The sequence below is a fragment of the Anopheles arabiensis genome, chromosome 2 (assembly GCF_016920715.1).
Source record: "Anopheles arabiensis isolate DONGOLA chromosome 2, AaraD3, whole genome shotgun sequence".
NCBI lineage: Eukaryota > Metazoa > Arthropoda > Insecta > Diptera > Culicidae > Anopheles > Anopheles arabiensis.
This window is the reverse complement of record NC_053517.1, coordinates 49783673-49854313: the sequence shown is the minus strand read 5'-3', so window position 1 is coordinate 49854313 and position 70641 is coordinate 49783673. Positions and strand designations below refer to the sequence as shown.

Here is a 70641-nt window from a genome sequence, read left to right as displayed (position 1 = left end):
CACCACCGAAAGAAGTGGAGGAGCCCCTTGATGCGAGTGAAAATTCGGAATCGGAGGAAGAGCGTTCGGTGTCGCCGCCGCCCCGTAAAAAAAACACCGGTTGCCAAAAACGCGAATCTGAGGCCCACTCAGAAGCGGCCAAGGATGCAGCACCACCAGCGAAGCGAGGTCGCGGCCGCCCACCAAAGGCAAATAAGAAGCCGAAACCGGTGCCAGTGCCTGGCCGTGGCCGTGGTCGTCCAAAAAGAATCCTTAGGCGAGGGATGGGCAATGATGATGTTACTCGTATTAATAATTATCGGACGAGCAAGGAAGAGAGGAGCGCAAGCTGACGATGCAGGGAGGATGAACGCTCTACCTTTCCTTCAACTATCACACGCACGAGTATCAGCAGTTAGTGTTATTGACCGTATTTTCCTATTCGATTCATTTCCATCAACAACTCACCACCAACCAGCGTTGTGCCTCTCTGTCAATGTATGTTACGTTTTCTCGCTTCCCCCGGACAGTTTTGGGGAAGGCCTAGACAAAGCGTCACTAGTTTGGGCGTACAAATAGCAAAAATGTTGCCGGTAGCGGCGAAATTAATCACCAATTACACATGTGTGCTGTTCCACACTAAGAAAAGATAAATCTGTTAATTAGTTCATGGCACCGGGTGAGGAGCTAGATGGTAGAATATTGCGGGGAAAAACGTTTCGCTCTTACCGATGGACGGCAAATTCACCATTGTTTTTTTTTCTTTCATCATAGCTACTGTTGTGCTCACAAGTAATTGTTTTGTAGGGTAGAGACAAATGCGAGGATGCGTGTTTATTGAAATAGCCAGCGGAAGAAAACAAAAAACAAAAACACTAACAGCAGGGACACTCCACTATTGTTTCATTAAATTACCTTCCACATTGCGGAAAGTCCATCGAATGTCGCTCGCCACGTCTCACCGTCGATTACACGTCCCCCTCTCACACTACATCTAGCAGCAGCAGCAGCAGCCTTTTTCGAGTAATCGACTTGTGAAATGTACAAATTGTAATGGAACAGATAGGCCATAAAATAAATCGATGAGCTCTCGAAATTAATCACCAACAACGGGTCCGCTTTTTGTTTCCGTCAAGAGCCCTCGATGATTTCATTGCGTTAGGAAACTTAAGAAAACCGATCTATATATCTAATTGTTCAATCGATCAATAATAAAGATGATGAAGCGTGTCTCACGAGAAGAACGCAAGTGTGAGAAGGATTGTTATCGTGTGTCCGGGAACAAGGGCCATTTTTTTAGACAATCATAATTATGCCTATTTGATGAGGGCAATTTTCATCAAGATACATATCCATACACCACCGCCAAACAAAACCATGCGTGTAATGTAACATTACTTTTTTTTTAATTTTTGAACCAGAGATTCTACATGGTTGAGGCGAAATTTAAAATATGAGAAAGCGTAATTATTTAGCAAAGTTTATCCGTCTATACAGGTACAGAGCAATGAAAATTATAATCAGAATCTTGATTCGTGAAATGAAAAAATCGAACCAAAATTATGGCCATAATGAGCTGATGATTCTCATTTTCCGAGGGCAAAGAAGTAAAACTCAAGAGAAAATACATAACATTAAACTTTGATACTCTCTCCGGAAATGGTACACCAATACAATCGAAGAGGAAACAAATACACATACTAGCACACACATCCGCGAAGAAGACTAGAGGTACCGGCAAAGGATACTAGGATATGCGTGCGGCACGGTTTATGAGTGTATTGCACGATGAAAACTGTTTGTTTGGCGGGCGCGCTCGTGCGTGTGTGTGTGTGTGTGTGTGTGGCTGTGCTGTGATGTGATATAGGCAGCATTGTTGTTTTCCATTGAGGCGAACTTGACCGCGTGAAAAGCGACGTGAAGGTGGAGGGTTTTTTATGCTCCAAAGCCATACTACTCACTCACCGTTCGTGTGTAGGCGAGACTGTTGGTTGGTGGCGGCTGCTACGAATTTCGATTACACATTTAGTGAAATAAAAACCAAACATAGGTAAGCAAAAGGGAATGGTATTGTTTGTTAAACAACAGGCTCGGCAGAGAATTTTACTATATTTGCCAAAAGGGCGCATATATATTTGGAATACACGTTGCGGAGGTGAAGTGAAAATCCGCGGCCGCCTTTGATTGGGGGTTTCTTCTGTGCTCTGTTCGTGTGCGCTTGCTGCCGTGCGTGCGCGCGCAAATGGGATTGGGCAAGAGGGAAGCAAAAGAGCTTTTCACGCGAGGGCTGCTCGGTGAGCGCTCGGTGCGGATGCTGATGAGTAGTAGTAGTAGTGGGTGGAAAATGTATCAAAATTTGTTTGCTCATTCATAGATTTCCGATGCCCTTTTTCTGTGGTACGATTGTGCATCATAAAGCGGGAAGATAAGATAGTGCCAGCGAGGCTCTAGTGGTGGTTTTACCTTACGCGGGGGAGATTTCTGATTAATCTTATATTTTTTTGGTTAAATTTATAAGAGTGAGCAAGAGGAGAGGAGGCTTTCGTGGTACGGGATACGGTTTTAGCGAGAAATAGCTCAGGAAGGACGACACAATGTCTGATGCCGAGGTCGTTGAACCGAAGAAGGGTCGTGGACGCCCACCGAACCCTGACAAGGTAAGCATCGTGAAGAGTTGCAAAAAGTGTTGTGTCCTTTTGCTCCCCAATACCAAAGGAGTGCGTTGTTTAACAAATAAATTTACAATCCTCTTCTCCCATCCCTCCCTCCAATAATGCTCCTTTCAGAATAGTGTGGCGCCGAAAAAGAGGGCCCGTGCCCCTTCGCCGAAGGAGTCAAAGCTGGCCGAGGAGCGCGAAAAGGAGAAAACCGTCGCGTCGGACGATGGCGAAGAACCGTCCCCGAAGCGGGGCCGCGGCAGACCGAAAGGAACCACCAAGAAGTCGGCAAAAGCGGCCAAGAAAGCTCCGGCAGCACCGGTCGGCCGAGGCCGGGGCCGGGGTCGAAAGAAGCCGGTCAAAGAGGAATCCTCCGAAGAGGAGGATGACGACGACGACGACGAGGATGACGAGCCGGAGGATAGCGAGGGCAATGAGGAAAATTATGAAAACGAAGAGTCCGATTCGTAATTTGCGTAAAGCATACCACTGCCATACAACTTTCCTTTTTGCGTCCGGTCGACGAGAGCGTTTAATTGCCCTGATTGCCGCGAACCATTTTCCGTGCCCGCACACATGTACCCCGTGTGGCCAATGTAAAAGTGTGGGGCGCGAATCCTTGGAGCGGAGCACATTTGGACGAAATTAAACCAAGATCGAGATATCCTTCCCACTCTAACTCAACAGAACATTTTACGAATCGTACGAATCGTGTTGAAATAAACTAAAATAAACAGCTACAACACGTGACCAACAAGTCAAGTCGTACGTATTGCATTGCGTTTGTTTAACAGTTGCCGTTGCGTAGTGCCAGGCGCAACGATAATGCCTTCTGAAACAAAGCGGTCTGTATTGGTGATTTTTGTGTGCATTTGCTCGGTTGGAGACTGCCGTTATCGCGTATTCAGCTTCTTCTACTCGGCAACAGTTTAGAACACATTTCTTGCACCGTAAAGCCCACGACGGGGCGTACATTCGAATACCTGCTGATGTGTTATGTGTTCAACTTCTTGTGTTATCTTTTTCACTTCTCCAGGGACAACAAAATGCTGGCTGCAATGTTCTGTTTGAATATTAATGATTCTTCTTATCAGCGTGCAATTTTCATGATGTGTGACGCACTTTATACACACTTTAAGATTGTTTTCATGCCGTTGAAGAAATAGTTTTTACAATTAAAATATACATGTGTCGTCTCGTCTCCCTTTCACGTTAATAGCATCATCAACGGACCGGCGTGTTTCATTAGAAAACAATTAGTGACAGTATGTTTGAAACAAAGCATGGCTTGTATCAAATTGTACCATTTGCTCTTGAATTTGTCCTTTTTTAAAACTGATGTGTTTGTCTTAATGGGTTGTTTGTCTATGTTTACCCGTAGAAAATCCCCTAAATTCATTTCGATTGAACGAAATCTGAATATCTAAAAAGCAATCACTTTTTTTATTGCATAAAAATATTTTATTTTTTAAACTTCCAATACTTTAAATGTGTAGTTAATTGCATCTAGTGTAAGTTTTTTTTTTAAATATATTTTCTAGTATCTCCAAACTTCAAGATAAATCCTAACATAAAGGTTAAAGGTAAATGGGAAGCTTAGGAGACAGCAACCTAAATACAGGCGGTCCCCGAGATACACGGTTAATGGGGACCGAAAACGGCCGCAAAATACCGCGTATCTCGAATTTCCGCGTAAGTCGAATCTCGTGATTTCCAGCTAAAATATCACTAATTTTTGTGTAATTTTGCAAGTAGGGGGTGGTTTTAGTCACTTTATGAATTATTTGATATGATTCTGACTGAATATAACAGTTTTAAACCTTTTGCAATAGTTTTTAACATTCGATTGAAACGGAAATTATTTGACAATTTACAATTGATGTGTCATATCAGTAAAATTTGCTCAAAGAACTGTCAAATTTAGAAAACCGTGTATCTCCGAATCCGCGTATGAGAGGTACCGTGTATCACGGGGACCGCCTGTATCTGGTTATGTTTGTGGGGAAAGGATGCCGGTTCAATTCAAACAATATTCTCTTTACAGGTAGTGCTGCCACCTAGAAACGTTCCTATACGCGTTGGACCAATCACCGACGCACAATTGGCACCGCGTATGCCCGTAGAGCGCATACGACGGCAAAACGCACACGATATCAAGGTATATATAGATACGGCCAAACGTTTTCTTTTTCCTCTTATATCGTTTTTTAAAGTCATGATAGTTCAGTTCCGCTGCCGGAGAGGCTGTGAACATACAAGTAACCGATAATGGGTATTATTTTAGATCGAACGACTTGACGTTAGTTCTATGGAGCATATCAGTTTGGTAATTACCAAGGTTTATGTAAAAAAAATTAATCCACCTTTATTGACCAGTTTATATCATTTCAAAAAAAAAAATGAGTATTTAATAAAATGGAGTTTATTTCCAGTTTATTTCGTTTAATTATCTCTCTGAGCTAACGATCCACGCAGCGCCCAGAGTGTTAAACCACAAAAAATGTTGCGATGTCAACCCTAATTGTGCAGACGAAAGTTTGTGTGCCAATGTGCCAAAATTCCACTTCTCTATGTGCACAGTCTGTTCCCGAGTTAAGCGGTTCTCGACTTACGTGGATTCGGAGATACGCGGTTTTCTAAAATTGACAGATAAAAATGATAAATCAGTACAATTTAATTCAAGAATTGTCCAATGCAGTATAAATTATTTTTGAATTTATATTTTGATGACAAATTTAATTCACTTCAAAACCAAAAATATCACAATGTTCTGCATGAATCGTATGAAATAAATGAAGAAGTGTATAAAAGTAATGAACTGAATAAAAATACCGTGTATTCAATTGTGTTTTGTTTTAAAACTGCGAAATTCGACTTACGCTGATATACGAGTAACGCGGATTCCTCGGGAACGCACAAACCGCGTAACTCGGGAACAGGCTGCTCAGCTCTATGTGTACCACAGGTCGTTTGCAGCAAAAGTGTTCACGTAATGATGAACTCTGTTAATCCGTCAATCCGTAAAATGTACCTCTTCAAACATTCTACAGCTGTCAGATTGTTGGAGATAGATGTCAACTGTAAACACCTTGGTACACCGCATCGCGTCTTATGTCAGCATTTGTTCACCGGGCTTTGGCGATGCCAATTGTGAGCCAGCGATTGGTTCAACGCGGACCAATCGCAGCAATGGTAGAGGGCAGCACTGTCGCGTAGAAGAACAGGGCTCGCATAAAATACGAGGAACCCGGTTATTTGTTGTTATTATTCGTTCATCCTGCGTACGGTCGACAGGCAGCGCGTGAAGAAGAGTGCAGTTACAGTGCAGTTTAACCCACGTAGTGCTAGAAAAGTGCTAGTTTCTACCGAAAATGCGTACGCTAGCGGTTTTGTTTGCCGCCTTTCTGGCCGTTAACGCCAAGGTGTACTTTGAAGAAGGATTCAAAGACGGTAAGTTGTGTGGTGCATCGAAGCAGCAAGCGTACACGCATCCGGCCGCATTTCCCGGCAAACTCGACTAAATGTATGTGTGTGTGTTTTCTGTTCGGTCATTACAGATTCGTGGCAAAAGACCTGGGTCCAGAGCGAGCACAAGGGTGTCGAGTACGGTAAATTTGTGCACACTGCCGGAAAGTTCTACAATGATGCCGAAGCCGACAAAGGTAAATATAAATTGGGTTAGGAATAATGGCACCAGGGGCTGCTTCGTTCAGTTGTGTCTTGCTAAACAGATCGCAAACATCGACGTGTCAATTTTCTAGAATGTGAATGACCGTTACTGTAATGCCCGTAGGCAACGGGATAGTGGCATGGGCGGGGCGGCATGGAGCTAGAAGTGAAAAGTGGGTGTGTATCCACTTGCTGCTAGCATAAGTGTTAAAGAATAGCAGAGACACTGATAAACCAGGAGGTGTGAGGTGAGGTTGCGGGAAGGTGCTGGTGCAGTTGCATAATTTTCCGGCATTCACGCTACCACTGCAGACACACGCCAGCAAAAAGTTCTTCAGTCAGCTTTTTTAAAAGCGAACGCAAGAACCGTGAGACGAATCATCATCATCATTGTCATTCGATGCTTTCGCACGGGAAAGAAAGAGATGGGGCGTGTCGAAGAAGCATAAGAGCGCATATACAACATGGGACATGGAGGGGGAGGGGAGCGGGTGTGGTGCGTCAAATGGCGGCGTACCCGGCTTCGCAAGCTAAATTGTTCTCGAGAACAGGAAAAACCGGCAAAACATCATCATCTTCGGTTTCTGTCGCTCTCGCTGAAGGAAGCACCGGTTTGCGCTGCTGTCGCCGTGGCAACGGGCATAGGCCGCTTCTGGCTATGCTACTTTCATGTGTGACGTGTCCATCTGGTGATGCGATATGGTATGGTGCTGCTGATGTGTGCGGTGGTGGTGATGGTGTTGATGGTTCCGCATCAGGGCCGAATGTTCGAGAAACCCCTAGCGCTTGGCTTGCTTTTATCGGCGTTCTCATCGCTTACTTTGTGAAAATGGTTTTATGATTGCCGTTCGATTTTCCATGGCCTTGCCGCCCAGCACTCAAGAGACCAATGCAAGGGGGATTGCTCTACATGCATGCTCATTATTGCTGTCATGATTTTAATGTTCAGCCGCGTGAATAGGGTGGCGGAATGGGCGGGGGAGAGTTGGCGGTGGTACATTTTTCCACCCGGCACCTAGGGCAGGCCGGCCAAATCGCGCAAGGTGTCGATGTTTATCAAAACGCCGGTGTACGCCGGGTACTGCCCTTGCATTATGAAACGAGCATGGAGCATGCAAGGGATGTGTTTTACTTTTGTAATCATTTATTCCGTCCATCGTGTGTAACGTCAACGCGTACGTGACATTAGTGGCAAACAAGTCCAGCGAATGCTTTGATGCTCTTTTTAATTGCACGTGTCCGAAAGCAAAGCTCTGCCGCCTTCCCATGGTCACGAAAAGTGGACCGTGGAAAAAAGAGAGCCAGAGCATGTTCTAGAAAAAGTAGACTGTTTTGAGTGCGAATTTACCAAGCAAGTAAATTTAAAATGAGGTTTGTTTTTGTTACTGCGTTTTGATGTTTACTTTTCAGTCTGCCTTGTTTTTGAGGTCGGTTTGCGCTTTGTTGATTTATTTTTAACACAATAGACCTCATTAGCTTCTGTGGAAGGAGAGGAGGGGGTCTGTATTGGTGTCATTTGCCAGAAGAATTTACGTATTGGTTTTAAATGGAACCACGCCATTCTTCCTGTTTATTTTTGTAAATAAATTGTTACGGTTGCAACTACTTATGATGCTTTACGGACACATTTCAATTGAATCTTAATTAATTTGTGAATCTGTTCTCTGTTCACAGGTCTGCAAACGTCGCAGGATGCCCGTTTCTACGCTCTGTCGAACAAGTTTACGCCGTTCTCGAACAAGGACGATACCCTCGTCATCCAGTTCTCCGTGAAGCACGAGCAGAACATTGACTGCGGCGGTGGCTACCTGAAGGTGTTCGACTGCTCCGTGGACCAGAAGGATCTGCACGGCGAGACGCCGTACCTGGTCATGTTTGGACCGGATATCTGCGGACCGGGCACGAAGAAGGTGCACGTGATCTTCAGCTACAAGGGCAAGAACCATCTGATCAACAAGGACATCCGCTGCAAGGACGACGTGTTCACCCACTTCTACACGCTGGTCGTGCGCGCCGACAACACGTACGAGGTGCTGATTGACAACGAGAAGGTTGAGTCGGGCAGCCTGGAGGATGACTGGGACTTCCTGCCGCCGAAGAAGATCAAGGACCCGGAAGCGAAGAAGCCGGAAGACTGGGACGATCGCGCGACCATCGCCGATCCGGACGATACCAAGCCGGAGGACTGGGACAAACCGGAACACATCCCCGACCCAGATGCCACCAAGCCCGACGACTGGGACGATGAGATGGACGGCGAATGGGAGCCACCGATGATCGACAACCCCGAGTACAAGGGCGAATGGAAGCCGAAGCAGATCGACAATCCGGCCTACAAGGGTGTCTGGGTGCATCCGGAGATCGACAATCCCGAGTACGAGGAGGACAAGAGCCTGTATCTGCGCGAGGAAGTGTGCGCCGTCGGCATTGACGTGTGGCAGGTGAAGTCGGGCACGATCTTCGACAACTTCATGATCACGAACGATCTCGAGGAGGCGAAGAAGGTGGCCGCTAGCGTGAAGGAGACGCAGGAAGGCGAAAAGAAGGTTAAGGACGCCCAGGAGGCCGAGGAGCGCAAGAAGGCCGAAGAGGAGGCGGCTGCCGAAGAGGCTGCCAAGGATGACGAAGATGAGGACGATGAGGATGATGCGGACAATGCGCTGCCGGGTGAAGCGACCGAGCTGGATGACGAGGGACACGATGAGCTGTAAAGAGGGAGGCAAATCAACTAACAGCAGCAACCGCCACAGGGCGGTTCCATAGCGTGTTCCTATGGAATGCGGCAACCGGAGGAAGGAGAGGAGAGTTGTAGTAAACGGAAGAACAAATCGACTGCCACAGATACAAAGCGAGACGAGCTGGAGACGAGACCAAAACCAACGTACGAACAATGAGGACTAAACGCAGTAGCATTTCACTAACAACAGCAGACCAGGCGAAATTGTAAAAGAGAACGCTTAGGAGAACACAAGTCAAGCAATCTGGTTTAGGTAGCAGATAACGTCCAGAGAGAAGCAACGGACTGATGAGGATAAACACTAGGTACACTTGAGAAATGTGGCAGCAGCACTCCCTCAACTGCAGGAATATCATCTCGATGAAGATATCCTCTTACTATGCGAGGCTCTGGATTGAAGACACGTGTGGTTATGGTTTTGTCCTGGCTACCTATGATTTACAACATTTTTCGGTGTTCCACTGTACAGTATGAACGCCCCTTTATAGTTACTCGCCTGTGTTTGACTATGTTCAAGTAGTCGTTTGGATGTGGGCGTACGGGAGAACACACGCGAATGGTTGATTGGAATGCGCAGGATTGCCGAGTAATCTCACACGCCTGTACCGTCGTCTCTCTCTTTTTCCTAATTGCACGTGTCTATCTATTGAATGCCGTGCAAGAGTCTCCGATGAGGCATGTACCGGGCGGCAGAAAGGGTTATTGTTTTGTGGGTATCGTTTTGTTTTAATTCTAATTCCCTATAAGAGTGTATCTGAGTTAGGTTTTTAAGAACAACAAGCAGGCAATCGTACAGATGTGTAAAATATGAAGCCCATGGACAAATATCGACAGCTAGGTAACAACAGGAAGAATCCTTGTTGAGCAAATGCCGTGGTGTGTTAACGAAAAAAAAAACAAGAGTCAAAACGAGAAAAAAAATAAAATAAAATTGAAAACAATAACATCGTGTGTAGTATATAACTCCAATCCCTCACCAAGCTGTTCTGCGAATGGATGTGTCGAATTTTAAAGAACCACTAAACCGTAGGTGACGCCACGATGAATCTCAAAATAGCAAAACTGTGTGCATAAAACATACAAATTACAACGCATTGACCAAAGCGCACATTGAGATCCAGGTTAATGACAAAGAGACAGTGCTCATCGATGGCATGTCAAGAGATCGTATATTCAAATAAGTAAGTAGTAATGAAGACTTCACCAAGCGGCAGATCTTGGAGAAGATGGCTGAATACAGAAACTACACATACCATCTCTTAATTGATTTCAACGCCACATATGATAGCATAGCCAGGGTAAAACTGTATGACGCTATGAGCTCTTTTGGAATCCCGGCCAAACTGATAAAGCTAGTTAGAATGACCATGACCAACGTCACTTGCCAGGTGAGGGTGGATGGAAAACTCTCAGGACCTTTTGCTACCACCAAGGGTCTGCGCCTGGGAGTCGGGCTTGCCTGTCCCTTATTCAACCTGGTGCTAGAGAGGGCCATCCGCGACTCGAGGGTGGAGACTACGGGAACCATCTTCTATAAGTCAACCCAGATCCTGGCATACGCTGATGATATAGACATCATTGGTCTGCGGTGGCTCTCCTATGTAATAGAAACCTACCAAGGGATCGAGCAGGCGGGAGAGCCTCCGATTGCAGATAAACGAGGCAAAGACCAAACTGATGGTGGCAACATCAGCGGGCCTACCAATAAATAGATCAGAATCTATGAGAAGATGCTCAGAAGGATACTTGGCCTCGTATGTGTGGAAGGGCAATGGAGGAGCCGTTATAACGACGAGCTATACGAGATGTACGGCGACCACACTGTCGTACAGCTCGCCAGGCTCCGGTGGGCTGGCCATGTTGTACGCATGGAAACCGCAAGGATAGAGGAGGCGTGGTAGGCTCAAATTGAGATAGCAAGATGGCGTGGAGGCGTCCGGGATAACGGACTGGCAGACGAAGTCACGAGACCGTGAGCGGTTTCGGACACTCCTGAGGCAGGCCAAGACAGCAAAGCGGTTGGTTGTAGCGCCGGATAAGTAAGTAAGTAATGAGGACTACCGCCTCCGCTACTTCTTTTTGGTCACCGGTTAATTCTTACAATTACGAACGGGAGATTCGAGTCATGTCCAGCCTTGCAGGAGCTTGGTGTATATCCAAAAGCAAAGCGATCTTCAACGTGTGCTCCGAAGATCCATTTGTTGCAGATCTTTCTTTTGCGTACACGCAGGATATTTATCTTGCATTGTAATATTATTTAATATCCGTTCCCATCGTACTACTTTACATCATGTCCGTTTGGAATTCCTTGCATGGACTGAACTCCCATATGACGGACGGACTATCCTGCTATGAGAAAACCAATCAATCATAGATAGACATTGGCGTTTTTATGGAAGGCCTAATCTACTTAGAACTTGGCGATTGTTGCGCCAAAGAAGTAGAATATTAGGGAAATTGTACCTAGAGCTAACTTTATGTTACTGTTCGCCACATTTTTATAAATACGATCAACCGGCAAATTCCCAACGAGTTTCGGTACTATGGAAGAAAAATCGAATTCGAATGTAGTTAAATCTTTTTGCTGTTCATATTTTAATGTGATCATCTCTTCCGCGGACTTAAGTACACTAATGTATCGATATAATTATAGTTATAGCTACTACACAATAATGCGCCCTTACCCGCCAAAACAACGGGTTTCCGGTTCCATTACACACGGTGATATACTAAAGGTGTATGCGTTAAATGACAAAAATGCACATTATCTACTATATAGATGATGGGTTACAAAAATCGAAAAAAAAACCTGGGAACAGGGTTAACGTTTTACGTCTGGCGGAGAAATCGGGTAGCTAAATATATAATATAAGTGTATATAAAAAGCAAGCCACACACCTCAACAAATCCGTTCCGGGTTCGGGGGTTTTGTTTTCCCTCTCTTTTTCTCTCTCTCTCTCTCTCTCACTTCCTATCTCGCAGCAATTATATCTCAGCTCTGGTTCCAGCATTGTGTGGTGTAGGATTGATTCTTTTCCACGGTCCTCAGAATCGGTCGGTCGGTCGTGTCCCATATTTCATAGTGTTGTAGGTGTTACTTTCCGTTTTCAATTGCATATTTATTATACTATCTCCAATTCCGAGCGTTTCCCCCGTTTCAGCGCTCCTAATTGAGGCCCGCCAATTTGCGTATGTTTAGCCCGCCTACTAATGTCCCTGCTTTATTACTAGTTGTCAATACTTTAGGCATTTATCCATGGTATCTAAGAGCGCCGATGCTAGAAAAAAGCGATTGGAATGATCGATAGGAAATGTTACCTTAGCTAGCGTTAATTTCACTATTATTACACGTTATTATTCGCGCGTTCTCTGTGCGTCCACGTTACTACCATGGGGTCAACCCTTTCAACCCTAAACCCTAGCCAAAGAAGAAGCTTGTAGTGTAAATTAATAATTGATAATAAATCCTCCTCCACCCCTTCTACACCGCGCTCAGCCGTTTGGGCGTTTCGCGATCGAACCGAATGGAAATGCCTAGCTTTTCTATCGTACACACATCACTTTCGCATATCATTTCGGACTCCATTGCATTCCAAGAACTTGTCCGTCGCGGAGGGGGTACGTTTATCTTATCCTTCATGGCAATGATACCTAGTGTACCGTATGTAAATTATGTGGTTGGTCGGTTGCTTTGTGCCACTTATCCGTAACGCTAATCCGCCTTTCGCCCGTCGAGGCTTCCGTGCTCCCAAGCGTACCTTAGTGTAACTATTCAATCACTGTACACACAAACACACGCGCGCGCGAGCGCGTTCCTTTCGTTCGTTGCTAAACTGACTAAAGAAATGTGGATAATTCTTCAGCAATTTGCCTCAGTACGTATCTCGGCAGCCGGTTCTCGTTGCTGCTTCTTTAATAGGAAATATGAATAAAACGTAAAACTAACCCGCAAGTGTGCCAAAAACTCGAAAAACAGCAGCACTTATTTCGTCTCCCTACTACTACTCTACCTCTATCGGTACCGTCAGTACGCAACCGGGCAGCACGCACAACGTTCTCTCTCTCCCGACCGGCATTACTCCGTCTATCATACCTGCGTAACGCATTGCGCGTACTTTTCTAGCTCTTTCTGAAGCGTTTTTACCTTATCCGACTCACCGCGTAACATTCGCGTCAGCTCTTCAATAAGCCCGTTCTGTGTCGCCAGCTGTCGCTCCATTCGGTTCACCTTCTGCTCCAGCTCCTGAACCCGGCTGCAAACGTTGTCCATCGAGACGGGATGAGCGGGCACAGCGTTCGTCGCTTCTGTCCCTGCCCCCAGCGCGGACGATGTTGGCTTACTGTTGTTACCCGCCGTACTGTTGGTGCTGGTGCCGACGATGTGAATCGTTTTGGCATTACGGTTCTGGGGCGTTGGCGAAATGCTGGTGCTCCGCAGGTTCACACTGACGGGGCGACTGTTTGGTGAGGGCGGTTCATGTGTACCGTTGTTTTCGGTGACCGCCGTGGTCGACGATACCGTACCGGTCGACGATGCGGAGATGGCAATCTTGGTCGTGGTGGTGGACAGGGCAGACATCGATTTAGTCATTGCGCTCACGTTCGATGACTCGAAGGATTGATGGTGCTGCTGGTGCTGCAGCGAACCTCCGCCACTACTGCTGACTGAGGACGGTGTGACTGTGTCCTTCCGATTGCACGACGCAATCAGATCGAAGGAACTGTTGATATTGCTGGTACTATTGCTGGCGTGATTGCTTTCCGACGGGACACTCGTCGTCGTGGCGGATCGTTCCATTAGCCGGGCACGGACCGCATGACCCGACGGGACGGGTGGTATAGTGCCGGCCCCACCCGTGGTGGTAGTGGTGGTGCTAGCATGGAATGATTTGGAAATGCTTGTCTCCTCCTGAGTGTGGCTACTCGTGCTGTGTTGCGAGGACGACACGTGATGATGGTGTTCGGGCGATTTGCTTTCCGAGGCGGTCGTCTTTTTCGCCTGACTTGCCTTCAGCTCGTCCATCCACGGTACCTTGTTCTTTTCCCACTCGCGAGGTTTCGCCACCTTGGGCACTGCCTCCTCCGCGTCGCCCGTCGCTGCGGTGGATCCGGAACCGAGCGAAGAGTTTAGGGCCGGTGCTGCCGACACCATCAGGTCCGGCTTCGGACTTTCCGGCTCGAATGAAAGTGACAGCTGATTGAATAGGCCAGAATTGCCATTGCTAAGGGAAACGCTACCACCGTTGGCCGTCACATTCGGATCGGTGGTAATAATACTGCTTGGTGAGGAGGGTGGCCGCCGTTTGGGCGCTTTCGCCCGATTGGCCCGCATGTCCTTCAGTACCGAGGTGCCACGCTCAACGTGTCCCAGCTCCACATCGATCCGTTCACCCACGATCGACCGGTCGCCATTGTCCGCCACCTCCGACTTTACCACCTTGCTGCTACCGATGCCGTCCCGTTCATCCCCTGCGGTCGTTTTGTCCTTTTCCAGCGATCCTCCACCCTTCACCTTTTGCTTCAGCCCCGAAAACAGGTTCCCGGTGACGCTCGTGATCGAGGGTGACTTTTTGATGGGAACCTGCGGCTTTTTACCGAGCACTGGTGGCGGGGTGGCCTTTTTGTCGTCCAGATTTTCCAGACTTTTGCGAATCTCGGACGCTTTGTTTTCCAGGCTCTTGCGCGGCGGCTTCTCCGTCACGACGCCTGCCGTGGGGGCTGGCGATACGGCCGAACCGTCCGTGCCCTTGCTTTCGAGCGATTTCCGGTGCGCCGCCACGCTGTTGTACGTCGGTGAACCGGTCACCGAGCCCGCGCCGCCGACGCTTCCGACACTGCCGGTCGATTCGTTCAACGAATCCTTCGAGCCGAAGCTCTCCTTCCGGTAGGCCGCCGCCGAGGTGGTGGACGGGTTGGACGTTTGCTTGCCAAACATTTGCATCTTGCTGGCCGTTGGCGGGCGGTCCGGTTTGGGAATGTGAAGCGGATCCTTGACCGGGGAAACGACGCCCGGATGATGAGGGCTAACGCCACCGCTGCTGTAGCCGGTCGTGCTGCTGGCAAGCGAGCGGACCGATGCCGATATGTGCGCGGACGATTTACCACCTTCCGGCGGTAGCAGCGAAACGAAATTGTCCGGAAACACGCCGATCCGTCCGCGCAGCTCGCCCTTCCACCAGCCCTTATCCGGTAGCTCCTTCGAGAGGATGGTGATGATGTCGCCCTCCACCAGCTTCAGCTCGTCCTCGTTGGCGGGCTGGTAAGCGAACAGTACCTTGCACAGTTCCCGTACCGGTTTCGGCGGCAGCGACGGTGCATCATGCCTGTCCAGATCCTCCCGCGAGCTGTTCAAGCTCGTGCGGCTCTTGTTGAGGCTGTTGGTTTTGGACAGGCTGGCACCTAACGAACCGGTCGTCGCCGGTAGCCCGCCACCATCGATTGCCGTAACGCCCGTACCACCGCCCACGTTGCCACTCTTGCGGCTGGACGATTTGGGCGATACGGATTCGATCATTTCGACGAAGTTGGACGGAAACACGCCGACCCGTCCGTTCAGCTTACCGCGCCACCATCCTTCCTCGACCTAAAACCGTCCAAACAATGCTCATTAGTATGCTGATTTGACAGTCAACGGCCGGCGGGCCCAGTTTGAAAACAAGTCTATTTACCTCCTCGAAAAATTCTACTACATCGCCCACCGCTAACGTTAGTTCGTCGGCTTTGTTCTCCTGATAGCTGTAAATGACTTTACACCTTCGATTCTGTGTTGCACTTTTATCTCTGAAAGTAAAACAATAAGCAAACCAATGTAATGGAAGCATTAAAGCGACAGCATTGTTGCGTTGTCAGCGTAAAACACACACTTACCGTAGGACCACTTGACTCTTGTCTTGCGATTCTAGCACGCGGACGAAATTGTCCGGAAAAACTCCGGTACGGCCGGTAGCGACCAGCGTGCCTTCCCACCAGCCTCCATCCTGCACTTTGATGTTGGTAATGATGGCACCCTTTTTGAGCGTTAGCTCGTCCGGTTCCTTGGCCGTGTAGTCGAACTCGACGACTGCGCTCACTGAAAGTGGGACAAAATAGTAGGTAAAGAGTTGCATCATACCATTGGTTAGGGTTGGTTTTGGGTTTGATTATGCATTTTCCACCGTTATGAATACGCCGCAGACACTGAAATAACACTAAATGTTTCGAATGTTATTTCAAACAACGAAACAATCCTCAATTTTGTATGGCTTACATTTGTCTACCAACTTGCGCCCGACCTGTAGCTTCGCACCAGTATACACACCCCATTGCTTGGACCGGTGAACGAAACCGGCGGCAATGGAGGACTGGTTGGTTGGTGGTTTAACCTATATATTCCCTCGCGAGACAAAGCTCCGACGTTCAGGTACGGATCGTGCAAGCATAAGTCCGCGCCTTAAAGCAAACCTTAGATTTTGGTGTCGCGTTCCTAAGATCGGTCGACCGGTCTGTCTATCTCTCTCTCTCTCTCTCTCATTGCTCTTTCTCGTGTTTCCCCTGGTGCTTAAGAACTAGCAAACGATACTGCACTTTATGAGGATATATCCACATTAAACCTTTCTCAAACCGGGAGGGGAAAGCGCGGCAGTGGCAGTTGGTGTGAGCGGCGGTGTCGTGAGTGATCGTTGTTCCCGCGTTTCACTTTCCCTTCCCTTTTGTATAGCACACCGTCATCTTATGGCGGTGGTGTTGGTGGTTATACGGTTTGGCCTGGTTTTTGGGGCGGTGTACGAGCATAGGCATAGGCTAACATAGGCAAACGCTTGGAATTGATGGTATCCCTAACCGATGAGTGGTGGGGGAGACCGGCCAGTAGGCAGACACGTAGTAAACGTAAAAGATCAGATGGTGATTCTAATCTGTAAACCTTCGGAGGGTCGTTTTGTGCGGTCACGAGCCCTATGCCGACCTATGGAGAGCTCTTCAGCCAAGCATGGTAAATGGTAAATTGGTTTTTAGATACATTTTTGTTGTAAAACAAGACAATAAACTTGGATAATTTTATAGGTGTATCTCAAAATTAGTTTAATAGAATGGATGTTACTTCAACTAAAAAACAATATCGAAATGCCTTCTGCATTCAAATAAGATATCATTTAAACAGTGGTGGAATAGTATGCGGCTTTGCCTACTTGCTGCCAAGTCTGCTTATCGACATCGGCGTACGATCGTTGACTAATAATGCTATCCTGTTCACAATTATGCATTCGAAATTGTATGCACATTATACTGATTTGATAGCCGTGACCCTACTGTTTAACAAACATTTCAAATCATAACAGCTCATTGGGCGTAAACACACTGTGTCAAACTTGCAGGGTAGTTTTCCGATTACGCCATCGTTAGTGGAAAATCCCACCAACTCCAGACGAACAAAAAACGGTACAACCGCACAAGAGCAGCAAACACCTGAGATCATCTCGAGAGGAGATGGCCAACACTAATAGCGTGAGTTTGAGTGAACCGTTTGAAGGAGAACACGCGAAAGGAAGAATCGAAACAAAACACAAAAAGTATGCGGCACACACACACACCGAGCACACCGGTATCCACCAAATTGAAAGGTGAACAACCGCCAAAGTGGTGACCACCCCTTACAACACATACACACACACAAATACATACGCATACACAAAAAGCCACGATTGGTTCGATCTTCGTCTACTTTTTCCCCCTTAGATCATCTTTCTAACATTCCATACGATAGGCGATGTTTAGCTATTAGAAGCTTCTCTGCTTAGCTGCCATGTGTAACGTCGTTTAATAGGCAAACTGCCAACAAGAACAGATAGCTAAAAAGGCTGGAAGAATACAGCTCTTCCAGTGCGGAGAGTCGCCGAACATCACGTCACTTTGCGCAGGCTGCTCTCGCGCTCCGTTTGTCACCCCCTGGAGATGGGCACAATGTTCGCTACTGGCAGAAAGAAGGTTGGCACACGTTAGTCGGTGGTCTGCATTGCTCCGTCACCACAGATGGGAGGGTAATGGAGAACAAGACAAAGAGCAAAAGTGACACCGTTTCAAATGCAATCGACGCGCGGGATGAAGTTTCTAGCACGATCGAGAGGGCCGACACGTACGGAGCACGTTTCGAGTGGAGGCTAAACCAGCAAATCCATCACGGTGGAAGTTTTATAAGCCATTTCCTCCCCAAACGGGTAAACCGGGTCGGTCGCCACCGTTTGTTCACGATGTGACGCTGCTGCCGTGCGATGGTTGCGATCGGGACCACATTTAGACATCGCGATTGGGAATGGCTGCAACTGGGTAAAGCGGCCCCGCGCTATAGTTTCGAGTTGAGACTATTTACAAACACTCTCTCGGAAGCACGCTGAAGCGTTACAAAGTTGTAGTGAGTGAGTGAAATTTGTGGCTAGCTATATCATCACATATTACAGAGGGTAAGGGTTGTTAAATACAATTCGATTTGGTTTCCTATGTAATGGCATATTTTCAAAAACACAGAGTTCAAACAAAAAACTAGATTTGTAAATTCAAAGACTGGTATTGTTCGCCGAATATGTCCAATCCAACACATGTTGTTTTCCATGATACCTCATAGGATTGGTAGGATGAAATAATTTGTCCCGTAATGAGAAGGTATTTGTATAAAACGGGCATCTCAGTCTATTTTATCACTTATATCATCACCACGTATATCTGAGTACTAAGTATCCAAGTAGAAATAAAAGCTTAATTGTTCTGGTAAAAAATAAAACCTATTTTCGGACATGGGCAAACGCCATGTCTAAAACCAATAATTAGATCTGGACCACTGAGCCTAGCAAGACATTACGTTTGGGTACTAGTCCAATTTGGTGGCAAATACGGAATCACAATTGGCCACCAAGGTCATGGAAAACTAGGACCAAGTCCATGACTTTGGTAAAATTATAAAAAAGCTGTTCTGGTGAAGTGGTTATTCGTTTATTTGTCGAAATGGTTTGGCTAAAAGTCCCCAAAGATCATCACATTCCTATGATCAGATCGGATTAACAGTGTATCCTTCGGGTCTGGTGTCATCTTTACTAGTGAAATTGTTAAATGGATAGATGTGAAATTCAAGATACTTGTAAAAATACTGCTGCCCATTACAATTGCATCTGATCTAGCCTTGTCGGGACTTTATAAGGAAGGTCTGTCTAGTTGGGATTTATAAACCATATCAGATCAACCAAGTTCCACCAGAGAGTGGTTTTAAAAATGTGTGAGGACAATTTCTTGGCTTTCTATTGTATGTATTACCCTCATGAAGGAATCCAGAAGGCCTGGGACACTCAACATTTTAGGCCTAGCTGTGTAAAATTGTCATTCAGCCAGAAGATGCAATCAAAAATTCTTAAATAATGATGAAAATGCTACAGTCTTTATAAGAAAATGTGTTTGATAAGTAATAATTATTCTTAAAACGTTAGCAAATGCTATTGTTTCTATTATAATTTAAGTTTATTTAAACACTAGAAAGAACAGGAAATGTGTGCAATGAAAAATGGTATGCAAACACCAACATAACAAACATCAATAATTAAATTATTCCTGGACAAGTTGATGTTGTTTAGGACGCTGGAGGGAACGAAACGCGGTACTTTAGATGCAAGTAATATTAGACGAATGGCAAGGTTAAAAGCTCGACCCAGCTCAAACGGCCAATAAAGAGTGATACATCATCACCCGGTTGGCCCTGAAATGAACAGGTCCCACGACACCACAAACATACACACACACACACGACGCACACAAACATCAGGGATCAAGACAGTGGTGTGATCATCAAATAAGACGCATCAACAACCAAGAATGAGCTACCCGCGCACAATCATCATGGGCGGGTGTGAACGTGTAATAGCAACAGAAATGGTGTATCTTCCCTGCTCGATCATGATGATCACACCGAGGATGAGGATCGAGGATGAGTGTGTCATTGCATTACGACACACAAAACGTGCGTACGCAAATAATACAAAGTTGACGTGGTTGAATTTAGATAAAAGTTGGCGAAGGATAAGTACTTTTTTGTTGTTGTTAAAAGTATGTACATGCTTCATACCCAACATCTGTGTCATGTCATGTGCCCGCGTTAGAGTCACAGTGAAATTGAACGTGAAACTTTGGAGTTTTCTGCCTAATTAAAAAAAAATTCTTCAGAATATGGCTTATCGGACACCAAAAGAAAGTATATTCAATTCCCCAACTACGTAGAATATAAAAAAAAATATTAAAAAAATAATTTAAATACATTCCATGGTGATTCCCCACTTTGGTCACGGTGAAAAGATAATAATCAGCTGAGAATCACAAGGAAATGTATTTAATTCATTATTTCAATGTTTTTTTCAGACTAAATAGTTGGGGAATTGAATATCCTTTCTTTTGGTGTACTATAAGCCGTATTCTTATAAATATTCAATGAAATATAGCAAAAAAACGCAAGGTCCAAAGCGACCTTAAGACAAAAGAGCTAGTTATAGAGCGCTCCTTTCCTTGTGCAAAAAGATAACGATAAGAATCGTTCCACGCACTGATTCAAAAAAAAAAATAATAATAACGCAAATCTGAATGTTCGATACTGCGTCAACTAATTACAAACGGCTCTCCCACTTTATTCCGTATCAATGGTACAGATATTCGTGTTTCTTTAATGAACAATCTCCTATTTTAATACATTTAAAAAAACAACAGCTAAAACCTGTTGTTTTGGTTTGTTTGCGTGATGGAGATGAATTATTCCATCACGGCTAATGGGTTGCTGGGTATGATAAAAGCAAATAAACGACATTATTTTAACCGAAATTCCACTACGTGCCAATTCCACCACCCGTGTGCAAAACAGCCGCCGCCCTAGCAAAAATGCGTGCTTATGGTGTGTGCGTGTGGCGTACTCCGGGGCTGGTGCTCACCTGCAACTCGCTGAAACGAGACGGTACCCAACGCATTGTTCGTATGCAAATGGGTGGCCATAAATTTGGGTTGCAAAGTTACACATGACTCATCCGGCACAGGCAGGCAAAGCGAACGTGGCGCCGCGATCACCCTTGCCCACTCCTCCTCCTCCTGTGTTCCTTTTAACGCGTGTGAGTGTGTCAGTATGCTGCAAGGCCTGCCGGTGGACATTGCAATGTGCACGAAAAGGAAACTGACCGCGAAATGTGGCCAGTCGAAAAAAAGAGGTATAAAATACACAATTTGCTTCAAAACGGCAGGAACCGATGACATGTCAGGAGTTTGTAGGAAGCATAGGAGCAATGATACAGATGTACCGGCGCAGGTTAATCGATCGTTATGGGCGTCCGGCGTTGCCTGCAGTATCAAAATCGATTAGGAAAACAATAGGAACAGTCAACGAGGCCAGACTTGAGACCGCGGCAGATAACGATAAGATAGGCAAAGGTGCAGTGCTGAACGGCGGCACTGGGATAATGGTTCCCCGTCCACGCGATTTCTCTCAGATATGAGGAGAAATGTATCGTACGATTATTTATACGAACGTTCATCGAAAATACAGTACGAGTGGCTCATGAAAGTTAATGTGACTGGGTCGAGTTTCAAAAGCTCTCCTCTCCAATGTCATTGAACAGCCGCGCCATCATCATATGCTGGGGTGTCGTTTTTAATATGGTTTTAATCAGCGACAGCCCGAAAAGGTTAATAATTCGGTGACGGATCGTGTAATGCTAGTGTTGTTTAGATTTCATGAAGAGAAACTAGTTCTATTTACATTTTCACTTCACATTGCTGCCCCAAAAGCAGCGATTACAAATCCAGCGGCAAGATTGAGAGTGAGTGAAATTGTCGATTGATTGTGAATCGAATTTTGGCTTTGTTTTTCAATCGCATATGATAGAAACCGACACTATACTGCTTAATGTTTACATTTTCCAAAAATCCCAAATGCAATATTTATTAGATGGGTTCGGTTTGTGCCGCAAGCATTGCAGGAATGATGTTGAATTAAACTGATTATTAAAGGGTTTTTATGGCGACCGTGGACGCGGGCGAGCTCAACTTTCATCGCGCATTAAGTGAAAAAGTAAAAGCTACCGTTAGCTTTTCGTTGTTTCGTTGTAGTATTACTGTTTTTCTTAATAAAACCAAACTGTGGACAAATCTTAATCTCCACCCCAAAAATGTTAGCAAAAAGGGGTAGAACGTTTGCAAAATAAAAGAAAATACTGCCAAAAGCTCACACAAATGCGTAGCAAAGCGGTAATGGTGCAAACACGACCATTGTACGTGCTAGGAATCATAAGCTTTCGGCAGGCGGGATTGTGTTGGGCTTTCATACAAAGCTGCCCCACTCACTCCTCTCTCTCTCTCTTCGCCATTCCGATAAGCGGCGCCTGGTGCGTCACATTAGATAACTGGAACTGAAAATTTGAACAAAATTTAACGATCGTGTGAAGGCGGCGGCGCTGGCGAGCATGTCGTTTCGCGTCAATTTTCTCAACCACCATCATCATTCATGGCGTCTGTCGTCGCTTCCTTCGCGAAAGTTTTCGCTTTCCTTCCGAGGAAAACACACACAAACCACACTGCCGCTTACCGTATGGTGGAGTGTAATAGTTTGCGATCTTGCCCGCTAATAAACACCCAATAAATTACATGATGTCAGTGCTGGGTGACGTTGAAAAGGAAATTATTGCTGATAATAAAATGCAGCTACTGTTGTTGTTTTGCCCCAAACAAATAAATATCTAATCATCATTATAAAGAGGGAAACCTCTCGATGAAAGATATGAATGAAGAGAAAATGGATCCGCTGCAATAACATGGCTAGAGCCACACAGATGGGATGCCCATTTGCCATCTTTTCATTGTTGATTTGAGTTTTGGACGCTTAGTTAGGCATGCTAAGTAAACCTTACAGGGTTTTCCAGGGGTACTCATAGTTGTGTGACACTTCCTTTACTCTTTCGTATTGGAAGTGAAATTCAAATGATGGAAATTGGACTCTATGGCACCCTTTTTGGGCAGGCTCCTTGGAAATTCCTATTGGATTTGTCCAATAAGGGTGCTATAGAGTCCAATTCCCATTACATTAAGTTTATTACACGTAAGTAAGAGTCAATAAAGTGTCCCACAGCTCCTGGAAAACCCTGTAATAAGCTACAAATTACCCAAAAAGAGCTTCTGCCAAAGCCTTTAGTAGTTGCGTGAACCTTGCCATATTTGTAAAAAAATGGAATAAAATCTCTTGCAAGGGCAAAAGACCACCGTTATCGAATCGAACAACAGAAGAAACAGTGAACCAACCAGAAAGATAGGATAAATGATAACGAGCGACGAGAGGGCTTTACAGCCCAGGCTGACACACGGTCTCGCTTCCCGTCCGCCTGGTGCGTACTTTTGCGATAAAAAGCAACTTACAACATCCGCTGCTGTGTTCCCGGGCACACTGTTTGGTTTGTGTGTATGTGCTCTTATACTAGTGCACTAGCCGCGCTCCACTAATCTTATCAAATGTTGAAACGCAATGACGCTACACGTCTCGGCAAGTACAGTTCGCTGTTACAGTTGCACACACAGCGACAAAATCGGGAAGTCTCTATATTCATACAACAAAACGACACTCCCAAAGGGCTCCAGTAGAGCACAACCACACATATACACAAAACTTCTCGTTCAGTGTACCACATTTGTGAGTGAGTGTGTGTGTGTGTTTGCATATGTGTCATAAGCAATAGATGTGTTGTTTTCTCGGGTTTAATCTTGAATCTTGGGTGTGGCAGCAGTGATCGGCACTGGCCTAGATTTTCACCACTCCACAGGAAAGGGAGATGCCACAAAATAAAGGAGAAAAGAAACCATCGTGACATCAACGGACAACGTTCGATTGTTCACTCGGATTGAGTCATCGACAGAACGGCTTCAGACTTTTTTTGTTTTCCTTTTGTTTCTTCTACATCTCAGTTTCATCGCATCTGATCCAGCAACTCGTAAGCTGTAAGCACGACGACAATGCTGCCCATGGAGCGAAGGAATTTAAAGGATTTTGAGACGAAAATAAAAACTTCCATCGCGTGAAGCATGCATAAAGCATAGTGTACATGCAGTTAAAAAGAGGTTGATAACAATGTTCCATTTCCAGCCAAAACGTGTACGGTAAACGGGTGACATCCGGGCATCGATCTTCCTCACGTTTTTGCAAACGCTCAACGTCACAGTGCTTCACCAGGACATGGGCGCATCACTTCGCCAAGTGGGTCACAGAACGTCCTTAACGGCGTGGTGTTTCTCTTTTACTCTCACGAGAAGGATATTCGCTCTTGGTACGTTTTTGTTTCCTCCAACACAGTGTGCCTTGATATGACATATTCTCTTCACCAAACCGAACACGAACTGCCGGTGAGTACCCAAGTCCTGCCAGTTTCTGTTAGAAGCCCTATTTTTAAATGTGTTTGTTCCCGACGCAAAACCGGGTATTGGGCGGAGTGGTAAATTTGATATTTCGATGTTGCCATTTTACCCTGTTTGGATGGTTTCCCACAATGCAATCTAGGTTCAAATCAGGCTTTTCTTTGGCTTGCACCTACGCAACCAAGCGGCAGGGTAACCGAAACCGGGAATGGGTTCGATGTACTTTTGACAACCGTAAGCGAATGCGTTGCAAAACCGCTCCACAAGCATGCGATGGGTGTAAATGTCAATAGACGGGAACATCATTGCGAGAACGGTGTTGAGAAAGGTCAGAGAATATATGCGAGAGTCCCGTGCTGGGTTGGTCAAAGTAGGTCAGACGGAAACATGCAAACACATGACAGATAATATACCGAAGTAATGGTTTTATGCACAGTCTTCGTTACCGGTTTCCACATTCCCAGGCACACCTAAAACATGAGAGTCCCATGGATGGTGTTAATTAAAAACAAAAAAAAAAATGCCCCAAGGGTGTGTACCGTGCATACGGTGCGGGAATCAAATGCAATGGAGTTATCGTTTCTTCTAGGGCATGAGTGATCCTTTCTGATAAATAATGGCATACAGGCACGTTCATAAATTGTACTGGAGAAATAGCAGCGTAATTGAATTACACCGCTGCTCAATCCTGTTCCTTGTCTACAAGTCCCAAATAATTTGCTGACTGAGTCAGTAAAGACCATTTCGTACGGCGATAATCCCGGGGTTTAGTGTGGTTCCCTTGCTACAGATATGATTCATCCGGGGTTTGTCTCGCATAGTAAAACCAAAGCGCCGTTTGTTCGTGGATTAATGTTTCTGCTCCTCAAACATTCTGTAGTGGATCTTTTCCTTCAATGAACCCTTCAAAGGCTTAGGCCAACGAGATTCAAATCCTCTGTAAAACGTACTTCCAAAGCAAGTTTTTAAATCTTACCTTCAGATTTTGTTAATGTGTGAAGATCCATTACGTGAGTTCGTCGCGGGTGGTATTTGCTGTTGAATGGGTTGCGTCCTGTGGGATTAGTTCACTCGTAAACTACACCGGCAACGATATATTGTGCATGAACATACACACACACACACACACCAACACACACGCTGTGTACACTCAGCCCTTGGAGGATGAAATTTTCGCGATCGCAACCAACGCACTTGGCGTTAGTATCGGAGGCTGCTGCAACTGTTTGGTTGTGTGGTTGTTCGTTCGGTGTTGGGTTTTCCTTTTTTTCACACCGCCCTGCCTAGGCCTGCTATGGACCTTGGGTTGGTCGATTTTCGCTTTTCGCCTTCCCGATGCGCTCTGCTGCATAAAAGCCTACGTGCGCCGGGGAGAGTGGGACGGTGTTGGCGCTGCGATTGTTTCGGTGTCCCGCACCGAATGATATTATTGTAAAGGCTTCGCTGGATTTGGAATAGCGGTAGACAGACGGCGGGGGCAGCACATGTGCCGGTCGGCTGGGGAAGGTATGTCAGTAGCAGGCAGCAGCTACCAACCGGACACAACGATAGGAAAAGATGGAAGAGTAAGCGGACGACAGCAAGGTAGAAGAAGCGAAAAGGGGAGGAGGGACACAGTATGCAAGAAATGGGAGGTGTGAGTCAGTGTGTGCGGGAGACCGTCTTCTTCGGCAAAGGGTGTTTGATGTTTTCACTTTTCACTTCTTCAATTCAGAAACTCACACACATACGCACACATTCACATAGCACTTCTTGTAGACCGCAACATAGCAGTAGGCAGTGGGATTCCCGTGTACGGTCGCCGCTAGAAAAGCCATTTGAGGTATGTATGATGAGATGGGGGCACAGACTCTCTCCCACTAAAGCACCACCACCAACATCATCATCATCATCATCATATCGCGCGTATTAGACGTCGTCAACCAAGGGCGCACACACTGTGGTTCCGCAGCAAACTCGCACACAACAATCGCTTTCCGCTTTGCCAACCACACACCAGAGAGAGAGAGAGCTCACTTGTGCGCCACATACGCTATCCAGCCTGTGTCTGTCCACGGTGACCAATTTTGCGATTCGGGTGTGTTCGCGATTTCCTTTATCGATGATAATCTTCTTCCCCTCCCCAGGATCCACCGTGGACGCTCGCCGCCACCTGAATCAGCACACGTTACCTAGCACACACTGAGCGATTATCGCATACGGCGAAAGTGCACTTCACACTGTTTGCAAAGATGACGATGATGACGACGACGACGACGATGGCGGTGGTGGTAGTAGTGGAGGTGATTCTGTCACTAAAGGGCTAAAGTGAACGCCTTGCTCACCGATTGATGACTCTGCCTGAAGGTGTCCACGAGCCTCTTGGCATACGCTTGAATGTGTCTGTCCGGTTCGATGTTTTCCGGTGAAAATGGGTTCGATTAACACGCTTCCTGTTTCCTGTTTGCGGCTAGGTGGTGTTTTTCAGCCGGTGTAAGGATTGTACAGTACAGCCGATGTCCTTCTGTGACCGACCAGCCCACCAGCCCTGAGAGATTGGCAACAAAAATGGATACCAACCACTCTCGCTCACACTCTGCCTAACGCGTTCACATAAATGCACACATACACACACACTCACACGAGCGGGACTGCACAGTCACCATAGCAGGCAGCGAGATCGCCGCAGCCAGTTGACGTTTTCGCTTCTTTCTCTGTCGCCCTGCGCTTTCCACCCGGAGCGGAGGATGACCTCTTTCACCGTAATTGAACAAAGCGGGACGCGTCACAGATTGGGTGACACGAGAGTGCGGTACGGTGTCGGTTATGATTGGTATGTTTTTTTTTTTCGTTACTTCCGCACCGAATTAAAAGGGATATCCCGGTGTACACAAATAAACACTAGCACACACACACATACACACACGCGCATACAGGTACGCAACGTATGAAATACGCTCGGTCAAACAAGTCGAATAAAGAGCGGAAACTACAGCCACGGATTTATTTGCTGCTTCTCTGCTACTCAAAGCATGAAACAGCGAGGAAAGGGATAATCGTTAAACGCTAGAAAAGGGATACACACGCCCGCAAACACCTGACGAGCCTCCTTACGCACCAGCTTTTGTCTTGTCTGTGTCCGTGTTGGTTTTTTTTCTGTTGGGCTGGCCAGCACGGAACAGTCAGCGTTTACGGTACACGCAGGACACAAGGTCGGGCCATTTAAACGCAATTGACAGCTATGCACTGTGGGCTGGTGAACCAGGTCGTCTCGTTTGGCAGCTTGCGCAACGGGCAAATATTTGTTATTGACATTTATGATGTTATGTTCTGTTTATAATGTTTCTTATTTCTATTTATAATGTTAGCTAATATTGTTTTAATCATACTTAAACTGAATGAACGATCGATGGTGATGATTTATAAATGTCGAAAATCTAATTCACGATACTCTAGAAAATGTAGTGTGCCCTCGATAAAAAATAACTGTCAGTCTATTGAGTTGCAACACGAAATCAGCAACAATTACTTTTTTTACTTTAGCTTATTTTTATAGAGACTTTGAGGTCTAGCTTAATCGCCTCGTTAGCAACAATTACAGGGCACACAACCAGAGATGTATTATTTATTGGAAGAGGATTTCAATCTTACAATGATAAACAGTTATGTTGAAAAATGAATGGATACGTCTTTTTACTTATTTTTTTTTCAAAATTAGTACCAAATGCGTTTAGCTTGTCAGTAAGACGTGGCTCATTCGCAGCAATTACAAGGGATGTGTAATTAGAGGACGCTCTGCTGGGATTTGTGTCTTTCTTATCATCTCATTCTTTGTCGCAGGCAATTTGAGTGACTCATAAAGAGCTTCCGGGGTGCGTGTGGTACTAATTTGAAAAAAAGCTTATCTGCTATCGTTCCATGAAATTCATAAAGCAAAAGCAAAATAATTCTAATACACTGCTATTATTGAGCGGTTCGTGATTATGTATATTTCTTTCTATTTTATTCACGTGTTCACCTTATTTCGAGAATGTAACATTAGTTCAATGGAATTTTGTTTTGCGCTAAACCGACTTTCGTAAATGTGCGATAACGGTATACTTATACAAATCGAGTAGAATGTTAAAAATAAAGCCTTGTACACCAAATATAATGTTAGTATTGTAAGGAAACAATATCTCAATGGATGTGCTTTTCAGCTACTAATTTTCATTACATTCCATTCACCTAGACAGCCTGAGGCTTGCCGGTACACGTTGCGCCCTACAAGCCTATCAAGTATTGCATGATTAGTTATCACTGAGTGCTCCTGACGGCAGTTCGGATGTGGTATTGCGATAGACTTCCTCGTTTACCAAACGCTGCCGCTCGATGTACATCGATACGCGGATGTTGCGCACCTGGTGGTTGTTGATCAGTTTTAACAGCGAAAAAACGGACAAACCTACCCAGGTCGCAAACGATGCCCAGGCGCCAAACTGTGCCGTGCCCATTTCGATGTAGAATCCGGACGTCTGGATGTTGAGCTCCACGTTTGTTATGTTCTGCCCATCTGCGATTTCACATCTGTAACGAAGTAAGTATAACAATGATACAGATGTAACCTCACCAGCGTCCAAAACTTACGATGGGAAACGTGCGGTCATCTCTCCACACCAGGCCATGAAACCAAGCGTTATGATGATAGCGGCGATAAGGGTCATTGTGCACAGGGAAATGCTAAATACTACGTCGAAAAATAACCCCAGAAAGGAGCTCTCAAGTTCACGGTATGCCAACAGAGCCATCCTATAGTGGTGGATAAAATAGACCATTTAGAAAAAGTGCGGTCCAAAGCAATACAGGTTATTGGCGGATTCGAAGCACACATACCTATAGATTTGAACACCGGCAATGATGAACAAGCAGACACCGACGATAATGGGATAGTTGCAGTAAGCCTCCGAGGCCCACCTTACATCGAACAGACCATCCTTTTCCTGCCAGGTGCCAGTGGTAAACAGTAAACAGTGACCACTGCAAGGAAGTAAATAGTTTTCATTATGCGATGTTTCTGTGCGCTCATTGTTCATGATGTACAATAGTACTATTTCGACTTACTCGAACGATCGAACATGTATAGCGAGCGGAATAAAGATGCACATCGACAGGATAAATGCAAAGACATGGCCCGCAATTTGGCTCAGTATTAATACGTTAGCAAGGGCCATTTTATGTATGGCGCATCAGCTACGCAGCCGGTGGCAAAATAGTTGCAAAGAATTTGTAAACTCTTCTCCTTCGTCTTTTTCTCCACAGTGGGACCAGGTATCAAGGAGTCGTACGTTCCGGATCTAGAGGAAAAGTCCAAGAGGAAGTTAAACATTACTCAAACAAGTAATTAAACGATTGCCACAGCATTTTTTAATAGTAGCAGCACAATTTACCTTTGTTTTCTTTGAACTTCTAATGCTAACTTTTTTTTGTAAACAATGGTGTTGTGACAATCATGATCAGCCCCGTCTTACAAAGAGAGGGGTTTTAACTGTCAAAAGCTGGTGCCTCTCGCTTATTTACCACACCCGTTCTTTTCCTGCATATTGCGCTCATTTGGGGTAGAGCTTTTATGTCCCGCTTTCTCACTTTTCTTCAAACGCCTTTCTCACTATTGTCGATCGTCAATATACCATATATTGTGTGGGTAACGAGATACGCGCACGGACGTCCTTATGTACCGAGGTGTGTAAGTTCTCACTCTTTGTATCGTGCTGTATCTTTCGCGCGTATGAACGTGGCATATAATCTCCCTATACAAAACGAAGTAAGAGGTGACGCTCACGTTACGCTCACGTTACGCTCATAGGTGACGCTTGCTCACTATAGAAACTATGTGTACGAAAAAGTTACTCACTATAGAACAGTGTTGCTAACCAAATATGGGTGCTTGGATGATTTTTATTTCATAAAGGGGATGCCTTTCCTCGAGGCAACAAGCAATGGTAGATTGATTGAATCATTGAGGTATTCAAATAGAAAGACATCATTGTTTTCTTCTACCAACGTGTTGTATAAAAAATTATCAAATTATTCCCAGTGATTCTAAATAAATCTGTGGTAAAGATTCTACCTCGCTCCATTTTATCTTGCGTAGTAGTATAGTTCAAAACGTTTAAATAAAAAGACTTGCTTCGAACTATTATGCACTTGCTTCGAACCATCATCCAAGTGCAGTCAAATGCTTTCTTGAAAGGATTGCAAAATCGTACGCTATGAACGTTTAACAATTGCAACTTTTCATGCTGGGTACAATGCAATAGTGAAACCATCGGAGCTGCATAACTAGGGCTAAGTAAACAACTTTAAAACATGCATATAACAAGTTTATATTTCCCATGGATCGGGCCTTCATACGCGTAATGGGACAATAATATACACGGAATAAAGACATTCCTGGGTCATGGGGTTTTTTTAATCATGTGCTCAGATGAAGCAACAAAGTTGAATGAAGTTAGTTTAATTGTTTTTATTCGGATTTAGCACTCCTGGATATCCATGGCTGCTTAGTACACAAATAGTCTTGCAGAAGATGGGGCACGGGTCAATAATAAGAGACATTGAGCCCTGTGGATGGAAGACTCGGATCCATATGCCATATGAACATGTAATAGTAGCTATTCCATAAGTTCAAAATGACTAAATTAAATTTTCGTATGTCCTATATGGTTGTAAAGATGGGCAATGATAGCGGAATAGTCGAACATTTGGTTTGCCATAAAAACCGTTGTCGGCCAAGGCCTTCCTGCGCCACACCGATTATTTTAGTGATTTTTTGATAACCCATAGCATGATAATAGTCAGTCATACTAGAAATTAAACCCATGATTGGAATGTTAAGTCGTACGAGTTGACGACTGTACCACGAGTCCAGCCGATACTCAAACATACTGAAAAAGAAAGTGGACCACGATTGCTAATGTAATGGAAACACTAACATTTGTAAATAAGACAAAAATATGGAAGGGCTATAAACCGGGATAAGAATTGGAAACCTGTGCCAAAATAGTAACACGGTCATAAAAAGTATCAGTAAAAAGACATCAAAAGAGAGCAGACTTGCTTATCTACATGTTTGGATGAAAACATTTAAACGAGCCCTGCAGTCAGTATACACGTCTTAGGTTCTGTTGCGAAACTCTGTAACCGGGCCAAATTAACTAGTCTCCCTATACAAAACGAAGTAAGAGGTGATGCTCACGTTACGCTCACGTTACGCTCATAGGTGACACGATTGCTCACTATAGGATCTTCCTGTACGAAAAAGTTACTCACTATAAAACGGTTTTGCTAACCAACTATGGGTGCTTGGATGATTTTTATTTCTTTGCGGTGTTTCCATTCTCCGAGGCAACAAGCAATGGTAGAGTGATTGAATCATTGATATATTCATATTCAGATCAAAAGACATCATTGTTTTCTTCTACACACGTGTTGAAAGTGTATCAATAATTATCAAATTATTCTCAGTGATTCTAAATAATTCTGTGGTGGAGATTCTACCTCGCTCCATCCGTTTTATTATGCGTAGTAGTGTTTTTTGTGTAGTTCAAAACGTTTAAATAAAAAGACTTGCTTCGAACTATCATGTACTTGCTTCCTGTACCGTCATCCAAATGCAGTCAAATGCTTGCTTGAAAGGATTGCCAAATCTTACGCTATGAACGTTTAACAATTTAAATTCTTCATTGTACATTAACCCAAAAATGCGTAGTACCATGCAAAATAGTGAAACCATCGGAGCTGCATAACTAGGACTAAGTGAACAACTTTAAAACATGCATATAACGGGTTTATATTAGTGATGTGCTGTATGGAGCGCACCCACGGCTCCGATCCGACTCCGACTATTGTTAGTTCAATTCCGACTCCGGCAAAATGGAACCACTAGATCCGCCCGGAGTCGGAGTCGTTCGAGTCGTCCAGAGTCGTCCGGAGTCGACGACTCCGAACGACTCCGAACGACTCCGATTCCGGGCGACTCTGGACGACTCCGGACGACTCCGAATGACTCCGAACGACTCCGAACGACTCCAAACGACTCCGGACGACTCCGGACGACTCCGGACGATTCCGGACGACTCCGACGACTCCGAACGACTCCGAACGACTCCGAACGACTCCGGACGACTCCGAACGACTCCGAACGACTCCGAACGACTCCGGACGACTCCGACTCCGGGCGACTCCGGACGATTCCGGACGACTCCGGACGACTCCGAACGACTCCGAACGACTCCGGATGACTCCGACTTCGGGCGACTCCGGGCGACTCCGTACGACTCCGGGCGATTCCGAACGACTACGGATATTGCAGCGCAGACCTACCTTCCGGAGTCGATTCCGAATTTATCGGAGTCGGATCGGAGTCGACTCCGGATTTTTGCCAACTTTACCCATCACTAGGTTATATTTCCCACGGAATAATATACAATAATAATATACACGGAATAAGGACATTCCTGGGCCATGGGTTTTTTTTTATATGAGCACATGATGAAGCAACAAAGTTGAATGAAGTTAGTTTTATTGATTTTATTTGCATTTAGCACTCCTGGATATCCATGGCTGCTTGGTACACAAATAGCCTTGCAGAAGATAGGGCACGGGTCAATAATAAGCCGTGACAGTGAGCCCTGTGGATGGAAGACCCATATGTCATATGAACATGTCATGACATTTAATAGAAGCTATTCCATAAGTTCAGCATAACTAAATTAAATTTTCGTATGTCCTATGTCGGCATGTTGTTAAGTCGTACGAGTTGACGACTGTACCACAAGTCCAGCCGATAGTCAAACATATTGAAAAAGAAAGTGGGTCACGATTGCTAATGTAATAGAAACACTAACATTTGTAAATAAAATACTTAAATAAGTAAATAAGACAAAACTATGGAAGGGCTATAAACCGGGATAAGAATTGGATGGAAACCTGTACCAAGATAGCAACACGGTCATAACAAGTATCAGTAAAAAGACATCAAAAGAGAGCAGGAATGCTTATCTACATGTTTGCATGAAAACATTTAAATATGCCCTGCAGTCAGTATACACGTCTTAAGTTCTGTTGCGAAACCTGCAACCGGGCCAAATTAACTAGTCGTAAACAAATCGTCAAAGCCGTAACCCATCGCTGTGATTTCCGAGATGAGGTTTTTTTTGGATGAGTTTGGATTTTTGTTTCATTTTGAATCGTGTCTTCAAACCATTTTAAAACAAAACCACTGATCATATTACCCAAGTGCCACAAATCCACTAAACGACCACTAAACGGGTTCTAAACGACTCAAGCTCTCTACCTAAACGGAATATAGAAATACTTCGTTTAGCAGACGGTGAACGACTGATGCATTCTAAAAATATCAAAAAAGCTGCTGGCGCCATCTGTTGTTGGTGGAATACCCAACCAGTGGAGCACTTTCCTCGCTTGGAGAGCTTTCTCCTTCCCTCTGTACTATATGGTTTCGCATTAAAGTTATCCCAAGCGCAACAGATTAAGCTTAAACGACTGGAAAATCGAATATCCATAGAAAAAAAACGAAAGCTTCATAGCTGCATTGGTTAGCTCAATAGATGGCGTATTAAAACTCATCATTATATTGCTGTCCTTTTCGTGCAATGTGTTTCGACAAGTTTCATCTAATCATGACTTATCCCAAATAGCCAACATTGCTTAAGCAGCCAATTTTGGCATGCTAAACATCGCTGCTTGAATTCGCCTTTTGCAGTAGATAAACAGCATCAAAGTTCCAGGTGGTCCTTCTAAATAGCGCCTAAGCTGCTTCCTTATGCTACGGTGCCAGGGATTATTTTTCTTTGTGTTTTATTTTCAAGCAAGCGTCATCGATGAAATAAACAACAAGATTTGTTTCGTTTAATCACATATGTATATTTCTAAATCTTTTGTATTGATGAATTACACACAATTTTACACAATTTACTGATAATTCACAATCACTTCACTCAATATTCATTCTTCAATTAACGAATCTAACTTGTGCAGCAGCAATGAGATTATTGCCGGCGTCCGTCTTTGACACTTTGACAAGAGCCACCTTGTACCGATGTCATGCATTAAAAAGCTATAAAGTTCCACCATGTTTAGTACCCTTTCTTAACAAGCCTTCAAGTTCCATCATGAACCCTACACATAGTGCTAATCAGCCGCAAAGTTCCAAAGAGTACCATGTGCCTGTTAAAAAGCTCCATAGTTCCGCAAAGTACCGTCTATCTCTTAATCAGCCACAAAGTACGACATCGGAACGATTTTTCGTTAAACAGCCCTAAATCAGCTATAAAGTACGAGCTGGCTATTTGGGTAGTACCCTATACAAACGCACTGTACGGCCACTAAACGGGTTCTAAACGGCTCAAGCTTTCAACCCAAAGGGAATATAAAAAGACTTCGTTTAGCAGACTGTGAACGACTGATGCATTCTAAAAATAGCAAAAACAGATGGTGGCACCATCTGTTGGTGGGATAGTCACACAGTGGAGCTCTCCTCGCTTGGAGAGCTTTCTCCTTCCCTCTGTGCTGTTATATGGTTTCGCATTGAAGTTGTGTATCGCTGGAACTAGAAGGGCGATACGATTGTTTAAGGCCCGTGTCTGTGCTCCATCGGATGCGATTTTATCGGAAGGCCTGTCAAAATTTTATATGAGATTTGACAGATAACGTCGGACGTGCGATTTCGTCGTACGACGGAATCAAACATTTTTGATTTCGTCGAACGCCGAATCCGATTTTATCTGTCAAACAAAATGTGTGTTGTTTTGTAGGAACAATCTCAACTTAATTTTTCATAATCGTTATATTAATAAAATCATCCAAATAATTGCAATATCATACGAAAAAGCGTTTGACAGCACGTGCGATAAAATCGCATGCGATGAAGCATAGACACGGCCCTAAATACTAAACTCCAATGAATACTAACAGCACTGAAGAAAGTGAGATTTGAATAGTGGTCGTTGGTGTTGATACCTTCGTATCTGACCACACTACCTTTTTATTGATATTTGCTTGGAATGTTAAGAAGGTTGTGAAGTTTATCGAAACACATTTAAAAAAAAAATACAACAATATAATTATAATTTCTAATACGCCATCTATGGAGCAAACCAGGCAATGGAGCTTTCATTTTTTCTATAAATATTTGATTTTTCAGCCGTTTATGCACGATTAATCTGTGGCGCTTGGGTGATATCAATATACTATTTTAGTGCCTTAGACGGTCTGGTGGTATAGTCGTCAACTCGTACGACTTAACAACATGCCCGTCATGGGTTCAAGCCCCGAATGAACCGTGCCCCCATACGTAGGACTGACTATCCTGCTATGGTAATAAGTAAGTCACTGAAAGCCGAGCCCACTAGTGGTACAGGCAAGCATTGGCCGACAACGGTTGTTGTGCCACAGAAGAGGAACAAGTTTAGTGCCTAATACCTACCACTTCATCCACAATTACGCAACAATGGCTGAACACCGCAAAATTCGACTCTCCTCCTCACGCTATCCTCGAGCAAGTCCTAAGCGTTTGTATTCTTCGCTCATACATAAATCTTGTTGTGAGGATTCCGGACAAGGATTGAGAGCGATCGTATATAACGCTCGTCAGAGAGCAAACACCAAATGCTTTTGAAGCGTTCAAGAGCTCGCAAACTGCAGTAATTTGCCGTCCGGGGAAGCATTTGCGAGCTTGTCAATTGCAGTAATTTGGCTAAAGGGTATGAAAATTTGGATTTATCGTGAATAATTATAAAAAACAACAACAACAAAATTAATATAATGAACAATCGCTACCATCCAAAGTCGGAACGCTCCAAAACTGTGCTTGCGAGGTCACCATCAACATTTATACCCAAGCAAGACAAACAAAAATAATAAGATTCGCAGCTGGCACATATATTTTTAGTTCATTGCGAATTTGATGTCGTGTAAACGAAATATTTTTGTCGGCCCCATATGTGTGAAAGGACAATGGAGGAGCCGTTATAACGACGAGCTATACAATACGCTTCGCTTACATACGACTGACTATTCTGCTATGAGTAATTCATCAGTCACTAATAGCCAAGCTCACTAGAAGTAAGCCGACCGCCAACGATTGGTCGTCAAACGTCAAACAAGAAGTTCCGTTCCAAATTGTTTAATAATTTATCCTCTCTTAAACGCAGGAGTAACGGTCGTGCTGTGGGTGAATGGTAATGGCAATATGTTAGTTGGACCATATAAGAACAGGGTGGCCACTCGAATCAGGATTTTAAATTTCCGGTTTTCCCGGTTTTTCCCGGATTTTTTTGGAGCTCCCCCAGTTCCCAGTTCACTATGCTTCGTCTGCCGGTTTTATCGATACTTCAATTCCAAATTATTATGGCATAGGTTTTCAAAAATCATTATCTAGAAGATGGTAAGTAAACACGGGCATTACGGGAAAGATGGACACTTGTCATAAAGACTGGATAAACATTATTAGTGAATTATTCAACAATATAATATCCAATCTGTGACAACACATTTGCGAACCATTTTTGGCATGATTTCTATCAAATTTGTACAAACAAATTTTCAATCGTGCGTACGTTTGTGGATCTAATTTGGCTACTATGGTTCTTAAGCTATTTAAATAAGCATTCTTTATATTTTCGGATGTTTTATATGAGCAAAATACTGATGAAACAACGAAAAAAAAGCTTTACAAATATTGCTTTTTGGTGGTTTAGCATCATGACATTAACGTGTAAAGACTTTACCCCGTGGCAAAGATATTTTTCATCTGCTATCAATTGTTGATTAACAGATGTCATCACACAATCTCAAAAAAAGGTAACCGGAAGTCATGGACCAACCAGCCACTGGAGAAAGCATACAAATCTGCGAAGAACGGATTTCCTGTAAAACAGCAGTCATGCATTATGCTGTTACTCGCACGACGTTGATGATGCATCTCACGAATAGATGCAGGAGATTTCAGTGGGTTTTTCTTAATTTTGGAACACTTTCTTGAATATGTTTTACGGGAAGTGTACTTTATGTGATAATAAAACAAAGGATAAACAAAGTATCGAACTACAGAAGCGACGCCACCTCAACCATCAGTGCCAGTTATCCGGGCGAAATGAAGGTAGAGGCTCAAAACCAAAATTCAAAATAACAATGTACATGCGATGTGTGATTGGGTAACCTTAAAATTGCTAATGGGGACAAAAATTATCAGTTATGTTAAAAAATTGGGATCGCCCACTAAATCCATCGTTAAATTAGGCACAACATACCCGAAATGTGCAAGAACCGATATCGGTGAACGTAAGTATTGCACCAGTGCGAATGAGTAGTATAGTACATATACTGCGTACCAAATGTGAGAAACGGAAAATGTTGTCCTTAAACATTGGTGTGCTGTTGCTGGCCTGTGGTAAGTTGGGAACAATATACAAAACATCCCATTAATTGAAAATGCACTTAGTACGATGGTCAACAGTGATAGCAAAAGTTTGTGATAATTTCCCTGTTTTTTTTTTTTTGAAAATTCCCGGCTAATTCCCGGTTTTCCCGATTGAGTGGCCACCCTGTAAGAAGTAACATACGATAATACAGTGGAACGCTGTTTATCCGGGTTCTTCTGGATTCGATCTCGTCCTAGTACTCGAATAACACTGATAATGGATCAAACTGTGTTTTTTTTTAATTAAAAATTGTTAAAAAAAATTGTTATGAAAATTTTCACTGATATAGGGTTTTCCAAGTCGAATGTAAACGTTGTTATTCATCGCATGCAAGATGTTAATCCACATGAATCTGATATTTCATTTCCATCATCATAACTTTTAATTTCTCTAGCATGATTTTCAAAACGACTCAAGCAGGATCGAGTTCGACAGTTCTTTGTTATGTGTTGAAAATCATGTGTTGAAACTCAACATTTCATTTTGAATTAAATACACCATTTGACAGCAGTTGTAAAACATCTTGGATGATGTGAATAATTATGTGCACATTCGAAAGTTAAGAACAAGGCACCTCCATCTGATACAAATACGTGTACAGGCGTCCCCCGAGTTACGACCCTCTCGAGTTACGACGATTCGCAGATACGACGATTTTGATTATGAATGTTGTCGTTGAGAAGAATTAAATGTATTTTTTTTAATTTCTTGCTGATAACCGTTACATACACATATACAAAGATTCCCCAACCACCCGATCTTGAATATCTGTATCGGCCTTTCGAGTAAAATTAATACATTATCGAACATTGTTTTAAATAAAATAAACTACATCATAGATATTGACTCTTCAACTTAGATTATAAACTTTATATTCACAAATATTCGACATACGACTATTTTGACTTACACCTTGCTTTGGGGCAACTTTTCGATCCCAAATTAAGCCGTATCTCGGGGATATCCTGTAATACGCGCACCTGACACAGCGGTTTTCAATGATGTTTAGAGAAGCTCATCGTTTTGTCGGCCATTAGAGGTTCAGGCAGGCCTAGCCCGAGAAGTACTGTCGCGTCAAATATGAATAGCCATGAAAATGCAGTGATATGTGTATCCAAACATTGGGAAATAAAACAAGTCGTTTCAATTTTACTGATTTGTGTATATTTTAATTATACATATATGTATATATATATATTTTGTTGTTCTTGCTATTGACAAATTATGTTTAACCTATTTATAATCACATATATTTATATATATATACTTTATATAATTCACTTCTTTATAATAATTATTAAATAGTTAATAGTATTTTTTTCTGTTTTCCTCTTTTGCAGTAACCGATTCATGTGTAACCGTTTTTTTATCCTCTGTTTCATTTGTGTTATTCTTTTTTAGTGGCTTTGCTATTATTAATATTATCATTATTATTATTATTATTTTTGTTATTTTTTCATCCTTTGTTTGTTTGTTTTGTTTTGTTTCCTTTGTTTTTTTCCATTCTCTGCCCCATGTATCGTTTGGTTTTCATATACTCCTTATGCATGTATTTTCACTGTTTTGCTACCGGAGGTATTGTTTCTCGATCGCTCTATTCTTTTGCTCTCGTGATTTATGTATGTTTGTTTGTTTCTTTTTCTTTTCAACCTTGTTTACTTGTTTTAGCCAACAGTTTTTAATTCTTGACATATTTGTGCTCGAACCTCTTTTTCCATTGGTACCGGCGTTACTGTTGTCGGCGTTGAAACATCACCAACGGTACTGTTTTGTGTACCTTTTTCAAGGGTTTGGATGTTCGGTTTGAAGATTTGGTTGGTTAGATGGTTGGTTGGTTTGTTTGTTTTTTTCTTCCGTGTGCTTTCTTCTCTTGCTTTTACTACGCTCCCTAGAGGAGTTGTACACTGCGCGACAAACGGTTGTGTGTTTGTTTTCTGCCTGTTTACTTTGCTAAACTCCCTTGTATAGTACGCATGAATGAGTGATGTTCGGTGCTGTAAGTATGTTCAATAGCTGCTGTACCCATGTTAACGCCCTATGTTGCTACGGTTGACCGAGGCTCAAAGGATGATCGTCCTCCAGCGCCGCACTGGTTTATCAGGCGAGCAGTGGCGGTGTCGGTGTACTTGAATGATGCTGTTTTTTTTATTTATGTGTGTAATTCACTTTTGATTTTTCTTGTTTCTGCCCTGGTTACGGCTTCTATTATGATTCGTTATGCAATTACGGAGAGGTGGGTGTAGGGACCGTTGGTTTTTATTTCGTTTGCAAAGTATATAAACATTCTTCAGTAGTCATTTGGTCAGTTTGTGCGTTAGGGTCAAGCTAATTGGTAGACCGTTGTCGTGGTGTACTGTGCGGTCTCTGATCGTTTGATTTTATGTTTAATCCGCGTGAGATTTGTTGTGCTCATTCGTGCACAATCGCTTCACAATGATCTACTGCGCATTAGTATCGCATCAGCATCAGCCATTGCGGTCAAACAAGTGATCATAAAGTGGACCCACACTGTGATGCATGATACGCGATACGGTCATCGTGATACGATCCTGACAAAACCCTGGCAGGCAGACCTACAAACACATTTGTGCGAGTTTGACCCAAGCAGCGCAGCCCCTTCTAGGCTCACTAAAACATGCCGAGCTTGATTTCACGCCTGTTAAACATTGTGCATTTGGTTTGGTATTGTTACTTCATTCTAGTCTTTCGTACTAGCAGCCGATGGAAGTGAATGTCATAGCATTTGCCGTATTCGCCATATTTACATGAGAACTTGGCACGTGTACGACTGGAAAACTTTGCCCTAACTTGCAGTCTGTGTTTTTTCTATGCTCTCTTTTTTGTAATGAGTTACTCTGTTTCTAACGTTTTACACTTTTATTTTTCCATGTTCTTTTTGAATTATGTGTGAGTGGGTGTGTATGTTTTGCTTCTTTCTTTCCGTTTTTCTTCTTTGATGTTTTTTTTTCCATATTCAGTTATAGTATGTTATATTTTTTGTGTTTTTGATGATTTTGTTTGTTTTTTTTTTGTTCAAGATTTTCGTGATTATCTGCTTACTTGTTTCGACACTACATCAACTCTATCTTGAGATTTTTTTTGGTTTATTTTAACTTTTTCATTAGAAGGATATACTGCAATATATTATGGTCAGTTTATTTCCTCATTGTTTTTCACTCATCTTGCCTAGACTGACTTGTATTCTTATGCCCGCCAAAGTGCCTCTAGGCACGTTTTGTTTTCTTCTATTTTTCTTTCTCGTATTTTTTTTCACCGTTTTTTGCTTATTACATGTTAATTATAGTAATAATAATTGTTTGCATTACTATTATCATTACATACCAACTAGACCATTATGTTGTAGTTCCCTTGTGTGTGTTTGTTTTTTTTGTTTACTTATACGATTACTTTACTTCTCTGCACACTCATGCACCACGGTTTTAGGTAACGTGAACGAATAAAAACTAAGACAATTAAAAACAGAGAAAATACTTGAACGCTTCGTTTTTTTTCTAATCCCCTTTCCTTCAAACATGCCAATGATAGTGCACTCTTGCCGAATTAGCTTTGCATTGTCCGGCGAAGAAACGACAACCATCATCGACATTGCGAGCGAAATGTATGAGTGACGAACTGAGCACAACTTTGTAACTGAACGTTTTTTCTAACGAACTAAGCATATACCTTAACTACCGATAATATACACCGAAAAACGAAACCCGGAAGACGATAACGTACGTGGTGTGGTTTCCACAACCGTGTGTGTGAAACGGCATGAACGAACGAAAGCTACCTATGGGGTGTAACCAGTGCGTCTGGGGAGCACGGTACCATCATGCGGGTGGTATAATGTCACCATCGAGAAATTGGTATGTGTTACTAACTCTCAGCAACTTCCACTAAATTCAAACACGCTCCCGCTGGTTGACGATCTACCATTTGGCACTTTTCCGTTCCTACCAAAGGAAGGCGAACGGAAGCTGACAGTATGTTTGCCTTTTGCTCTTCGTGACGATCATTCGGCGGCAATATTAAGCAGGCACGGTACCAAATGAAAATGCGGTGGAAATATCCACTGGGCGGATGCGCTCTTGCAGGCACTTAAGTCCACAGAACACATGCTCACAAAGCATGCAGACGCTAAATTCGCCGCTCCGACTATGAATAAAATGTTGGAAATGTGTGTAGCGTGTATGCTCACCACCAATAGAAGAGAGTGATACAATCGCAATGCAAAACTGATAGAGAGTGAAGAGTTAATTGAAGGTACAATCGAACAGATTGTTCGTTATGGTGGATAAGTTTTGGATAGAGACTGTGGTTGCCACCGTGCAGAGTCGATCAGCGAAGAGAAAATAAGAAAACAAACTCACAGAAAAGGACCAAGATAGTTTCGGGAAACGTAGCCTGCTTTCAATTCACACCGTGCGGATGAACGCACTGTGTTTGACCGGAAGTTGGTTGTTGCTTACGCGTTAGTAACACTGAGCCCCTACCCTTTTCTCGATGGTGAGAAAGATGGGAAATTGGATTGGGACATATGGGATGAGAGGGATATAAAGGCAAGAGAGGGAGGGACAGAGAGAGAGAGAGCTGATGTCCGGAACAGTCATTCCTTTCCGGCAAGGAATAACGCCAACATCAGCCCAAGAAGAGCCCGGTGAACCCGCCAGAGACGCGACAGAATTGGAAACGTTCGAAAAGCTTCGCTGCCTCAAACATCGAACCCAACCTGAATCATCTCTTTTCGTTCGCGAGCTTTAGCTACTGTTTAGATGTAAACGTAGAGTTAACTTTTGAAAAGAAAATCGAACCCGTAACCCGAAGGTCTACTACGGAACTAAACATTAAACGCGCAATTTCTTTTCTTTGTTTTTCGTTTAACGCTTTGAAACTCAAAACTTGCGCGTCCTCCTTTCCTTTCCAAATACTGACTTGGTTGGATGGAAAGGGTTTTTACTGGCGGCACTGTTTACCTCCCGGCGATGGAGATGAACCAAAACGAAGCGACGAATGTGCTCCGGTAATTCCAGATTTCGCTTGCCATTGCGCAGGGCTTGAAGCTTCGCAATGATCCTGATGGTTGAAAGTCCAGTTACAGTTTATGATCATCATCACACCCGCACACATTCACACACATACAGTAACTCACACCAAACACATGCATAGGTAGAAGTAGAAGAGCATTCACGCATCGCACACACTCATTCCAGATCATAAACGGAGCCCAATCGAGTTCCAATCACCGGGGATCGCGAAACCGAATTTGCCTGCGGGGTTGGCATTGCGGGAAATGTGCCCCTGGTTACCGTGTAGCACATTGGTCTTCATTTCGTGTTTGCAAGAGGCTAATGCCGCCCTGTTTTGCGTTATTCTTCTCGGTACACTCATACATTTGCTCCTGTTGTGCTGCTGTTGGTAGGGATACCTTGGGTGTCTTCTGCTAGTGCTTCCACACTGCCCAAACCCAAACAGTGTGATCTCGTAGAATGGCCTCAATTTATAGCTGCTGGATCAGCCTTTTCTGACTAGCGGGTTGTTCTGCCAAAATAGGCGTTTGTGGTGTTTTTTTTGTTTGTTGTTTGTTTGGAAGCTTCTAAGCTTTACCAATTCAACGAGTAATGAATGATTTCATGCAGATGGCATACGCACGTCGGTGGCAATTTACGGTAAACAATTTAGGTAGCCATCTGGCGGATGTGTGCTGGAGTAGCTGGGAAAACTCTTAGATAGCGGAGCTGCTAGTACCAGCTTCATTTCGTGCCCCGCTAATGCTAATCCTTCCTCGCAACACAACATCAGTAATGGTTTACCCTATTCAGTACTCAACGTGTCACCCAACGTGTCTCGTTGTATTATTTTTAGTTTTCCGTTTTTAACAATAAATCGCCCTGGTAGGATCTATAACCAGAGGCGTTTGGTTATGCTCCCCCCACAAGATGACAGACTTTTCCTATACATGAAATGTGAAGGATTGGAGTCTCCTCTAACTGGGTGGGAATTTGCCCAGTGCGATTGTTTCGAGTAAGTTCTTGAAATTTGTGCTAGTGAAAGTATGTGTTTCACTCCTCGAAATACAACCCTGGCGTACAGAATGCCTCAGATTCTCAGATTTAAACTAAGAAAATGGATTTTACATAGCCATTCGTGTAAAGTGTTTCTTTGTTATATGTGTTTGTGTGTGTTGTGCGATGAAAAAAATACATGTATGTGTGTTTCACTGTACGTGTTTTGTGTGATGAGATTTTGTATAACTATTTAAGCTGGTAAAATACCATACGTAACGTAATTGCTGTAATTACATTTTACAATTATAAAGACATTGTTGCTTGCTAGCAGCTCCACGACGCCATGATAGCGCTACTTGTGCGTGCTGTTTACTGTCTATCTGTCTATACGTCTGTCTGTCTGTTTCTCTGTGTGTCTGTCTGTCGGTCTGTTTAGTTTTGTGGCCATATGGCAATAAGAGATTGAATATGTTTGCGTACAACCAAAGAACCAAGACAGTTTAAACCCGTGCCCATCGCAACATCGCAAAGAACTGGTGATGGACACGGTAGTATCAGTAAAGATACATGGGTCAATGAATTTTTTTAGCCAAAAAGACCCTTATGGTTTCCAATCAAAATGAATTTTCTGAAGCATCCTTTCCAGCACGTTGCCGTGGTTAAAAGAAGCCAACAAAACTGGTCCGTCTAATGGCACCATGAATAAATTTGTAAACTCAAATGGCTGTACACAATTTCGAAAGATTAGACTGTGTCTATGAACCACAGGAAACCAAAACTCATCCTTTTATGCACCGTTTTGCACCGAGGCTGGTGCATTTTACTTTGCTGGCATTTACCATTCTCCGACGCCCACTATCGCTACTACCCGTCTACCTGTATACATCGTAATGTGCCTCCTGCCTTTAACTCTATATATGCTCTGGTGCACTATTTAGTTAGTGGCACTGGCCTACCAGCCATGCTACCGGCTTTCCCTGTTGTGCAGCATGCTCTGCTGTTCTCGTTTGTTTTTTGTTTAATACCAAATCCAGTCGCTTGATAGAACGCTCAAGCGTTGTGCTTACGATTGTTGTTTTTACGTAAGAAAAAAAGAACAGAATTAAAATACAAAAAAACGTACAACAATCTGGCCCCCCAATCTGGGCCACCTAAATTCGTATTAACGTTTAGAGTAATGTTACTTCCATTTACTAGCCTTGACTTCTAATTCGCTCTATATAGGTTGGTTTCTATGCTCCACGCGCCATACTGGCTGACAGGTTGCTTTACACGGAAAACAGGAATTACAGTAGTGTAAGCAATGGTTCTTCGTTTTTTTGTGTTATTGCTCCAACATAAACTAGTTAAACGCATTATTTAACCGGAACAGTGTGGCACATAATTGAAGGGTGAACAGTGTAATAAAAATGTAGTCGCGTTCATGACGTTCCAACAACGCGCGCAACAGAATGCGCGTTTTCAGGTAAGCGACTGTTAAGTGCGTTAGAAAGTTTATGAAATTTCCCTTTTTCGAGCAGAATCTCAAAAAGAAAACCCAGATAAAGAAATGCAAAACAAAACCAATCTCCATCAAAGCGGGTAAGGATTCGTCACTTGTGAAGGATTGCATCGGTTACCGCCCTATATGGGATACGTGTCTAAACCTACAATCAGATACAATCGTTTCTATTGCAATCTAATCTTACCGCTTGCAAACATCTGCACTGCCTAGCACCCGCACCTAGGCCCAGTAGCAGTGCTTGCCACCATGCTTGCCTTGTCAAGCCGATAAAGAGCCATTAATTTAACGTTCTTGCAACGTTTCATGCGCCTGTGGTCTGCTATCCGTTAGTGCTGTGTTTGCCAATGATGCCATTGTTGGTTGTAGAACTGTTTGCTTTGTTTGTTTTGTTTTGTTTCTTCGTGCAGTACCGTATGTTGTGTGCTGTTTGGTTGGTCTTTGGTGTGTGTTTGTGTGTACTTATACATGTGTATGTGTGTTTGTGTGTGTGTATGTGTGCTGCTGCTCTTACTGCAATGGTATTTGTCGGTTTGTTCTTCATTTGGAATTTTGGTTTGATTAGTGTCTATGTGATGAGTGTTACCATGTGTCACGCATGCATTGTGATGCATCTATCCTTTGCACTGTATGTACTAACTTCCAATTCACTACTTCGTTTGCCGATGGTAGCCTACTACTATTCTGCTCTACTACGTTTTTATTTCCTTTCCATCTTACCCACTTTCAGTGTCGTTACATGCTCCATTGCAGTTACTTGCAATTGCTCTACTATTGTGTTTGCTGTTCTGGTTTATTTTACCTTCTGTTCTGTTCTGTTTGCTACTTTCGTTTGCTGCTGTTATGTTTATGCTATTTTGTTATTATTTGAATGGAATTACTTCCTCTTGCACTTTCTCCTACGAATGTAGGTTGTAGTTGTAAATATTGCAGTGTTTGTTTTTACTATTTGCGCCTGTAAGGGTTCACTGATCCTGTACCCTGGAGTGCGTAAGAGAAGCCCTTTGTTTGGTAGGGGGTTAGTTCGGTAGGGTTCTTGCAGTGTACCTCCATCTACTTAACGTTTTACCCGCGCGCACACACACACACACTTTCTAATTTCACGTGAATTATCTACTACACGTACACGCACAGACACATACATATACATAGAGTTTGTTTAGTTATCGCGATTCATGTTTGTTTGTGTGTGTGTGTGTGTTTTTTTTACAGATGTTTGCCATTTTTTTCTCTTTTGCGCTTTGTTTTTCCAGCACACTACTACTAAAGGCTCTTGCAGGAGAGGTGGCTACTCTCTTTACGGTTCTGCTACAGTTCCTACGGTATTGTACACAGTTTTTGTTGTATATTCGCTGGTGTGTGCAAGTTTCATTCGCTTTCTATATGGGTTGCGCTATTGGTTGGGTGTAACGGTGATTGTTGTTATTTGTTCTTACTCATATCATACCTACGGTTTGGATGGGAGAGCGGGAGTTTCTTTCCTACTTATCAAATCGTCCACCTGACTTGACACTTCCGTTGGATGTGTGTGTGTGTGTGTGTGTGTAGGGAAAAGTGTTTCATTCCTATGATCTTATTTTCCGCTATATTATTTTTCCATTACAGAACTGTGCATACGTTTCACCTCATTTACCGTCGTTCAGACATCACAATGTCGTATCCATATACAACACACACACACACACATACAAACACGTACACATACACACACATACGCACACACCTACAGATACTCACGCAAACACACGCACAGAGTAGGATATATTTTGTTACAAAGGTGGCCCTTTTTGACCAACTTATACATTCACAGTTACAATAGTTCTGTTTTTCATAAAGTGCTTCGTCACAATCACAATTATCTTGTCGGAAAATGGAGAAAGATAATGTTTTAACTGCCCACTGTATGGTATAGAAATAGTAAGGTAGAACGTTACAGAACGTTATGAAATTTAACATTGCCATTAACCGACAACTTCGAAATTAACTGACAATTGAAAAAAAAATAGTTTGTTTTAATTTACAGATTAATTAACAGAACAAACTCTCATAGTTAATAAAGACCATCATGTACACAACGAAGCGTTTGCACCGGTCACCATTGTGGCCAGTATGGCCAGAACATATCAGTTCTGGAGCGTATGTGTGTGTGTTTGTGTGAGTGAAGATCGATATCTGTAAGGCGATAAGGTGTGGTGATATCTGTGTGACATATCGGGCACGGTAGCTGCCTGTTGGTGGTTTGGCGGCTTTTGCAGTAGCATAGGTGAAATATGTTCCATCCCTGCCCTATCCACGGCTCTTTCCTTGCGTAGCTTTCCTTGCCTTTCCCGCACGCAAACACCCGCAAACGACGAAGCACGTTAAATTAATCGCTCGTTATACCATATTCAAAAATCTGTATTATTGGAGTCGACCTCGTCGGGCTCCTGGGGTGCCGCCAGCGTCATCTGGATTCCCGATGGGCCCATCACCTGCATCGTGGGTTCGGTGTTGCGTCGTTTCATTTTTCCTTTCATTTTCTTCAACATTGTTGCCTGCGCACACGAGTTACGTTTTTTCGTGTTGCGTTTTGTGCGCACACATATACACGCGCGAGCACATTATGCCGCCGTCGCCGCCGTCCGGTCCATGAGATAGAGAGATAAATTTGTTTCGGGGTTTATTTTAGTGTTCAACCGTTTCATTAGTCGTGTTGTTGTTATTGCAGTTTGTTGTTGTTGGTTTGTTTGTTTGCCGTATGTATGAAGTGTATCGGGGTAGTGATAGAATTTAGCAACAGATTGTATAACCGTGAACGGTTTGAGGTTCAGCATCGTTTCATGTTCCGAAGAAATTGTTTTTTTTGTTGTTGTTGTTGTGTGTGTAACCAAAATTTAAAGCAAATATATGGTATAGCATGAACGCAAAGGAGGTTCATTTGTTGTTTGTTGCGGTTGGTTGATTTGTTTGATGAATGTTAGCGAACGTGATGGAATGCGCATTTCCGGCATGTTACAGATTGTTTTTGTAACAAATTGTCATTGCCGACATAAATCAGTGATTGGTAACGTTCAATAAGGTTAGATTTGTTTGTTTGACATCCACGTTTGAATAAAAAAAAGAAAGAAGAAAGAAGAATTGAGAACCAGTTTTAGCATCGTATTTGATCGTGGTGAGGTATATATGCGTCATGTTTAATTTGAGAGCAAGAAAAGAAGTATAAAAATAGTTTAAAAATGTATTGTGTTTATTAGCAAACTACATCATTGAAAGTAAAGATAATATATACCACGGAACAATACTATTGATGACGTGGGTATCGTCGATAGAAATAAGGCTCAGAAATAAAAAGACAAATTACTCAGTATGTAAAAATTGAACAAGAGCAAAACAAATGCAATAAACTGCGCACCACAAACATGTTGCTGAAATGTTATGAATATTAGCGAAATAATAATAACAATAATAATAAAAAACAAGTTACGTCTCGATTATGGAACCCTTCATAACCAACAAAACTATTCTAAAGCAGTTACAAATCAGAAGAAGAAGTAATTTCTAATCAAATAGATGTATATAACGTTCAAACTATAAAGTGACATGAGATAACCATAGGTAAAACTCGTTATGCAACGGTTAGCAAACAGTAATGTAATGTTGCCTATAACTGTCCAAGATGAGCTTGTATGTAGGCTAGCTGACAGGAGAACAAACGTGTTTACGTGAAATATGCTCATAAAAGAGATGTGTAAGATATAATAGGCGAATGTTGTACTTCCTACAAAACCGTAACAAGACAATAGAGGCAAGAAGAAATGTATATAGAAAGAACAAGGCACAGATAAAGTGAACTATCAAACAGTAGCAATATCCTGAGGCGGATAGCATGAGCAATCATTGATAAGTAAAAGGAATAGAGAAATAAATGCTTTAAGAATGGAAAAGAAAAATGCAGAACAAACAAATGTAGCATCAGTCGGAGTCCAGAATCCAAATCGAGATAGTGTGATTTAAACTGCATCATACGAGCGGCACGATACATGGTGGTGTGATAAAATGCTATGCTGTTAGAATTTAAATCAAACAAAAAACTAACTGTCAATTGATAATAACAGTTTAACTATAAAAATAATAACTGTGAGGTGTCGATGTAATCTTACATTCAAAAACATGAAATTCGTCGGAACAGGGATCGATGCAAATATGGGTCAGGATGATGCGAAGGTGATACGTTCGATTACTATCAATACTTCAGAAAGTGTGTATTACAGCCTGGTTTGCGCCTAAATGTTGGTGGTGGATGTTTTGGTGACAAGTACGGTGTGTTGGTGTCCTTTCATAACAATCAATTGGAACAGGGTTTGCATTTCTTCTCTACTGTGTATCAGCTGGTAAGTGTTCGGTAGGGGGTATGGTCGGTATGGTCGGAAATGGCGATACTTCTCACTACTTGTGGCGTGCGTCAATAGATCAATCGATTAGTATACATATCAAGTCATTCGAAATACACGTACCATAAAGTGCAGTTTAACGTGACGGAGAGAAAGAGAGAGAAAAAGTAAGACAGAGGAAATGAACGGTAGAGTAATTTGGGATCACTGTAAGAAGTGAGAGCTGGAGGCGTTGGGTGGTATTTGATAGCTGAAGTAGTTGCTGTTGTCAATTGGGCATTTACACACGTATATCGTGGTGCTTTACAGTTTGAATGTTCCTATTTGTATTCTTTAAAAAATCTTTGGTTTTTTCCTGTGTGAGAGCGAATTGATTGTTAGCCTTCGGTTGAGGTTATGATAAAGATGGCAACTTTAGAAGTACAATTAAGAATGGGACGATTGGGATAAACTTAAATCTTCTATACTCCTATGCAATACTATCCTCTATAATCTCACCGAATAACGGAAAGAACAATTCATTGGAAGGCATTTGTAGTATGTGAGTGTATTTTGAATACAAATTTATAGTGTAATGCTCACCTCCTGGAGAAGGAGGATGAGGAGGAGGGGGAAGAGGAAGAGAAGGATGAGTAGGAGGAGCAAGAGGTGGAGGAGGATTAGCTGGGGTGTTGTTGGAAATACGAAATGTTTTGCGCCTTTTTATCATCACTAACTCATCCTGCATGTAACTAGTAACGGTTCTTTTGCAGAAAATAACTTATGCTACCCGGCTGTAATCTGCGATCTTGTACGCATGATCAATACACAATAGAATAAGCGAATATATGTATATTTATAGAGTAGAAACGCATTTCACGTACGATTTAAAGTATGGCAAAAAGCGTTAGCGTTAGGGGCATTATTTTTTTCCTCAAAAACTTAACGAGTGCATGTTAAGCTCAAACCACCATCTTCCGCTGTTTAGCAAATATGACTGTGTATACTATGGGGTGTGTTTCTTTAGTTATCGTTGCCGCATTACACGTTTGCCGGACTATGGTACGCGCCACTGTTTGTTTAACGCTTCGTTTGCAATGGTTGCAATTGAATTTTGCTGGTTGGTTTGTCGGTTGGTTGGTTTGTATGTTTGTATGGTGATTTCATAGAAAACAGGAGAATAGAAAGCTAGGACCGGACGGACGGGTACTCTAGGTTCCGCTCAGGGCATCTTTATCACGATCTCCATTTTCTGGAGCTCCCCCTTGCGAGAATCCCGCAACGGCCGGTGAGATATGCGGTTCTGTTAGCCTCCGTTTGCTCTTAATTTTCTTCAGCATCGTTGCCTAATAGAAAGTTAATAGCATTTATAAGGTTGGATCAGTATTTAGGTAGGAAATGGGATCTAATGCTTGGAACAAACAATGAATAGAATAGCACTCGTTTTACTTTCTATGGTTTGTGTTAATGTTACATTCATGACACGTACACACACAAACACACACGCACACACACACACGCACACACCTACACACGATCAGACAGCCACGCAAACCACACACAGTCTTGGGGGGTTGGTTTACGGTACCAGGTACCAGGGAATGCCGCGTCCAATCACAACTTCGGAACAGTCATATATGTTTACTACATACAAATGCGTCGTAAATTTTGTCTCGGTGGGAAAACAAATACGGTGGGAGTAAGAGAAGGCATGTTTATGAACAAAATTATACTTTTAGCAACTGAGTGACATTTTAGATTTATACAGTCGTTTATGATACAATTAATATTTTTCACTAGTATATATTGTCTTGATACGATGAAGAGATGATAGGAAATGATTATTCACAAGATGGATAATTTTAATTATAAACCGATTTTCACTTGGTATAGGCGTTAAAATTATACCAAATATTCAATTAAAAAAAACATAACGAACATAAATTTTACGTTGACATTTGTACAATGTTCAAGGTTTCGTGAATGCTTCTCTTAGGTGTAAGTATCTTTTGTCATGTTATTAGTTGCAATTTATACAAACAATAATTTCAATAATTTGAGATAGGTTATGATCAACATATAATGATTAAGCATGACGCCAAACAGGTCTGTTTCGATGTAGATGAAGTGTAAAATGTCCGAGAAAAGTATAAAAAAAAGTTTAATGAAACCAATGAACATAATTTGCTACACTACTAGGTCGATGTAATATTTCTTCTATCGTTGAAATGGATGTACAGATTGAGGTGAATGGTATATGACCAGATGCTTTAAAATTCATGTACGGTTTCAAACACGACAGAACATGCCAATTTTCACACTTATTTTTGCTTTCATGTGGTGCAAAATCATACTAGTGAATGAAAGTGAAGCAACATAAAAGTAAGAAGCAAAACAAAACAATACGATAGTCGTAAATTACCATGCACAGACTAACAAAACTGAAACTCAAAATTTCTACCACAAGCGTAAAATAATGTTTTTTTAAAATATTTTTTTTTGCGAGTTAGATACGTAAACTGGGTTGCGCTTACCTTTAATGCCGATTTTAGAACGACAACGTCACCGGGGCTTTGAACCCACGGCTCTCCATCAACCTGTACCGGTATGTCGGAATGAAGATGAATTTTGATGTGACCACCCTGCGTGAAAGAGGACACCAGATTGATACGATTAGAGCCTGCGGAAAAGCGTACGAGCGTACAACTTAATTCCATTCGCCAAACACTTACCTGTGCTATTCGCATGGCCGACCGCAACCCGGACTGAATTTGCCCTAAATGCACTACACCTGTAACGCCAACGACTTCCAGCATACCGTCCCAATGGTTGGGCTTGCTGAATTGATCCTCCTTTTCCGGGCCCCATGGATTTGCTCCGGATCCCCAGCTACAAGGCCAACATCCCAATCAATACCTCACTTGAATCGCACGAAAGCAACGGTACACGTACCTTAAGATATTCAGTATGATGATACCCTCTACCGGGGGCAGCTCCACAACCTTCCCGTCCACCTCGAGCCGGAGTTCCTTGTGCAGCTCCTTGACCATCTTCCTTCCCACCATCTTGCGTAGGCCCATCTTCACGTACACGCCCTTGTTGTGCAGGCGGGAGTTGAACTTGTTCGGGTTTTCCTCGCGCGCATTATGGAAGTCCAAGCACAGATCGGCATCGATGCCGATACCAAAGTAGTTGTTCATCACGAATATTTGCGAGTTGTCCTCACTCTGTGCGCCTCCAACAACTGTGTACGGTGGTAAAAGATTGGGATATATTAATAGAGCTTTGGTGGTAGTAGGTCTCGCGGCAAACGGGCTATACACGGTACAGCTGATGACGGGTGCAAGAGCGTTGTCCTCCGTTCGATTCCGGTTTCGTAGGGTGCGGAAAGGCTAGCCCGAGGGCAGTGGCGGATTAACACGAGTGGAGGAAAATGTTTGAGGAGTTATAAAATAGAGAAGGATTGAGAAGTAAATTTACTTGTGAGCGGGAGATGGGTTCCTTTTCTCATGGCCCCATCCAGTCGCTTAGTTTGCATACTGCTTAATCCGCCCCTGCCCGACGGTATATGGGGAACGAGATAGCAGAGTTCATTGCTGTATTTGATTTTTTTTTTGTTTGGCTTTCTACTAAAACCAAAGAATCGACGAAGTGCAACACATCTTGCCTCATACACACCAAATACATTCATTCCAATAATGACAACGAGCATATCAACAACAACATCGACCGGCCTAGAACAGTATTTACAGCAACATCCATCAACTATGTCTGTGGTTGTTAGGTTGGATCTTTTGGTGGTGAGAGAAGTATACTGTCGGGGTATTTTTGTGTGTGTGTCCCAGATAATTCGGTTTCCACCATTGCCATTATGTTTGCGTTAGTTTGCATAATATTTACTTCAGTCGTTTCAATTTCAAACCAATCTCATCAAACGGTGCAACTTACGCTACTGATATCCAAAAATTACATTTCAAACTAGTTGACATAATTCTTTGCTTCATACTTTAAAAATCAAAATTAATAAGATAAGATATTTCTAATTGAATGTTTTGACATTTGCTTGTTTGCTTGTGTTTCATTCTTATTTTTATCTCAAGCAAATACGATGCATCTGCTTTTTGCCGCTTGTTAGTCATCATCCTGTTCTGAATTGTGATAGATGACAACCAAAAAGTACACACAGCATGCAGATACCATTCATTCCTTACAAGCTACGAACGGATGTACAAAGTTCGATCGGCACCATGGTTGGGCTTCTACTGTGGAATGGAACCGGGTAGTTTAACCACTACTGTCGGTAGCATAGTAACGGAAAGTAAGTAAGTAAGTAAGCAAGCAGGCAAGCCAGTTGTAGTTAGTACACGGCATTGCACACAGATAAGGGGTTTGTACAACTTGCTACGGTGGATTGCATCAACTATGTACGGTTTTTTGTTGTTGGTTACAGGGTGTTTTGTGGATTGGTTATTTCATGTACTTTTGCATGGAGTATTTGTGCCGTTTTGTGTCTGCTGTTTTCTTAACTACGAATTATTGAACACAACCACTCGCCACCTGTTTAGGTGATTTCATGGATGCGAGGGTAGTAAATACTGTTTGTGTGTTTGTAGGTGTGTGTGTAGAAAGACACAACTGACATAATGGCATCAGAGAAAGTTGGGAGCGGAGGAATATAATATATGTAAACGGGAGGATCAAGAGCAAGATTTGTGTTTTGTGATGAGAGAGACAGTAAAGGGAAAATATTGGTAGCAAGTAAAGCGATGACGGCCAAATGCAAGAAATTAGGATAACAGATACAGAGAAACAGAGGGAGAATAAGAGAGTGAGAGAGACAGAGAGAGAATGAGATAAATGCGATTGAGCCATCAAAGTACAGCAAATGACCTTGCGACGGGTTGGCCACGATCGCCACCGATGGGTGATGGTGTTGCTGGTTCTGCTGTTGTTGTTGTTGTTGCTGTTGCAATTGCTGTTGCTGTTGCTGTTGTTGCTGTTGGATTTTCTTCTTCTTACCGGTTGAGTTGGGTTGCGCCTTCGGGGTGGCATCTTCGGGCTTGTCCTCCGGATGGAACACCACCGTCCAGCGATCGAGCCGTATCTCTTCCGCGTCGATAACGTCACGCAGCAGATTTAGTGGATCCTCGCCACCGGTGTAACCGGCGCCCCAGCGCAGTACGCGTGCCAGATCGTTACCTGCAAACAGAACAGGATGCAAGCGATGCAGGGAGATGTTTCGCAACATGCGTGAATGTGCGCCACTTACCAGTGCCCAAGGGTACGATGGCGCACGGAGGGCTAGAGCATTCCGAATCTTGACCAACGTTATCCAGGCACTGCAACACCCAACCGATCGTACCATCGCCACCGCACACCAGAATCTTGTAGTCCTGAATGTGTCGGAAAACGTACAGCCTGCAAAAAAGCATGATGTGATCGTTAAACAGCGCTTGAGTTGAGCTGAACGAAACAACAAAGGAACATAAATCCCAGGAACATACCCAGGCAGTGGTCCACCGTTATCCAAATCAAACACTTGATATGGATTTAATAATTTACGAAAACTACTAATAAGCTCTAGACCCTGGCATCCACCGGACTTGACATTGACAAACACTAGCAATGGTTGGACACCGGCCGGCACCATGCTCGGTTCGATGTTGGGCAACAGCAGCACGAGCAAATGTTTCTCCTCGTACTTCGACTCCCGCAGTGCTTGGAATGCACGGACCTGCATGGCGATGGGAAGAGATTAAGCGTTAAAGCACACCGTACTGTGGGGCAGTGCGATTGCCGTTGCGCACACTTACAGCCTTTGATGCATTTTCGTAGGTTATCACTAGCGAGCCGTACTCGTAGTAGATCGGTCCGATGCTACTGAACTTGTTCTCGAAGCCCAGAAACTCCGTCAGTATGTGCTCGTAGTTGCGCTGCGACAGCCCCGGCGGCAGGTTGCCCACGAACAGTGCCAGATTCGGCCCATGCGGATCCTGCTTCAGCTGCAGGTAGAAGCGCATCAGCTCCATCTGCCGTATCGAATCCTTCCCGAGCTGCTTCATAATTTCCCAGGGCCGCTCGTTCCACGACAGGACGCGCTCGGTGACGCCCCGATCGAGCAGTATCTCCGAACAGCGGTAGTCCTCGATCTGGTGGCTTTGCAGGCCGAACTTTTTCAGCGATTCGCAAATCAGATCCTTGACGGTGGTATCGTTGTCCACCGGTATGATAACGTAAGCGTTCTCCACCTGCAGCTTACCCGGATAGACTCGTACAAAGCCGTGATCATTCTCCTTATCACTGCGGGGAGGGACAGATAAGCGCAGATGTTGGTGAACGCTCCCGAACAGAACGAATAGCGGTTTGGCCTGGGTACTCACCGAAATCTTAAGTATATAGCTGGTCTTTTGCCCTCCACACGATGTAGGCCGGGTACTGGAGTTGGGTCCTGCAATCTGACCTCATCACCATAGACATCAGTGAGAAAAAATAGCTGCAAGCACAGGGTGTGATAATCGTTCGGTTAGTTCTGGATGGTTAGTAGGTTAGAACGTAGATAGACTTACATTTGGATCCCTGGCTATGTGGAAGGCCCTCAAGGCGGTGGTCAACAGTTGTTCCAACGAGCATGTTCTAGGTACATTAATGGCTCTGAAAATTCTTCTTCGATATGAACAGTTTCCGTCGAATACCTTGATTGTTTCTGTAAAAAAGCGAGAATGGTAAGCGGCAATTGTTTAAGTAACACCCCTTGCAAGAGCCACCAATATTGCCCACCAGCACCAACACAGCTTACAGTTTCCTGCGAAACAGAAAACATCCATTGCCATTTTTATCTGTTGGCATGCTGCAGCTGTTTCGAAGGAATTGGAAAGCTGTTGCACTTTTAGCATGCACACTATGCACATTTTCCCGTAGAACGAAACTGAAGGCATCGTTTCCAGTTCTACCGTGTGTCTGGTTTTAGGAGGCTGTGTATGAGTGTAGAAAAGTGGAGCACTCACTGCTCCCATAGAAACTCCGGTTTCCGGTCGTGCAAACAATGGGAATTTTAACGAGCGGTTCTCTCGCCGTTTCACAAACATAACCACCCACACCCACCAATTCATACACAAACACACTAACATATACACATACACACAAACACACACAAATGCGTACGTACCTTCATCGCGCTCCTCCTTGTCCTTATCTTTCTTATCCTTATCTTTATCGGGCTTATGCGCAGAATCTGGCTTCGAGTGAGTACCGGAGCCGCTGCTCTCGCCTCTTGGTACGTACTCATCGTCCCGATAGCGGTTCTCTGTAGTTATCTCCTCGGAGATGCTGCGAGCTGTTGGGGTTGGGTGGTGGGTGATTGAGTTTGAGTGGAAAAGAGTGGTGGATGGCAGGGAGGAGGGGGAAAAGGAGGTAGAAAGGGAAGACGGAAAACGATGTAGAGTGTCGTTTTGTCCCCGTCCGCATGGCAGGGTTCCGATTCGAAATTGTGGAAGTTCAAGCATTATGCAGGATGGACATGAAAGGCATGAAAAAAGGAAAGAGAGAGAGAGAGAGAGATAGATTCGGTGTAAATGTAGTTTTGTCATGAAACGTGAATGTTTGCTTACACTATAAGAGCATCGTTCATAAACAGGTGAGAAGGTAATAAAAACAGAATGAAAAACTCAACTCAAACCATTCCATTTAGCTGCAATTTTTGGTTTGTTTATGGCAGAGCGTATCCAACCTAGTTGAGCAATATTCCATCCCATTCCACACTGCCAGAAAGGATGTGCTTCAGTATATGCGGAATGAAATATTCAATCGATGCCAACTACAGCACATTTAGCATGCATTCGCTTCTGTCGGTGTTAGTGCTGGGGGAGGGTTTTTGACGACCGTGGCTGTGTGTAGCTGTCCCGAGCGTGAGCACCAATTCCTGGTGAACAAACAAACACGCACACACCTCACACACCCAACGGGCCCACAGGAACACGGGAGCGACCGAACCGTTTTTGGGCAAAAGTGTGAAAATGTCAGGGAGCATTCGCAATTAACAGTGTGAAAAATAAATAAAATATACAAGCAAGAAAAACAGGACACCTTAACTTTATCGATTTTCGCACCAAATTAACAGCACCGGACGAGCAATCTAGCAAACGGTAGCAGTCCGTCCACCTCTCTATCTACGATGGATCGACACCAGAGAACAACGCACACACACACACATGTATATTGTACACCTTTATGCTGTCCGCGGACTGGTGCTCTGTTCGCTCTTTTCGAACTTCTCTTTCCGGCGTCGTATTTGGTAGGCAATCAGGATCACTTGTAGCTCAGTACACCGTGTCTGTGTTGTGGGGTATACCTGTATGTATGTGTCTGTGTTTTTTTTCAGCATTGCATTCAGTACGCGCATTTGGAGTGCATGCTTTTGTGCAGGTTTGCAGCCGCTCTGTACTGGTTGATGACAAAACTTTAGCCCTCCTGTTGCATCTGACACATTCATTGTGTAGGTGAATTCGAGGAAAGAAAGAAGTTTTCAGCCAACTTCGGGGCTTGAACTTTTCGCTCCTTTTCGCACTTTTTTCTCACTCTCCTTTTCTCTGTCTCTTGCACGCTCTCTCAATCTCTCGCTTTTGCTCGTGTGGATTGAGTGTTGCGATGGATGCGATTCTGGCAGCACAGGCCCTCGGTTGCCAATTTAGTCGGTATTGTTTCAGTGTTAGTAAGGGCTGGTAAAACGTTGGTAAGCAGAAGACCAATACATCAATTAAGGACATAAAGCAGATGCGTCACTCTTGCTGGTAAAAACAGAAACGCAAGTTCTTGTGAGGTTAATATAAAATGAAATCATAAAAAAACAATGACGCACAAACAGAAACAAACAAACAAATGATTAGTAGGGGTCCTTTAAAAAATGAAAGAAAAGTTACACATAAAATCTAAAGCAACTAAAAGCAAACTCAAACAAGAAAAAGAAAAAAATGAAATAAAATAAAACAGAAAATAAAAGTCGCACCTCTGCGTACACGACATCCAGTTTTGCTCCAGCCCATGGAGCACTTTCGCATCTGTCGATAGATACGACCGAGCAGGTGCTGCGTTGGTGAGTGCGACAGTGCGCCCTGCTGCTCCGCCCTACCGACCGTCGCTGCACGGTGGCGCTGACGCTGCGTATCGCTATCGGCGCTTCCGGTCGGGCTCACCGAGGTGGTGGTGGGTTCATTAGTGCAGCCCACTAATGCTGCACCGACTGCACTAGCAGTCGTGCTACCGTTCGGTTCGGAACCGCCCTCGTTGTCGTCGTCGATGAAGCTAAACCCACTGACGTCATCGTACGACACTACGCGCCTCGGCTCGACGCAGGTAAGCAGCAGCTCGTTCGCTGACGCCACCGTAAGATGGTGACCGAAATGTCGCCCCACCGTAGGTGTGGCTGCCGCTGCAGCAGTGGTGCAGTCGAAGGAGTGCGAACGTTCCACCGTTCCTGCTGCATCGTCCACCTCCCCGTTCATCCCGCACACGGTAAGTAGTAGCGGCGGGCCCGAAGCACAAGCGGACGATGACGTCAACGAACCGGAAGGAGTGTGCACCAGCACCGGTGCAAGCGCGGTCCGTATTGGGGCCATCGTCGTTGGCTCGCTGGTGCTGCTGCTGCTGTTGGTGGTGGTACCAGCGTGAACGAGCAGCAGCTTCGCCAGTTCGCCACCATTAAATCCAGCCCGGCGTGCGTCCAGCGGGGAGGGAGATCTCCGGGGTGCCTGGTGCTTTTTGCGAAACCGCGCCAAGAACCGGGGACTGTAGCAGGCGGCTGATTTAACGAAGCGCTTTGGAATGCTGTTAGTTTGATCCTGAAAGGAACGGCTGCGCGTCACCAGCGTATCGGTCGGTGGTCCGGCGGTGGCAGCTTTGGTACGCCGCAGGGCAGGATGGATAAGGTTGCGGCTGCGTGTCGGCCGCATCGGCCAGTCATCGTCCGTTTGCAGCAGCAAGCTATTATCACTGTGGTATTGCTGGTGCTGGTGCTGCTGCTGCTGATGGCATTGCTGCTGCTGGTCGTCTGGCTTTTGCTTCTGCTGCTGATCGCTCCTTTCCAGGGCTGGAATCGATCCAATCGCACTGGAAACACTGTCATCGTCATCGTAGAAGGTGAAGCTCACGGGTGATAGCGGAGCGGTGCGACCGTGATGCTGACGCTCCTCCTGCCGCACACTGTGGAGCAAAAGTTCTGTGCTTTCGCTGCAATATTCAATTTGCTCCTGCTGCTGTTGCTGCTGTTGCTGATGTTTCTGTTGCTGATGCTGCTCCTCCTGATGCATGCCGATGGTCCACAGTTCCGCTGCGGACGTGTCAAGCGCCGGATGCATGCGATCATTATATCACGCAATAGGTCGCACGTATCGAGTGGTTTTGCAAGAAACCCATCGGAGGCCAACAGACAATAGCGCCACCGCCATGTTTCACAGCGTGGGACAGAGCGAACCAACGGTGGTGATAACGTGGTATGGTGTGCGGGCGACAATAGTAGCAATAGATATACCGAGCAGGTGAAGTAAAGGGTAGGGCGAAAAGGAGCGGGGTGCACATGTAGCAGAAAAGAGACACACAGGCAGACGAGCACAATCACACGAAGAGAGCGCAGGTTGTGGCACAGGTGCGGTGGATTTTTTTATGTATTTCGATATTGAGGAATGGTTTGTTTTTGTTTAAATTGGCGATGAGTGGCAACAGCGACATAAAGAAAGAAAATAAAAAGAAAAACAAGGACATCAAGAAAAAAGATAGAAAGAAAATGGAGATGGAAAATAATGAAACCTGGCGTTGTTAAATCAACCACAAACACGGAAACATGACACCAGATGCGAACAGTGAATAGAATCAGAAGATGTGTATTGCCGAATGCGTTTCAGGTCGCTTCTCGAGCGTGCAGCATTTGCTGACCATTCGATTGCTAAATGAGCCAATAGTAAATGAATTGTTAGATCGAATAAAGATTTAGAACACACTCCTCCTCCTAGAGTAATTTTTCGTTCGATTGGCGATTGCTAAGAGTGATATGCTTACGTTTTCGATTGATGAGGGTTTGTTTGGTGAGAAGAATTAATTTAGCACCGAATGAATGAACCAGTGAATGAGTTTGCATCGATGAACAAAACAGGATATCAAATAGCTCGAAAAACCAACACTTACGACAGGAATAGTCGCGCTGTAATCCAGGCGTTCCTTTGTTGCGATTCTGCACACCGATGATCGCCTCCATCGGCACTTCCGTCCGCGGTATGGACACTGCGTGTGGTGGCAGATAGATGGGCTGCAATGTGCCAAACGTACATTCGGCCGAGATGTTGTTTCTGCAACCGCCGTGGGTAGTTGTGCCGCACCATTCGCAACGATAACCTGCATTGGGGGTAGAATGGAAGTGGGAAACGGATGTGTTAATCAGGGCCGGGAACGTTCGAAAAGCGTCGAGTTATACCGTACCTGTAAGGCATTCGTAAGACCAGCACGTCTTCTTACAGTACGCACACTTGGACGATTGTGGCAGGTTGCCTTCGCGCCAGTGGTGCTGATGTTTGACGTGGCCCAATTCCTTGCCCGGAACGTAGGTTGCATTCTCCTTACAGTCGGGGATGGCAAAATCCTGACACTCGACATGTGCAAAGTGTTCACATACTGCAGTGAAAAGAATGGTAGTTGTTAGAAAGTTAAAATAATTTGATAAAATAAATCAAGATATTTTGCAATACATGGCAAAGGGAATGTTTTTTTTAGATCACTTTATAGATCAGTATGAATGGCAGTTTAATCCATAAATAAATGCATGAGAGCTAGCAAGAGCAGCATGATTGTGTACTAATCCAGAAATAACCATAGCAACAGGTGCTGCTCCGCCTATAATACGCTCCAATTGTGTTATGGGCAGAACTAAAGAAAATGAATTGCTGGATGTATGAGGCATCTAAAAACAATGTACAAAAATGCAAACACAACACAAGCGACACATCAGCGGAGGTACGTTGTATATTTACTTACTCAAGCAATGAACGGCGGGAGTTTCATCTAAACGCTTGCGACAAACCGAACAAAACTTGCGCTTATGATGTGATGGTTCGGACCAACAGTGCGCCACCGGGTTACGGATCAGATAGGGTGCAACGCCTGTGCACGGTGTTACGATGTTGGTTACGCACTTTTCATGTACTATAAAGTTACACACTGCAATGAAAAAGATAAGAAAACGATATTAGCGTTGTTTAATAAGTGTATGGAATAAAAATCAAAGCAGACGAGTGAAAGAACAGAATGTTTAATAGACGCGCACCCTGCTGTACTGTTTCCAGCAATGTCGTTGTTATTGTTGTTCGAAAAGTTTGGTTGATTAACAAATCAATAACATTATGCTGTAGAAATGGTTTGGGGTGGAATGAAGAAAATGAGCTCTGCGAAACCAGAGCTCGTGGTGATAACAACGGTACTCAGAGAATCTCGCAATCAGAGAGCGATAAGTAACTCATCGTGTCAACGCCGATACAAATGCACCAGTGCAAACGAATCAACGTAATTGCTCACAATATAATGAATGTACATGCTAATAAGATATAAAATTTATAAAATAAAAAGGCAGGAAAAATATTCCAAGTATTGAAGTTGCTCTATTATTGTTTTATCTTTGTAATAATACAAAATATTGCTTATAAAGCACATGGAGACGCATGCTGCTTTACCAAAAGTAATATATTTTCAATCCCCCTAGTCAAATCGTTTTAAGCTTGAACCTGAGTTTCAATAGAAATATATATCAATAAGATGGTTTTCCTACTGGCGCTTTGCAGTTCGTTCTGATGATATTGAGCTATAAATTAATTTTTAACTGAATGGAGGCGCATGGTTACTCATTAATTGTTTGACTATTTTTTTTTATTTTATTTTACATTATAAGAACTAGCTGTGTCCTATTAAAAAAGTCTTAGACTTCTGTGGCTGATTGATAAATATGCCGTGTATTAGGGTGTATACATAATGATTGTTTAAACAAACAATAACTGGCCTTTGTTGTTTGTGATTTGATAGGTTCAAACTATTCATTTCGATTGTATAACTTAAATTTCAATGTGATGATTTCCTGGGTAAAATTTTCTTAATTTCTTGTGAAAAATCTTCACGAATCGTTAAACAGGCCTCAAACAATTAAAAATCCGCGATCAAGTACTGAAAACGATCGCACGTGAACATATGCAGCAGCGCTCTTGTCCGATGTTTATGTTAACTTTCGGGGGTATACTATGTGTTCAGCATTGAATCTATTTTCTGCCGTTCCCTTAAGTCGTGACCATACCCGGACACGCCGATTAACGGGGTGAAAAAATTCCAACCAAGCACCACCGCTAGCAGCAGGCCTGCTCACTGTACACAACTACTGGTCCACTGGTGGCAATGAACAGTGATGACGCATGAAAAGCCCTTCATCGATTTGCTCGATGCTAATAGTGAGCAAAAGCGAAGCGGTTCGCAAACAAGTAGAGGGTCGCATACAGGTTGGTGTAGTATGGTCGTTCGAAGTTGGATTAGAATCATATATATTGTGTGTTTACAGGGTATAGATTTCATTTTAGGCATACCACAAAATTTATACAGAATATCTCATTTAAGATAAAGAGATGCAACATGGCAAACAAAAAATTTCACAGATAAAATTCTTTAACATTATATTGCTTATGTAAATAACTTCACCATACCATCAACCATTTAAACTTTAAATAATGCATTAATGAAAACGTCTATGATATGAAAACATTTTTTTGCATTTTTCTATTACTTGTTTTTATAATATGAAATAGATGAAATTAAAAACATTTAAAACAAATTAAAGGTGATCTTTTATCGCTTACAGGTCTTACAATTTTTTTAAGTTTCGTATTTTTGAGACTAAAATTTCGACGAAGCGTTTGAGCGAATAAATTTTACTATCAAAATATATAGTTCAGATTTTCTGTTGAATATTTTCTAATCAATGATCCTGTACAAAATGTATCCATCCAACGAAGTACGCAAAAAGCTTTTTAGCTTGAAAAAACTAAGTGACAGGCGTCGTATAGCGCAGCAAATGTTCGTTGAAGGTTTCCTAACGGGGAACATCGAATGTTCATCCCTACTCCAGCGATTGGACATCTATGCTTTGAAGACCCCTCTACGCACGCGACCTATGCTTAATTTCCCTCGTCGTCGTACAATTTATATGTGCAGAGCTTTTAATGAAGTCTACCAATTTTTGGAGTTTGATACATTAAATACCGCATTTGCGCCAGGATATAGTCGATAAGTTAAGTTTGTAGCCTAAGTTAAGTTTAAACCTAAGAAAATTCATCAGGACTAAAACTGTCCATTGAATAAAAACTTAATAATAATAATAATTTATCAAAATCATCTCAAAACAAATAAGACATTCTAAAATCAAGAATTAGGTCATGATTACCATGTTACTTTTATCTCGTGCTTTCATAGTAATTTGGCGCTAAATATGAGTGTTCTAGTGATTGTAAAGCCCTTTAATATTCTGTAAAATTGGACGTTCATAATAGTAAGAAGACTTGAAACACGTACATGGTAAGCCTGGGGTTTGAAACATGGCACAATATATTAAAATATTTGTTTTTGGGTGACCAACAATGTCATTTATTGGACGCCTTAATAACATCAATCCAAAAGAATTAAGATGACGTACAGAATTTCAGCACTATTGTTTTCTTGCAATTACGTGCTTTACGATACAACTGAATCTTCACAGTACATGTTTATTCATCTAAACACAAGACTTCCTGAAATGTGAAGCTAAAAGTGGACCAAACTCTCAGTGGTAAAAAGGTAGAAAGTAAAAGAGAGAATCGTCGGGACGACCAGAAAGAGAGCCAGAGAACTGGCGCCAAGAGATAAGCAAGTAAGTACGGAACCGATGAAACACAACATAAAAATATACAACACACCAGAAGCAGCTAAAATGGAGATAAAAAAATACGCCCCAAACAAGATTGAAACTCAGTGAATCAACACGCACCTTCACAGATGTATCCTTGTCCGATGAGCCCCCACAGCAGATCCGAACAGTGATGGCAATAGGTTGGTTTGTGAAATGTCTTTCTACCGAATGTATGCTCGCCACCCGCCATTTTGTTTCCAATAGCACAATCGTTGCGATATGGCAATGATGATGATGCTGGTGGTGGTGTGATGACGACGGCGATGACGAACGTATCGACAAGCGCGCGCCTAATGCGGGATGCGGAGGGGGTTGGGTGGCGACGGGGCAACAATGACGACAGGACACCGACCGGTGCAGTGTGGTGCGCCAGACGGATGACGGATGACTGCAGCCCGAGATAATTTCTCTCCCTGGCCAACAGACAGCTGGTTGTTGTTGTTGTTGTTGTTGTTGATGATGATGATGATGATGATGGGAGGCGATGCACTCCAACAGGGTCCGTTGTTGGGGAGGCCGCCGCTCGCTGAGTTTGGCTAGAGTTTGGTGGAGTAGTAGTTGACCGTTGACGTTGTTGCTTTGGTTACTGTCGGTGGCTGCGTTGGTATTGTTGTGCTTGTTGTTACTGTTGTTACGTGCGTATTTGTTGGTTCCAGTTGTTCCACTGCGTGCAAAGCAATCGAATTAGAATGCTTGGGAATATGTTTTTTCCTCTATCTTTCACAGAAATTTCTGTTTTAAATATTTACTGCGTCGTTCCACGCTGGATTTTCCTATGGCTTTGCTGCTGTCATATCATGCTTTAAATCGGGAGCGCAGTAATTATCGATTTCTGATGGTACCATCATCTGTTACGATCTGCAGGACTCTTGATGTGCACTTGTTTAAAGCCCAACGGAAAGTGTGATGGCCGTTCTAGCACCTCTGATGTTGCTGGATCTCGATGTGTACTCCGTTGCGAGCAGAAAATCAACCTCCACCACCACCACCGACACTGAACTCGCAACTGACTCGCAAAAAATGGAACGGTTTCCAAAAACAAGCCAAACTGACCGGTGCCTGTGGAGTGTACTTCCGCTGTCGTCGGGAGTCGCCGAGTCTGGTGTCTGGCGGCTGGAGGTGGGGGATCGAGAAAACGCCTGTAAAGCTACGAAGCTACACCAGCATCGGCTTGGCACTTTAGCAGCAATAAAAAAAAACAACCACTTTCCCTGGCTCTGGTTGTACGGTTACTCCTTCGCGGCAAGCACTTTACTGTTTGCCAACCCTCACTATCATCCGTCTCGATTCAAGCGATCGAATTCACTGGTTGTTCTTAAACTATGTTGCTTACACTATGTTCACCGTGTCACTCGTTTCACGCACTTCCACAACGGTGTTCTTGCTGGTGCACCTGTAATGAACGTTAATCTTTTCTACCGTGCACCGTGTTTTTGCACTCTGTTAATCCACTGCACTGCCCACCGGTACTGCTGCTTTCGTTTACATGGCTTTTCTTGTTGCTGCAATGCTCATCCCACACCTGCACTGTACACTTGCACCGATAATGCTCACTTGCCTTTGGGCGCATTTATTTGCTAATTATCTTATCTTTGTGCGTTCCATTGTACAACTGTGAAAAGGGAAAAATGGTAACTTATTGCAACTGCACGAGATTGGCGATAAAGATCACAACAACGAAAACTTTCTTTTCGATGTAATTGAACCCATAAATTTTGCAATTCACTGCAGACGAACACACACACACACACACACACACAAAGAGTAGAGTAGTATACTACTCGCAAATCTGTTAGCAAACTGGAATGTATCAGTTTTTTTACAATAACAACACTGAGTTCCACATTGAACTATCCTCTATTCATATCATATCAACATTTTAAAGAATTCCTTCACATTTTTACAAAAAAGGTATTGTACAGTGATACAAAAAAAACTACAAAGTAAAGAGCAAACGCAACGGACGCGTCTCAGCGCTGCAAAAAAGAGAAGCAAACGGTTCACCCTCACATCTCACATTGTGCGCACCAGAAACAGGGACAGAGGAAGGATTTTCGATCTGTAGATTTTTTTTTCCACTGGCACTTGGTGCTGCTGGTAAACTTCACAAGTCGCACACGATCACCACACAAACACACACACACACACTCATACACACACGCGCTCCCACAAATACCAGCACAAACGGACACGCAAACAAACTTGGAGGACATTTCGAAAAAAAGCCACATCCGTATATTTTTGCCATCACTTGCTCCACTTCTTTTTCATACCTCTTTTATCACTTTAGAAACTTTCCCTCTTTCTCTCTTTCTCTCTCCCTCTATCTCTCTCTCTATCACACTCTCTCTATCATGCCACTGATACGCTCTCTCTTTCCGTCACTCTCGCTCTCATTCTTCATTCTAATGGCGGACGGGAACACAGAATCACTACGCGTAGCGACCTTTTACTCAACGGCCGTAGCAGATTTGCTCTCAATTGTTCTCACATCATTGCGAAAGGAAATGTATTTTCGTCCTGAGCGGAAATAACGGTCAAGGTGGTGCTGCTTCTGGACAACATATTTTTCGTTACTATTTTCCTTTTTGCTGTGAACTCTGGTGTGTGAGTTGGAATATTGTGTTGCTGTGCAAACTCATCGCATCTGTGGCGGAGTGTTATTGTTTATTGGGATTTCGTTTGATTTTCACAGGTGTTAAGCAAACATGTTTCTTTAGAGCAATCAAGCAAACTCGATTCTCGCTCCATTGATCTTGCCACAGCATTCACGTGCAAACCACGAACACATACAAGCGCGCACGTATGCACGCACGCACGCGAACAGCCTCCTCGAGTACGGGAGCAGAGTGTCGGACAAATGCGAGTCCGATCCGCCATACTTTCATTGGTACGATTGTGTGCGTGTGAGGCAGTGTGAGTGTATTTGCGCGCGCACGTCCATCTGAGTGGAGTGGAAAACTGAACATTTCCCTTTGGCAACGGCTCGACGTGGAAAAGCAGATAGTGAAGAGAATGAACACACAAAAAAAAACGCTACGAAACACACGAGACGCGAACGCACACATGTACACACGCAGGCGCACGCATGCATCATGTAGCGCACTGTAAGGTGGAAGGGTGTGAGGGTTGCTGAGAGAGGAAGAGGGTGGGGGGGGGGTTGGAGATTTGGAGGTGTAGGGCAGATTTGCTCTCGAGGTTACTTTGAACGCATTGATTTCTTTTCCTGGACAACTTCATGGCGATGAGGTGAAAATGTTATTGCATAAACCAGTAATAATAATCCAGTACATAGTATGTACTTATTGGTAACGTACGAATGTATCCAATGAATCCTGGATCGCTATACTATTTGGGTTCGCTTCTTCAATTCACATTTGCGCTCATTGTATCGAGCGATTCTCTATTGCACGCTTGATGGTGCCTCCCATAGCTCTGTTACTCCGCGTTTGTGTGGATCAGTTTTCCTCCCGAACGACTGTGTGTGCCGCTGTATGTGTTGGTGTAGAAGCTCTTCCCAGCATGATTTGCTCTTGGGAAAGGGAGCCGTTCATTAGTTAGTCAGCGACTACTTTGATAATGTTTCACTGGCATTGCTTTCGATGAAAATGGCTTAGTGTATGATACTTTGCCACAAGGGGGATGCAGGTCCACTGTTCGAGTATTTGAAGAGAATACTAAAGGAAAAAACATCTTCACATCTCACGCATACAAACACGCGCACATACACCCACACACTTACGCGCACATACATATTGCTAGTCGTCAGCGAAATTGGAGAGCATCTCGATGCCAGTCCATTTCATGGTTGTATGTTTCATTTGAGCAGCTAAAAGCCAGGTTTTTCAAACATTTTCTCCTCTACACAAAGAATTTTACGAGTGGAAACAAGCCGAATCTCCTGAGAACGGATCGGTTAGGGAGGGAGGAGGGGGGGGAGCTATTATTTTAAACCACTAGCGAAGAAACTCCTGTTGGAGAATACTATGCAATTTTTGCCCATCCTGGTTGTGGAGTTTTTCATGCATGCAAAGCTTTGAGACATTTGTTTTTTTTCTTTTCCTATCCTTTTATCGGTCTCACGCACACAAACGCGTACACTACTGATATCTCATCCAAGAACGTGCGCACACTCACGCACATACGCACCACTGAACGACATACAGTCACTTTCTTTCATTTTTCATTTCCTTTTCACAACCCCTGTTTCCAATCTTTTAAAACACATTCACATCTCTGCAATCTGCACTTATTTCTAATCTTCACACACTCAACCACTTTTACATTTGAACAACTCTCAGACACGCGCACAGAAGCACGAACGCACCCGCGCACACACACATAATTGTTCACGTTGTATGACGATGGCCTGTCAGCACACATGCACGCGAACGTGCGCGCACGCTCGCACACGAACACACATACACAACCAGACACTCATAGGGGGCTACGCAATCGTGTGCCCTCGCTACGGTCACCTCAACGGGGTCAAAGATGTAGCCAATTCACCTGTTTTCCAAGCTAAAATCTCTTGCCCCATTTGCACAGATTAATTTTTCCTTCCCTTTTCCTTCCAACTTGCACACCAACCGACCAACACACGCACACGGACATGCACACATACACAGATATATGTTTCGTTTCCTTTCTATAATTTTCTTAACGGCTGGGACCGCAACGTTTCACTGTTTTTGCAGGGTGTGTTACTGTGAGTGTGTGTGTGTATGTGTGTGTGTGTGCGTGTGTGTGCGTAAGAAAGAAATGGCACACTGAGACTGCCCCCCCACCAGAAATGATTAAAGAACCATACACGCTTAGGTTTCGATCGCTTCCTTCACTAAATTCACCGCAAACCCGCACACTGCCGTCCCTTCCTCGCTGTCTTCTGCGCCTGGCACAAAGAGGTGGGGGAGGGGGTGGGAGCGGAAGCACTGAAGAGTGTTTTAGGCCGTGACTGGGGCCACCAGCAGCAGCATTGCGGATCCGGAAGCCACCGTCGTGGATGCTGCCGATACCGATGTCTGCTGTTCGGTTGCAGCTGCCGACGCCGCCATCGCCGTCTTGCACAGTGCCAACGCAGCCAGAAAGTGTTGCTCCATTTTGTTCCCCCTGGTTGTCACCATTACGACGACGTCGCTCCGGATGACACACGGGCACGGTGCGAGTAAAGATTGAAAACTGAGCCCACTTTTCACCAGCGACCGACCTGAGAGACCAAAACCTGAACCTGACCCGTCCCGACCGACCTACCTGACCGTGCAGCTCAAACGCGGAGAGATGCTCCGGAACGATTTCGTGACCCATTCTCGCCAACTCCTGGGCCAATGAGGTTGCGGCGAGAGGAGCCAATTTTGTTACGGGAAAATTCACACTGAACAGCGCACGCTAGAAAGAGAGCGCGAGAGAGCGAGATGGTGAGAATTTATGAGAGCGAGTTGGAATTTATTGGGAAAATACTCTTTTCGTGAGCACGTAGGTGAGTTTTTCTCGCCTACTTGGAGGAAAAATCGAATTTCTGTGGGGCAGATGAGAGAAATGGAGCGCGCGATTTACTCGTGGGGGAGAGAAAAGAGAAAAGTAATGTCCATAAATTGTACCAAATCAAATCCTACGGACGTCATACTTAGGGGAGGGATTAAAAAAACCTGTCAATCAAATATTTTCATCCCATTTCGGGGAAGTAAGATTGAAGATATGGTTGAAATAATCAGCTTGTCGCATTTATCTTCCATTAAAAATTGAAGCAGAGGTAATTTTCCAATCCACTGTCCTTAGAGGTGTCTCTATTTAATCGTTTAAGGTGCAGACACTTTCCTTCAATATCACCTTTTTTCTCTAAATAATGTGTCTCATTTGCGTTCTTACCCTGCTATCTCTCGCTTTTTCAATCTCTCTTTCTCTTCTGCCTCTCTTCGACTCTCTTTTATCTCGCCTTATT

At 43.7% G+C, this 70641-nt stretch overlaps 5 protein-coding genes and 1 long non-coding RNA gene across 17 annotated transcripts; 3 read left to right on the top strand and 3 right to left on the bottom strand.

Moving 5' to 3' along the window:
* Positions 1 to 26: 26 nt before the first annotated feature.
* On the top strand, positions 27 to 3408 carry LOC120895352 (chromosomal protein D1). Of its 2 annotated transcripts, none has more exons than XM_040298636.1 (3): positions 27 to 2029; positions 2498 to 2636; positions 2766 to 3408. In XM_040298636.1, exons 2-3 carry the CDS (start codon positions 2574 to 2576, stop codon positions 3105 to 3107), a joined length of 405 nt encoding a protein of 134 aa, XP_040154570.1. In that variant the 5' UTR covers positions 27 to 2029; positions 2498 to 2573; the 3' UTR covers positions 3108 to 3408. The 2 variants fall into 2 exon arrangements, with proteins under 2 accessions (XP_040154570.1, XP_040154571.1); XM_040298637.1 differs by lacking the exon at positions 27 to 2029 and adding an exon at positions 2217 to 2376.
* A 2489-nt stretch (positions 3409 to 5897) lies between these two features.
* Positions 5898 to 9986, top strand: LOC120894576 (calreticulin). Its single transcript, XM_040297237.1, has 3 exons — positions 5898 to 6086; positions 6194 to 6298; positions 7980 to 9986. Exons 1-3 carry the CDS (start codon positions 6008 to 6010, stop codon positions 9014 to 9016), a joined length of 1221 nt encoding a protein of 406 aa, XP_040153171.1. The 5' UTR covers positions 5898 to 6007; the 3' UTR covers positions 9017 to 9986.
* A 1622-nt stretch (positions 9987 to 11608) lies between these two features.
* Positions 11609 to 27621, bottom strand: LOC120906848 (CD2-associated protein-like). 4 transcript variants are annotated; one of them, XM_040318960.1, is made up of 5 exons: positions 27527 to 27621; positions 25406 to 26233; positions 15910 to 16111; positions 15711 to 15822; positions 11609 to 15625 (listed from the first exon to the last, which is right to left on the bottom strand). In XM_040318960.1, the coding sequence occupies exons 2-5, from the start codon at positions 25434 to 25436 to the stop codon at positions 13130 to 13132; spliced, it is 2841 nt and encodes a 946-aa protein (XP_040174894.1). In that variant the 5' UTR covers positions 25437 to 26233; positions 27527 to 27621; the 3' UTR covers positions 11609 to 13129. The 4 variants fall into 4 exon arrangements, with proteins under 4 accessions (XP_040174894.1, XP_040174885.1, XP_040174874.1 ...); XM_040318951.1 differs by having other exon boundaries at positions 27494 to 27616; XM_040318940.1 differs by having other exon boundaries at positions 26754 to 27602.
* LOC120906867 lies at positions 26133 to 27402 on the top strand. The gene is made up of 2 exons (XR_005740180.1): positions 26133 to 26251; positions 26556 to 27402. It is a non-coding gene; the product is annotated as an uncharacterized LOC120906867 (long non-coding RNA).
* Positions 27622 to 28359: 738 nt separating the features above from the next.
* LOC120906862 (transmembrane protein 179) lies at positions 28360 to 29938 on the bottom strand. Its single transcript, XM_040318983.1, has 5 exons — positions 29835 to 29938; positions 29509 to 29741; positions 29281 to 29424; positions 29035 to 29196; positions 28360 to 28974 (listed from the first exon to the last, which is right to left on the bottom strand). Exons 2-5 carry the CDS (start codon positions 29616 to 29618, stop codon positions 28698 to 28700), a joined length of 693 nt encoding a protein of 230 aa, XP_040174917.1. The 5' UTR covers positions 29619 to 29741; positions 29835 to 29938; the 3' UTR covers positions 28360 to 28697.
* Positions 29939 to 39382: 9444 nt separating this feature from the next.
* LOC120898494 (diacylglycerol kinase theta) lies at positions 39383 to 70011 on the bottom strand. 8 transcript variants are annotated; one of them, XM_040304426.1, is made up of 18 exons: positions 69514 to 69889; positions 65453 to 66315; positions 64782 to 65367; positions 61763 to 61945; positions 61211 to 61402; positions 60920 to 61126; positions 58749 to 60068; positions 56913 to 57080; positions 56314 to 56450; positions 56128 to 56240; positions 55561 to 56047; positions 55252 to 55481; positions 55017 to 55165; positions 54638 to 54946; positions 52700 to 52991; positions 52480 to 52636; positions 52282 to 52389; positions 39383 to 47932 (listed from the first exon to the last, which is right to left on the bottom strand). In XM_040304426.1, the coding sequence occupies exons 3-18, from the start codon at positions 64891 to 64893 to the stop codon at positions 47786 to 47788; spliced, it is 4311 nt and encodes a 1436-aa protein (XP_040160360.1). In that variant the 5' UTR covers positions 64894 to 65367; positions 65453 to 66315; positions 69514 to 69889; the 3' UTR covers positions 39383 to 47785. The 8 variants fall into 8 exon arrangements, with proteins under 8 accessions (XP_040160360.1, XP_040160363.1, XP_040160364.1 ...); XM_040304429.1 differs by lacking the exon at positions 69514 to 69889 and adding an exon at positions 69954 to 70011 and having other exon boundaries at positions 64782 to 66315; XM_040304430.1 differs by having other exon boundaries at positions 54767 to 54946; positions 64782 to 66315.
* Between the last annotated feature and the right edge of the window lie 630 nt (positions 70012 to 70641).

Bases quoted from the DNA above. Each gene is read 5' to 3' on its own strand.
- LOC120895352 (XM_040298636.1), top strand. From the start codon at position 2,574: ATGTCTGATGCCGAGGTCGTTGAACCGAAGAAGGGTCGTGGACGCCCA. The intron at 2,637-2,765 runs GTAAGCATCGTG...TGCTCCTTTCAG, and splicing joins GCCCACCGAACCCTGACAAG to AATAGTGTGGCGCCGAAAAA.
- LOC120894576 (XM_040297237.1), top strand. From the start codon at position 6,008: ATGCGTACGCTAGCGGTTTTGTTTGCCGCCTTTCTGGCCGTTAACGCC. The intron at 6,087-6,193 runs GTAAGTTGTGTG...CGGTCATTACAG, and splicing joins TGAAGAAGGATTCAAAGACG to ATTCGTGGCAAAAGACCTGG. The intron at 6,299-7,979 runs GTAAATATAAAT...CTCTGTTCACAG, and splicing joins TGATGCCGAAGCCGACAAAG to GTCTGCAAACGTCGCAGGAT.
- LOC120906848 (XM_040318960.1), bottom strand. From the start codon at position 25,436: ATGGATCTTCACACATTAACAAAATCTGAAG. The intron at 16,112-25,405 runs GTAAGATTTAAA...TCCCACTTTCAG, and splicing joins CACATTAACAAAATCTGAAG to TGAGCGCAGTCGTCGAGTTC. The intron at 15,823-15,909 runs GTAAGTGTGTGT...TTTTACTTTCAG, and splicing joins AAGAGTCAAGTGGTCCTACG to AGATAAAAGTGCAACACAGA.
- LOC120906862 (XM_040318983.1), bottom strand. From the start codon at position 29,618: ATGGCCCTTGCTAACGTATTAATACTGAGCCAAATTGCGGGCCATGTC. The intron at 29,425-29,508 runs GTAAGTCGAAAT...ACTTCCTTGCAG, and splicing joins ATACATGTTCGATCGTTCGA to TGGTCACTGTTTACTGTTTA. The intron at 29,197-29,280 runs GTATGTGTGCTT...CCACCACTATAG, and splicing joins GCCGGTGTTCAAATCTATAG to GATGGCTCTGTTGGCATACC.
- LOC120898494 (XM_040304429.1), bottom strand. From the start codon at position 64,893: ATGGCGGGTGGCGAGCATACATTCGGTAGAAAGACATTTCACAAACCA. The intron at 56,048-56,127 runs GTGAGTACCCAG...CCCTCCCCGCAG, and splicing joins GCTATATACTTAAGATTTCG to TGATAAGGAGAATGATCACG. The intron at 52,390-52,479 runs GTAAGTGTTTGG...TCTTTCACGCAG, and splicing joins CGGCCATGCGAATAGCACAG to GGTGGTCACATCAAAATTCA.